This window comes from Pseudorasbora parva, chromosome 1 (assembly GCF_024679245.1).
Source record: "Pseudorasbora parva isolate DD20220531a chromosome 1, ASM2467924v1, whole genome shotgun sequence".
Classification (NCBI taxonomy): Eukaryota; Metazoa; Chordata; class Actinopteri; order Cypriniformes; family Gobionidae; genus Pseudorasbora; species Pseudorasbora parva.
This window is the reverse complement of record NC_090172.1, coordinates 50,667,753-50,739,841: the sequence shown is the minus strand read 5'-3', so window position 1 is coordinate 50,739,841 and position 72,089 is coordinate 50,667,753. Positions and strand designations below refer to the sequence as shown.

General features: G+C 38.4%; 2 protein-coding genes across 3 annotated transcripts in view; both read right to left on the bottom strand.

Moving 5' to 3' along the window:
• The window catches only part of cemip (cell migration inducing hyaluronidase 1), a 189,627-nt gene extending 183,249 nt beyond the window's left edge, over positions 1–6,378 (bottom strand). The window contains exon 1 of one of the 2 annotated variants that reach the window (XM_067444991.1): positions 6,254–6,378. The gene's annotated coding sequence lies outside the window, so the exon portion shown is untranslated. Of the gene's footprint in view, positions 1–5,416; positions 5,541–6,253 lie in introns of those variants that run through there. The other variant, XM_067444997.1, reaches the window with a different exon arrangement.
• An 8,023-nt stretch (positions 6,379–14,401) lies between these two features.
• Positions 14,402–70,987, bottom strand: abhd17c (abhydrolase domain containing 17C, depalmitoylase). The gene is made up of 3 exons (XM_067451914.1): positions 70,112–70,987; positions 34,975–35,154; positions 14,402–16,346 (listed from the first exon to the last, which is right to left on the bottom strand). The coding sequence occupies exons 1-3, from the start codon at positions 70,594–70,596 to the stop codon at positions 16,127–16,129; spliced, it is 885 nt and encodes a 294-aa protein (XP_067308015.1). The 5' UTR covers positions 70,597–70,987; the 3' UTR covers positions 14,402–16,126.
• Between the last annotated feature and the right edge of the window lie 1,102 nt (positions 70,988–72,089).

Sequence of the window (72,089 nt, the reverse complement as noted above, 5' to 3'; positions counted from 1 at the left end):
TCAGGATACAGCTGAATTACAGATCATCTGCTTTCCCCCCTAAAATAAACCCACTTCTGAATCAATAATCAGCATCCCTACAAACACAAGCGGTTCACATGAGAAAACACTTGAGCAGCATCTTTCATGCCGTAAATCAACTTTTGTTGAACATTATTGTCTATATGTAATCGTTATTCTTAATTGAACCCTGCAACTATGCAAGTGAGGATCTGCAGAAAACACAAACACTGCCAGTATGCCAGGACAACGGACAGCCGTATCAGTCACACACGCATGTTGAGGAGGGTCAGTGTGTCCTCAGACATATGGCTCCTTTTCTGTCTGTCAGCAGATGGCGAAACTCCAATCCCCACCACAGATGAAGATGGCGATAAGAGGCCTGATGCCTTCTCCAAAATGCCCCGTCCAGGGGAACAAAGATCCCTCAAGGGGCTACGGGCCAGTCTTAGAGAAAGCGAGCCGCCCTTGTGCATGCAACACTTCTGTTGACATGCATCCTGGGGGAATACTATTGCCTGTATTATTACAGGTTCATGCAGCAATCTCGCAGCATTTCCAAGAAACCCATACATTAGCCGCCTGGAACAGGTGTTTGTTCCTGTCAGGTATTCCCTGGTTCATAGTCATTTTCCTGACAGCAGTCAAGTCTACATTGCATTCCTTTTTACCTGCTTTACTTCAAATTGGTGGTTAGTTTTACGATCTGTTGCGAAATGACACTGCATAACTACAAGACTCATCAAGTGTTTTCAGTGTCACAAATGCATTGCCAAATGGAAGCAACGGCATTTTTATTTGATCTCTTTTCCAGAGAGCTGTTGGTATTCCTCAAGCCTCTTCAATTTACCTTGTTGTCGGTAACATCTGACCGCCTGCACTGAAAACGAGGCTGTAGCATCTCCTGACATCCAATGAATTACTCTAGTTTCTGACAGGTGTCAGGTCTCACAAACCTGCTGTTCAATTCCTCGACCGGGAGATTATACGGGTCCGAGAGATATGACGCTGTCAGTGCGCTCCTGCAAATTCATAACCTTGAGGCTCCTCGGGATGGATTCGAGAGCTTTTTGGTCATAATTAATGAATGCACACGTGCCGCTTCCTCATGCTTCACGTTTGTGATCAAGGTGAAAAATTTCAGAGGTGTGCTTTTCATCGATCTTGTAAACGCACAGATGCGTGTACGCACCAGCAGGCTTTGTAATGCACATATGGCCAAAATCGAATTGTTTATACACCGCAACCAAAGAACTCATTCATCTTCAGGATTAATCTAGATATGCCAGGTTATTTAAATCACTGATCTGCCTTCTTATGGAGGAACCCCTGTCATGCTATACATAGGCCTTGGAGATATAACAAATGAAAACACAGCCTATTGGCGATATTCAGCAACTATTGAAAAAGTAAGTATTTATGTACAGTGTTGATCATAAATTGGCATGCAATTATGTTCTTTTAAGATTTTTTCGAAACTATAATTTCAAACAGTCATTGCCAAAAAGACTTGACATGCAACTCAAATTCTTTTAAAACTATTTAAGACATGTTTTACATACTTTTACAGAGTGAAATTTTCATTTGCATGCACCAATATATCAAAACCTTTTGCTACACAGACACCATTTACCATTTTGCAATAATGTACTGAAACTGTTTGAACATAAAGTGTACATGGAATTTAATCAAACTTATCAACCCTTAAGAGGTTTTATTTTATTTTATTTGATGTTTTTAGTTAATGGCCAAATAAAGTGTGTTAAACACTAATAATTGCTAGCAAAATCCACCAAAGTTGATCCAAGTTGACCAATCAGAGCAGAGTAGACTCACGGAAAGGAGGGGTTTAGAGAGACAAAGATTTCAGACTCTTTGAGAAATTAGGTGATGTGCATTGCAATATATATTATGAGAAAATCGACATGTGTTTTGACCTTGGCTGTATGTAAACCTATTGTGGAAGACCTCCAAAACTAAATTAGGATACAACAAATACTTTAATACAACAAATTCCAGCTCTAGAACCTACTAAGCCAATAAAATGTATACCTTGTATTACAATTCGACTTGCTGTTAAGCGACTCCTTTTTGATCAACACATCCTTTCACTACTGCCACCATTTTAGAAAGCAACAACTGTCAATCATTCGCAGCCTCTCAAGACTTATAGCTCAATCAGCACTCTTACACAGTACAATTTGACAGTGAAATGCATCCATGAACCCTTGACAGCACAGGTACGGCTTTTAACCAGAACCTAAAATGAATTAGCAGATCTTAATAGACGCTCCAATTGCGCCTCAAACTCAGATTAACCCATCTATCAAATTTCATGCACATGAAAAGATCAAATCCGTTTAAACGTTTCAAATGACTCCAACTCGGTGATTAATAGAGATGGGCATCTTGTAGATATAAATCAGTTTATTCACTTGCCATCTTCTACCTGTTTTCAATATTCATGTCAATATTCCAAATCGCGTGTAGTTATTCATTTACATGGAAATGAGCTGAGGCAAGTGTCATGACATTATGTGGATGAACGCCGCAATCCCCCTGACTGCAGAAAGCCAAAGCTCAGACTGCACTGGAAATATCACACATTCACATATGCACTATACATACAAAACACGACAGGTGCACTGTGTGCCAGACAGTATGTGCAAGGTTTATTTATTTACCAGGATCATTCCAAACCTGTATGTTGCTATTTTTCCCTGTAACACGGGAAGAATCTTTCTTTTTTTTTCTTTTTGGATGCCAAGCTCCAAAAAGGACTAAACAGAATAAAAGTCTATACAACTTGTGCACTATATTCCAAGTCATACAATATGGTTTGTGTGAGGAATAGCCCGAGATATAAGTGGCTATTCTCTGATAATCTTTCCAATTGCAAAATTTTGATTCAAAGTGCCGTCTAGACACACAATGAGCAAGTATCGATCAAATTTGTTCTTAACACAAAGCTATTATATGGCTTCAGGCGATTTGTTTCTTGACATATAGAGACTGTTCAATCAAGATGCTTTTTTATTTTTCTTTGTTTTTTGCATTCCACAGTGCTATATTTTGATTTCGGTCTATGTAAGCATGCGCTAGACAACATCTTTCAACATTCGAAGCATCTCGATGCTTTTTCAAAATCTAGCACCATGTGCGCCACATTTTTAAGAAGCCACGTTAAAAATAGTTAGACCCCTGCATTCTATTCCCTTCTGCTCTGCTGCGTCTAGATGGTTTCTAACACAAGAACGCATCCTTAACATGCGTGAAAGGCTCCTTATGCTGTTTTTATGTGTTATTAATTCTTTTTGGAGCTTAATAGCAGTGTTGTTATTGTTGACAAAAACTGAAATGATTAAATATTGTTTTTCTTAAATAAAATAAAGCTGAAAGAAAGTAAAATATTAATATTAGATTAAAAATTAACTAAAAACATTTGGAAAATTAGAGCTAAATAGAAATATTAAAAGATAATAGTATGTAATAATATACTAAAATAACACTTCATAGTTGGCAGTCATGCTCACTATGAATTGTCATTGTGTGGAAAAGGATTGCATGAAGATTTTTCAATTATTGGTCTTTTTGTATTCCACTAAAAATATTTCACAACAAAATAAATAAATCTGCAAACAAGTTAGGATCATGAGAATGAGTAAATACCGACAAAATGTTAATTTTTAGTGAACTATTCCTTTCATAACTACAGGTGGGTTTAATATGCAGTTCTCAGGGAACTGAGCAAAAAATTGCATCATACATTAGTCATGAACTAAAGGTTAAAAATGGCTTTAAAGACACCATTTATGAAAAAGCTGCAGATTGAAACGTGAATCATTGTTGATAAGGTGCTACAACATACTCTTTCATAAGTCTTTAGTGATATTTCAAGGATTTTATCTGTTGTGGTCAGAAGGCATGGATTGTGGTTACAAGCTGTTTTATAACTCAGACCTAGATTTCGCCCAGAGGCAAGAGAAAGGATGATAGAGAGAGAATAAGAGACAGGCAACAGGGAATACATTGGGGCTCTGTTCCATAGCCTAGTGCTAACTACATAGGCATCTGCCTTCTAAGGCAGCATACTAACTGAAATAAAACCTCAAAACTGACCGAAATGGAACGCTCTACACCCTAGTAAGCTCATTTCAAAACATGACAGACACACACCTGATGCATAGGCTGTTGCAAAAAGAAGGTACTGGCCAAATTCAAACACTGTGTCCTAAACGCACATGCATATATGCTGCAACGGGACATCTGTCCGCCTCCACCTGTCCTCAACTAGGTCAGCCTGAAGCCAGCCATTGCATCTCACAGGTGTTTAATGAACAGCCTAAAATAACTGGCACTTGCACAAGACCCCTGCCCACAATGCACAAGTTACGACTAGCTGAAAGCTCTCAATAAAACATCCAACTGTGCAGAGCGGTTATGCTGGACTGCGTTCAAGAGTGCATGCCACCGTTTCAAGTTCAAGCATGGGTAGCTGCCATCATAGAGATGAAATCTGGACACTGTAATGTGCGCTGCTTTTATCACAACACTATGTACAATGAAAGTATGTATGATATTCTGGTCCTTCTAGACTGAAAACTATTGGTGCAGAAACAATGTTTTACTCAAAAAATAAGTAAATGTTTTCCTGTAAAACGTAATCCAATGATCTTTGTTACAATTACAACTTTGATTTTTGTTACTTTTTAAGTGTATGGGTTTTTGTGTGGTTGTGGTTTTTCAAATTCATACAGGCAAAACCATAAGTCATCTGGAAATCTCACTCTCTAAAAAAAGCAATAGCACTCCCAATGCAGAAAAGGTATGAATTATGCACATAGGTTTAGCACTTCTTGTTTCCTCAAACATGCACTCTAAAATAAACTCCTACCTTCTCACACAGCTTAGTTCAAGAGAGAAATATATTCCCTTTACAATTTCACACACCATTTGGTGGCTGGTGAATGGGGCTTTAAAAAAAAGAAAACTGCCCACTTGCTGACCATCATTTCACAGATGCATGAAAAGAACGTGCTGCCGGTCTGCATTGTTTAGACACAGAAGAGCCTGAATGCCTCTAAGCATTCAATGGATCCATTCCGCACATGAACTTGTGGCTTTGGTACCATGCCCATTCGTCTGGTGGTCAAGGCGGAGATGCCATAACAAGGACCTTTTTCACACTGTTTACAGCATTGAACTCATCTTAGTTGATAATGGATACTGTTAAGCAGCACATGGAAAACAACCTAAAGGTTTTTTTTTGTTGAGGGAATGTGGATGTAATTCTCTCAGCTAACATCAGGTGCTTATTCATATGCAACAACACACTGAGCCCTATTACACCATTTTCACTAGAAGTATGCATTTTAACATTTTCACATGCACAATAGAGAGTAATAATAAAACATACCTTGATTTCAAAGATGATGATGAAATGGGTGGAAACGGTTGTCCTTTACAGGGTCCTCCTTTCCAGATGTCATGGGAAACGTAAAGGTGCATGTATATATTTGAAGTATATGATAGTATTTAGCACTGTGCTATCAACCACAATACTAAACTGACACAATACAATACTGTTCCACATCATACTGCACTACACAATATTGCATACTAGGTGAACTATAACTAGTACTATCCTACTATAATATTCTGCATCTCCCACACTATTGCACACATTATATTATACCTACAATATTACGCACATTCTCATACCATATTATATGTCACAGATATAATATGAGAATTTCAAATGCAGTCTAAAAGTTTTAGTCACTTATCTCCGCTGTATAATCTAACAGAGTCAGATGAATCTGTCGAATCGAGGTGCTGATGGAGAGCGTGCGCTCAGGTGAAATGACGCGCGCATAATCGCGAGCTGTTAATGCTCTTTATGTCTGAACTTGCACTGGTGAAACATGTTGCCACAAACACTCGCAAACTCACATAACTGGAATAGGTTTCTCTAATCTATTTCTGACTTGACTAACCAGCGAAAACGCGCCGGTTTGTTGACATTATACAAAAATGGCAAGCGCGCGTAATGGATGGCATCAAATTAGAAAAGACGCACATTTACGCACGAGCTTCTCACCGCCACCAGTGAGATCAAATCCGAAGAAATCAAAGCGCACTTGCCTCACTCAAGTACACATGCCGAGGTGTACCCTTGAAAGTACATGTAACAGTGACATCATTCATGAGTTTCAAAATCCACAAAGATAAAGGTCCAGAAGTGCAGACCAACCTGTAGAATGAGCAGATTGCCGATCAGCTCCACGGAAACAGTGCAGACTACAAGCAGCTGATGCGCGGCACGAGTTCATAAGACAGCACGGCCAACACACTGATATTTATACACACCTCCAGTCTCCTGCTTTACACTGTTTACAACGCCGGTGCGAAGCGCGACGATTGGCCAGACGAATCCGAAGACACGCCTACCTGATTCTGACTGGCTCACTGGATCCCTGTGCGGTTCAAGAACTCAATGTACAGTATCTTCCGTAACGACGGAACTCTTCACACGCGTTCGTCAACCTTCTGACTATAAATGAGATGATTAATCAGAATCACAATTATTTTTAATCCCATGTATATGCCATAAAAGGTCATGGCCAAAAATGAATACACTGACAACAGCACTTATGTTTGTGCCTCATGAAAAATTCTACGAAGAAACAGATGATTATGAGACTTGAATTCTATTCTACCCACATTTCAACATAGGGTTTTATTCAAAACAACAACAAAAAAAGTTATTCTATTTAATTTGTCTTATGTTAATTTAGCAGATGCTTTCATCCAAAGTTACTTTCAAATGAGGAACGCAATAGAAGCCATTCTATTCACTGATGATGGAAACATGTGCAGGTAGTTTTCTCTACATTTGTTGAAAGCAAAGCAGCACCGCTATAGAACAATAATGAATTATGACCCGAGAGAGAGAGAGAGAGAGAGAGAGAGATGAGAGAGAGAGAGAGAGAGAGAGAGAGAGAGAGAGAGAGAGAGAGAGAGAGAGAGAGAGAGAGAGAGAGAGAGAGAGAGAGAGAGAGAGAGAGAGAGAGAGAGAGAGAGAGAGCGTTGACTCTTACTGCATGAATATAAGTTATCAGTTTTAATCCATAGAGGTCGCTATTATCATTGTTCCAAGAGACATAAACCTTAATAAAGTGACATCCTGTTGTGATTCACATTGACTTGAGGATTCAAACGAAATTTCCAAATAAACAGGTGTTCCTAAATTACTTTTTACACTCTTGTAAAATGAAAACTGCTTTGAGAAGCATGATGAATAAAATTGTAATCATTTACTGATAATAAATAAAAATGTAATATAAAATGGGCATCATTCTTTACAGGGTTTTTCTTTTGAATAACAGATGGACTTCAGTGTTGGCCAATGGAGGGAAGATTGTTTTATATTTCTGATCAGCGGTAGTAAAGATCTGGTTACTATTCAGGGAACAACAAGGATATAAAATACAAGGAATAGCATGCATCTTAAAATGTAACAGCAGAGAGCAGTATGATTATTTTACAACCAAAACTGCACAATATTTTCAGTGGTTTTGCTTTTGTAAATTCAGGAGGGCTTTGATACGGCCACATTTAATTTCTAGAGGCTTGATGGTATCATCATCTCCATGAATGATGCATTAATATTTGTAGACATCTGAAATAAATCTCTCTGGATGTAAATTTCACCCATACATCATCGACTTCAAAATCCCTGTGTTATTATAGGACACAGGCAAGCCAAATACACACACGCATATAGGCGGATGATATTTATTTGGTATTCTGCAAACAAATATGAGAACACTACAGCAGCCTTTCTATGTGAATTAGCATGACTCTCTAAGGACTCAAAAACAGACAGAAATGCAACCTAGGGGCTCATTAAATGGAGTGATGAAAATTGGAAAGCACATTGTTTTTCCTGGAAAGAGATTATCCCAGCAGAGATGCTGACGCTGTCTTGCAATGGCTTGCTGAGATAGGTAAATACCTTGTCCTCTTTGAATTCAAGCGTAAGGACATCTGAGTTCACTTTGCAAGCCTCCCAGCTACTGAAAAAGGTGAGGTTTAATGGGCCCCTGAGGTTGAATCAAGTCAAGCCGGTCTGTCTGCCATCTCTGGTGCTCTGCGTGAAATGTTCTTACTCTAGATAAGAGAAAAAAAGTTTTCAAATTTTACTTGATCTTTTGAGAAAAAATAATTCATGATTTCTTCCTCAGCCCATGGCTACAGTAGATTCCTTGGATTTCTGCCCTATGAGACCAGAAGCATTAAAATATAACCTATTTACATGTGTATATATATGTCACATGCAAACATTTTCATACATTAGTATTTACATGTCAAATGATAAAGAGGATATACTGCATGTTAAAATACATAAGGAGCTTCAAACTTGTTGGTCTAGCACATCCCACGGTTAGTTTGAGATCTTGAGAATTTGGAAGCCAGGACAACACCTTGAACTCTTCATCATCTAAAACCATTCTTGAACATTCCTTGAACAATGTGGCAGGGTTTAGCCTGACAAGCCAGACCCACATCAAGATGTTTGGTCTGGAAACTCACCATTGACAGGGCTCAATCCGAGGGGCGGGATAAAAGGTTGTCTTTCACGCGATAGGATAGAGCTACCACCAACCAGAGCAACGAAGGTGAAACAGAGCTTGTTGATAGATTAAACATTCACCGTATCCGGTCGGCAAAACTCCGAATGACTTCAGTGCCGTTCTTTTTTCTTTTCTCAGAGAAAAGCTTAACTCCAAGTCTTCCAGAGTCGCGGTCAAAGCTGATTCGAAAGACCGCCGTTCGCCAGTTTCTGTGTTTACTAGAAGCACGCAAACGCAACTCGGCCGTCGTCATTATGGCCCCGCCCACCGACTCTATACACGATGTGATTGGCCCGGCAAGAGTTAGGCGAATACAGCTCAGAAGGGTATTGAGAGTTGCTAGACGACACTCGCGGGCAGATTAAATTTGCTGCCGCTAGGGTACGTCTAGATTTCTAGGCTAGGCACGGTGCATTATCCAGCTTAAAGAACCATTTCCACCAGGGAACACCATTGTCATGAAGGGGTGTAGCTGGTCTGCAACAATGTTTAGGTAAGTGGCCCGTGTCCAGTTTATGTACACATGCATGGCCAGACCCAAGGATTCCCATCAGAATACTGCCCAGAGAAACAAACCCCCTCCATCAGCTGTCGTCAGGTGAACAGGTGACCTTCTTAAACGGCTCCAAGGTAAAGTTCTGATGCTTCTGTGGCCATTGTAGGTGCCACTTTTGTCAGTGCGGGGTCATCATAGGCACTCTGAATTGTCTGTGGCTACGCAGTCCCATACAAGGCAGAGTGCGACGCACTGTGTTGTGACATATTCCACCCATAACCATCATCAAGATTTTGTCACTCACACAGTAGAAAGACCTTTTGTTGACTCAGACCTTTTGTTGCCCTTGTGCATCGATGAGCCGTGGGCGTCCAACACCCTGTCACAAGTTTGAGGTTTGTCCCTCTTCTCACCACTGCTGACCGGAAACAACCCACAAGACGCCTTGCCATAACAATTTGTCCCTCGTCGGAGTCAATCAGATCTTCACACCTGACCATTTCTCTGTGATTACGTAAACCGATGGTTTTGTTTACCATATAATCTATCCAGATTTTAAAATGTGGCTTTGTTAAGAAGCTTCATCTTTGAAGTTTTGTATCTTCATCTTTCATCTTAGGAAGCTTCAGTAAAAAAGTATGATACAACCCCTTTAAATCATGATGGTGTGGCGTATGAAACTGAATAAATCTCTGTCTTGATTATTGAGGGTTTCATTTGGAAAGTCTGTACTCGGACCTGGTTAAATATGTTTTAATTCCCCAATAAAAAGTTTGGCAAATGCAGAGCAGGCAGTGTGAGCCTAGTGGTTCCCATTCCCAATTAATCTGTCACTTATCCAAGCATGGAAGAACGGCCTGCGTATGCTCTCCGGAAAGGTAAACTTCCTGTGTGGATTACTCAAGGCGGACTGAGATGCCTCTTGTCTGGGTATCTGGGGTAGGTTTCTTCCCACTGAAGTGTGGGAACTCCTGCAGTCCTCCTGGGAATGTTGGACAGTGGATAACAGCGGATCAGACCACGGACTACACCACCCATTACTTAAGTATAAGATGTTCTGCTTCATTTTTTCTAGACCTTATGTCATAGAGAACAAAGTTCATTAGCATTTTCAAATATGCTATTGGAACCAGGTTGGATGTCAGTGGTCAACCATTGTTGGTTCTCACATGTCTCTTGATTTAATGTCACATGTTTGAATGTACAAAAGCGCAAATTATGTTTGGGAGCTGCTGTATGATGGGAACATTTCAGCAAATAATATGTTTAATATTGGTTTGTTTCTTACAAAAAACTATCAATTCTTTAGTGCATGGATTTTTTTTAATCTTGACTGCAGCCCCCGGTCACTGTCTTTGTTGTGTTGTTTCATTTGAGCATTTTGTTACATCAGTGTTCAGTTGTTTTACTGTATCATTTTGTTGTAGTTTGTTGCATCAGTGTCCCCTTTAGTATTATTTTATTGTTTCATTGTAGCAGTTTTTGCAGGTGTTCTTTTGTTTGTTCAATGTTCAGTCTTCAGGAAGAACTTAAAAATGCGAAAAATTCTAAACCAAATGACCCCTTACCTTCTCATTTCATGTTTCTGGTCTTACACCCTACATTTCCCCTCACTAAATATCCTATTTCACATACATCATATTAAATTGTTTAATATTTACTTTAAAACACCTATACACACCTAAAGCCCACAGAAATCAGATCACCATATATGCATCCACACCCCTGACCCAGTGAAAACGGCTTCTTGGAGTTCCGCATTGGCGCTCCCCGCCCGTTTGGATCAGCAGTTCAACCCTAAGCTCTGCCAATTCCTCACCCTCGCAGGACATCTGGTCCGTGGCCAATGTAAACTGTTACTGGCTCCAACAGATGAGGCTTAATGGTCGCCTCCAGTTCCACCTGCTTGTCGCGTTTCAGCATGTGAAGAGCGTGCGCTTTCAGCGGGTGACACCTCCATAACTTAACTTTACAGGCTTCCTCTATGAAAATGGCTTTTATAGATGGAGGGAGAGAGATAGAGCAAGGGAACAATGGAAACTGCAGAGAGAAAACCAGCAGGGAGATTTATTTATAGATAATACAAAAAAGGCTACACTCCTTAAAGGTTCTGTCAGGCACTTCCTATATAGAAACTTTTCAAGGTTCCCATCATAGTATAATATTATGGATAACATTTTAGTTTTAATATTTTTTTTATTCAATTTTATAAGTGAAACGGTTCATAAAAGGTTAATCACTAGAAAAAATGTAAATAACCTGCTAAAAATGAAAGTACGCAATAATTTAAGACATTTCTCCTTACACAGAACCTTTTAGACATTTCTGGGGGCAGTTGTGCCTGGAAACCCGAAAGTTCTGTTCATGTACAGGCCAACAGCATTTTTGGAGCTTGAAAATGTGTTTCAGTCTGTGTTATCGTCTGTATTACACATGTATTACACACACTGTAACACAAATTTGTGAAAACAATCAGGTCATGCACATGCATATTACCTGTTCAGTTACATTTTCATAATCAACATTATGACCACAGATTATCTGAATAACACTGCTTATTTCTTCATCATGGCACCCGTTAGTAGGCGGGATTTATTAGGTAGCAAGTTACCATTTTGTCCTCAAAGTTGATGCGTTAGAAGCAGGAAAATTGGGCAAGCATAAGGATTTGAGCGAGTTTGACAAGGGCCAAATTGTGATGGCTAGGCAACTGGGTCAGAGCATCTCCAAAACGGCAGCTCTTGTGGGGTGTTGCCAGTCTGCAGTAGTCAATATCTAAGTGGTCCAAGGCAGGAACAGTGGTGAACCAGCGACAGGGTCATCGGCGGCCAAGGCTTATTGATGCACGTGGGGAGCGATGACTGTCTGTGTGGTCAGAGCAAACAGACGAGCTACTGAAGCTCAAATTGCTCAAGATGGTAATTCTGGATCTGATGGGAAGGTGTCCGAATTTGTTGCGTATGGGGCTACATACCCACAGACCAGTCAGGGTGCCCATGCTTCCCCGTCTACAGCCGAAAGCACCAACAGTGGGCACATGAGCATCAGAACTGGACCACAGAGCAATGGCCTGGTCTGATAAATCATGTGATCTTTTTACTTCACGTGGATGGCAGGGTGCGCATGCTTCGCTTACCTGGGGAACACATGGCACCAGGATGCCTTCACTATGGGAAGAGAGCAAGCTGGCAGAGGCAGTGTGATGCTTTGGGCAATGTTCTGCTGGGAAACCTTGGGTCCTGCCATTCATGTGGATGTAACTTTGACACGTACCACCTACCCAAGCATTGTTGTAGACCATGTACACCCCAAAAGTTATTCCAAAGGCACTGTTGCCTCTTTAAGTAGGATAATGTGCCCTGTCACAAAGCAAAACTGGTTCAGGGATGGTTTGAGGAGCACAACAACTAGTTTGAGGTGTTGACTTGGCCTCTAAATTCCCCAGATCTCAAGACAATCGAACAAACAAGTCCAATCCATGGAGGCCCTACCTTGCAACTTAAAGGATCTGCTGCTAACACCTTGGTGACAGACCACAGAACCCCTTCAGGGGTCTAGTGGTGTCCATGCCTCGACGGGTCAGGGCTGTTTTCTGCAGCAAAAGGGGGACCAACACAATATAAGGAAGGTGGTCATAATGGTTTGCCTGATCGGTGTATACACTGTAATGCGATGTAGTAGTGCCTACTAAGAGAAACAGAAGGCTAGTGAAGGCAGTATGTCTCACAACATTTAGCATTTTAAATATAATTTAATTTAAAAACAATTATATGAAATGCAATATAAATATATTTCATTAATGGAAACTAAAAATAAAAGGTTAAATGCATTGTGGGTTACAGAACTGCACACAATCTATTATATACAACATTTCAGCAAATGTTGTATGAGTGTATGGGTATTAAAAAGAAAATGTGCTATGTAAAACGTACTATATACTCCTGTTATCAGAAACACCTGCTCTTTAAGTCTTGACATGGTGCTGATTCAATCCACTGTTAAATTTAAGATGATGTTTGAAGGATCAAAGCAGGTAAAATGTTTTATGTATAATTCCCATTATAACTGCATTGAGAAGTTCAGACAGTTGAGTCTCACATACTGTTGACTATTATAGAATAAGGTAAAAAGCACAAACATTGTATTGGCTTTAGGAGTAAAAAAGACACTTCAGAGCAAAAATTTCAAAATTAAAAATGACAACCTGTAAGAAATAATTCCATTCAAGTCTGAAATCAATTCGCTGGAGAAACCAAAGTAACACTGTGTAAATAATGAAGACGTGTGGCCCATCAAAACTAGATCAGTACCATTAAAATCAATAGTGCTAGAAGCATCTGTTATGTCACGCCACTCATTTCGTTGATGGACACCTGCAGTTGGCCAGTTTCTATTTTTGATGCACTGCAGAAAGACACAATTTGTTTCCAATGTCACCCTTTTCTATGAGTTTTATGATTATAAAATCATAGATAGCTGTATTCATTACACTGCCATTCAAAAGTTTAAAAGTTGATATGAGTCGTTTTAAATAAGCATGTAATCAAAAATACAGTATAAACAGTAATATTGTGAAATTGCCATTTAAAAGGACTTTTTATGTAGACCTTTTCTACTTTAATATATTTTCAAATGTAATTTATTATTAATTCTTATATATTATAATTCTAATATTCTTATTCTCTGAATGCTTACTCGTCTTCAGTGTCACATGATCCTTCAGAAACAAGGATCTGATCTGCTCAGAAACATTTATCATCATCATCATCATCATCATCATCAATATAACAGTTTTGGTGCTTAATATTTTTGTGGAATCTGATTTTTCTCCTTTTCAGGATTCCTTAAATGAACAAAAAACAAAAGAACCGCAATAAGTTGAAACAACTTAATTTAATGCATCCTTGCAGGATAAAATTATTAATGCTAAAAATGACATGCATTATATTACTTTAGCTCATAATGGAATTAAACACCTCACTTTGTTTTAAGTTAGCCATCAAGCTAAATAGTTATACTCATTTAAATTGGCAGCTTCCAATAAAAAATGGTCACTGGTTAATGCATTTTAATAATGCAGAAGATGATAGACACTATAGGAATTAATGGCTACCTTTTGGAGTCACAGTGGCAAAATTGCACAACTGTTACGAGCCGAGCTGAACAATTGCACACATCTGACCTCAAACGTGCAGAGCTACCTGCAGGTACACTTTTTCCAACCTAAAAGAAAAAGCAGCAGCCTGAGCAATTAAGAGACTGGTTTGGGTTTCCATGCATCCTTTATTCCTTTATAAGCAGTACAATATCCACTGTGTTGCAATGAAGCAACAACCAACAGAAAGAACAATAATCTGTCTCGCAGCACATTTAAGGCTTTAAAGATATACTTTAAAAAAATATTTAAAAAAAACCTACAAGCAAAAATGTCTGTACCAACTAGACTTTTTTCTGCATTATATTTGCATACTGTGATTCCAGTGTCAATAAAAATCAAAGCTAAATACCATTTACTTCATATTTTACATACCTATATATATAGAGAGAGAGAGGGAGGGAGAGAGGGAGGGAGGGAGAGGGTGTACAGTACAGTTATTTTACAAACCAGCATTAAAAGAGGTGTAAATATTAATAATTACAAAAAAAAAAAATCATTGTAAAAATGTCAGTATCAAAAGCAATGACAGTCATCTCAGGTGTGATCAGTTTCTGCCATTCCTTAAAAAGAGTCAAGTCCACCGAGGTCAAGCACGGAAGAGCTTAATCTCCGAACAACAGTGTACATGAACCACCACGGTATAACCTTACAGCAAAAAAACAAGTCAAGTCAACCAGCATACAATCAGACGATCGCTCCAGTTTGGTAGCAATCCTCGTCCTTCATTAGCATGGAAAACACTTCCAAACATTCTGTAGTGTAGCGTTATGGTGAAATGTCTACAAACAGTCCTTCATTTGCAGTATGAGGGACTGGGGTTTTGTGATTTGTCCAATGCCTGGAAAAGAGGATAAACTCAAAAATGGTGAGGAGGTGTGGTACCTTATTTATATCTAGTGAAGGTTCGGTTTTCACAGTGATTTTCCCATTAGAGTAGCAGCGAGCGGGAGCCCAGAGAAAATCTTCAAAAATCCCATTTTCGAGAAATCATTGACAGGAATGTCAGAACGAAATGTCTGAGAACATAAGGCTTATTGTAACGCCAATGCTAAAAGCAACAGAGAAAGCATGACATTTCACATTTTTTATACAACCCACGGCTAAAACGATGTAGTGTTTATGCAGAAACAATGCCCTGAATGCTGTGCTGCAACAAAGCACCATGTTTCACCGCTGAAGAGACAATGACCCCCCCGATCCCATCCCACTGTATTTAAACTCACAGACAGTACATCTTCATTAATTACGGGTCAAGTCTTTTTCACAGGTCTTCCTGTTTTAATTAGCCCAAGCTACAATTATTCAGACTGAAGAGTCAGCGGCCTTTACCACACGGACGCATGTGCGCATGAACACGCCTAAACACACACACGCATACACACTGGCCATGTAAAAAGTCACTCACTGGTTTATCCTGTACTAATCTACTTAAAACTAAATAAAACGGAATGCCATGACATAATTCCCATCCCCACAAAAAAAATCATCATTATTGAAAACAGTATATCAACCTGAAATTATCCGCACAATAAAAGTGCATCGGTTTAAATAACCCTTGAGGAGCATTTAAAAAGAAAAAAAAGAAAAATGTTTAAATCAAAACGCAACGTACTGAATGCGGTGCAAAACTTCAGAGTTTCTTCATCAAGTATAAAAGAATAGAAAGTGGTTCGAAATTATCAAAACGCATTTCCCCTGTAGGGATGAAAACGCCCCGCTCCTGAAGCTCAAGAGAGAGACTTCAGCAAGTGCAAGTACTGATGGCGTCCTCAGCCCTGGGTAAAGGGGAACCCTACACGACACGTGCGAGTGTGTGCGCCTCGGCCTGCCGTGCCTTCAGGAGGTAGCCAGCTCAAACGTGATGAACTGTTTGAGTCTCTCGAGGTACTGAGCGTAAAGCTCGATGTCGTTGTGCCCGGCGCCTTCCACCCACAGAGGCTCAACGGCACGAGGACATCGCTCGTAGATGGCCAAGCCGTGGGAGAAATCGATCACTTCGTCTTCTGTGCCGTGGATGACCAGCACTGGAGATGCCACCTTTGAGACTTTGTCGATGCTGAAACGTATGAAAAAACAGAAGTCAAATCAGTCAAATAAGTAAATCAATGCAACTGACTGGTATTTTTCTGTCAAGTGTGTCGCGAGCTCATGAATTTATAGATTTTGTTTTAATTGCAGCACATCATCTAATCCGCTTTACAACTTATTCTGGTCAAGCAGCGTCTGGTCAAGGCACTGGCACGAGAGACCGTCTGGCATCTAAAGCAACATTTAAAGTAATCAACAACAGTTTTCTTTTTAAAATATGAAATAAAAAAAGGACAAATTTAGATTGCATGATTGCAATCACTGTGCATCCACAATAAGCAAGTGGTGTTGTCGTGATACCTCAGAAATCTTGATTGTTGGAACTAATAGTGAAATATAATGATTCTCGTTACTAATTTCAATACCACAGCTAAAATGCTGAAGGACACACTGCTTTTAAGTGTTTAACTATTAAAATTGTTTAAAGTACACTACCTTTCAAAAGTTCAAGAAGATTAAAAAAAAAAAGAAATTACACTATTCAGCAAGGACACATTAAACTGGTCAGCAGTGACAGTAAAGACATTTGTAATGTTGCAAAAGATTTCCATTTCAAATGCTGTTTTTTTTCAAACTTTCTATTCAACAGAGAATCCTGAAAAAGTGTATCATGGTTTCCCCAAAAATATTAAAACGCACAACTGTTTTCAACATTGACTAATAAAGCAATTATTTCTAATAATCAGAGTAAGGCAGTAAGATGTTTACAAGACCCAAGCAAACCTCTTCACTCCCATTAATATGCAATTTTCATAATTCTGATTAGGCCATTATTTGCAAACCCCACAGCACAAATGATGAACTCACAGTATTTATCATTTCTTTACCCCTAATACACCACTATGTGCAACAGCCTTGAGTGAGCGATTACGTCCAGTGCGTAAGGTCTGTACATTTATTTTTTTGCTTCGTTTTTTTACTCATGTGTTATCATTCACATGCATTATATAACTGACACACTGTAACTTTAGAGCTAAAAATCTTCATTTAACAGCCACCTTTATCTTGGATGCCCTGGGGGCAAGCAGATAAACATCACATTTTCATTTTTGGGTGAACTATCCCATTAAGGTGTTTACATGTCAGTTTATTGTGATCGGCGTGCACCACGGTTTATTGCGAGCTTTAGTTAAATCGCATTAGTTTGATCGTATTTAGTTTATTGCGTTTACTTCAGGTAAAGTTTAATTGCAATATTGGCAAAAATCCCTTTATAATCCTATTACGAGTGTGTGCATGTAAACATACTCATTGATAAGAAGAAATGTGTCTTGAGCAGCAAATCATCCTATTAGAATGATTTTTGAAGGATCATCATGTGACACTGAAGACTAGAGTAATGATGCTAAAAAAAGCTTTGCCATCACAGGAATACATTTCAATTTTAAATGTATTCAAAATTTATTCAAAAACAATCATTTTAAATTGTAATAAGATTTAACATTATTGCTGTTTTAACTAGTTTTTTTTTTTTTAATCAAATACATCAGCCTTGGTGAGCAATCAAATAAATCAGCCTTGGTGAGCATTCAAAACATAAAATATTACAACCCTAAATTGTCCCATATAATTGAAATGGCTATATGCCATTTGTTATGCAAGCATTGCAAACACAAGTAAAAGTAATGAAATTATGAATAAATAAGTCTGTATGGCAACACACGACTGTCCATGTGTTAATTCTTAACACTCCAAACATTAGAAATACCATTTACACTGGAATGTCTTGCTGTATATTGTCAAATATAACTGCAGTAAACACAGTTTATGGGGATCACAGGTTAATATCCACACAAGCTTCACCACGGCTAGTGCAGAACTGCTAACTCACTTATGATCCTCAGTCCAGGAGTCAAACACGTATACTAATTAATTTGTCGCTCAACATGCTTAATTGTTGCTTATTTTCCTCATTGGTGCACAGGCAATCAAATTTGAGTAAGCAAGGAGATTAAAGCATGACACTGGCTGATGGAATAATTACACCGCCTATGAAGAATAACGCCGTTATCCAAACACCAACCAAATAAACAGGCAGCATTAATTTCAATCTAGCACATTCCAATGGATGACTGACACAATGTAAATACTGTATTTTTATCATGCAACAAACAGAGTGTGTTTTTCTAAACTGATAGGCAGGAATGTTCATTAAAAGGAGCTTTTTCTGGTCTTTAACTTACTCTAATTTTCCCTCTTTAGTTCCAATAAGAGGATGAGAAAACAAACGACCAAATATTACATTTGGTGGGCTTTGATAACAAAGCTTAAAGACCCCATAAAAGAGCTTGATGGGCTTCCACTTCTTGTGTAGGATGTCTATAATACACAGCATCGAAAAAAAGCGGTCGCCTGTCTCAAGTCATCCTTACTTTTACAGTGTTCAAATTTGCCTTGACCTTAAAAGGTCTTTGTACTATTAAAAAAATCCTGCAAGTGTCATAGCTTAAAACATCATAATGATCATAAACAAAGCATTTATTTCATCTAGCTCCAAAAACAGCTTGTTTTGATATCGAGGGATCTGTGACGTCACGTCGAAAGCCAATAAAACCCATTCTAATAACTGGGCTGTCTACATTGGATACAGAATAGATGCTCGTTCAGAGGTCCGTTCTTCGTACGTGGATTACTCAGATTTACGGACTTTACGGCTGACGATTAGACATGATGCAGGATCTAGGTTGTTTGAAGAACATTCGAAACTTCGAGATGCGGTCATAATGGCTAACGCAGAGCTCATAAAGTGGAGCACTTTCGTGTTCAAACCTGTTTGGGGAGCAAGGTTATTCCATGTAAGCGGGATTAGATTGCAACTTTTAAAGCAGCGGTGATACTTAGTCTGTCCTAGACACGTTTTTCTTACAAAAGTAACCTATTAAACCAGGGAATACTATAATAATAATAACAATACATTTTATAATATTATAATGTGTATAGTCTATCATAATATAGACACAGCCAGGTTTACTCATTAAGAGAGATATTTGTGAGGGAATTAATTGGATTGAGTCTTACACACTGCACACTGTTGTGCACACTGTTAGGATGTGTTGTGCATTATTTTGAATGGTGACAGCTATAAGGGAAGTGGTTTGATGCAGAAAACTTAGTCAAAAATGCTGTCTCCCTTTTTCTAAAATAACAAATGAGTTTTATAAAAAATAAATAAGAACAAATCAGAAAAATGCCCTCGACCCATCTTGCAACAAATATGCTTCACAACTAAAATTAATAGTTAATTACACCATCAAAAATGTAAAACCTGTACAATGAATTAAGAAATTATGGAAATAATTGGAAATCATGTACAAACAGATATTTTAGATAGATATTCCAGATTTTATATCCAAATATGCAAATTCATTTGAAGAACCAAATTAGCCAGAGATAGAGCATCACAATTAGAAGATCTGGCATCTGTCAAATCCTCTCAGATGTGTTAAGTGAGGTACCGAGAACGGATCGACTCTGACATGCTCCACGCACTCGAGTCTGTCGACAACAGAACAAATGGAAGAGTAAAAGAATGTTCGCTTTGACATGTCCATTTTAAACAGCTCATTTGTGTCTCTGTTAAGACTTCAGAAAGATCCCAGTGTCTGAAACCAGTGGATGGTTTATTTTAATGGCGCCCCGGATCGTGCCGGAGGATTGTGTGTTTGATCAGAGCATTTGGTTCTACATATAAGGCACAATGTACAAACCTTAAAGGGATAGTTCACAAAAATGTTTTAATTCTGTCATTTACTCACCCGCATGTTGTTCCAAACCTGTATGAATTTCTTTCTTCTGCTGAACACAAGAAGATATTTGGAAGAACGTTTGTAACCAAGCAGATAGAACGACCATTCACTACCATAGTTGGGAAATAAATACAATGGTAGTGAAGAGTTGCTCTATCTGCTTGGTTACAAATATTCTTCCAAATATCTTCTTTTAAGATATTTGGAAGAATATTTGTAACCAAGCAGATAGAGCAACTGTTCACTACCATTGTATTTATTTCCCAACTATGGTAGTGAATGGTCGTTCTATCTGCTTGGTTACAAACGTTCTTCCAAATATCTTCTTGTGTTCAGCAGAAGAAAGAAATTCATACAGGTTTGGAACAACATGAGGGTGAGTAAATGACAATTTGTATTTTTGGGTGAACTATCTCTAAGTAAACGATTTCATAATGCTGCGTCTGTAAATGACTTTTTATATTCTGTGTATAAATTTATCAAAACAGTTGTTCCCTTGTCTAATAAAACATACTATATTAAAGCATCTTTGGCGTTTCCATGGTTTCTACAAAATTCACTACGGAAATCGAGGGTAAGGTAGGCATGACATCACTGACCATCTTATTTCTTATTAGCTTATTTCTCTGGATTTAAATGTTCTTGGAAACATCTAGGATAATGTAAATACATAAGTCAACTAAATATTTAACACTGTTCTAATGGTTTTTGGATATTTTAATTAAAAAAGTCTTACATAGTGCCTTTAAAGGAACCACCCTTTAAAACTAGATGATTTCAGACAGGGTCAGAACGAAGGTTGAAGGTCTTCACACGCAGATAGAGTACATGATTTGAAATCTGCGCATTTGTCCTTTTGGCCACTAAGCATGTTTATTTTGTACCCCTAAATAGCTTAGTACCAACATAACTGGAGTTCATTTGACTGTGCTAACTTGACATATTTCCTACTGAAAGTTTGGTTGGGACAAGCCAAAGGAATTTGACCCTTTTATGTCAATAATCTTTAGTTCTGTCACTGCCGTGAACTAGGATTTGCTTGATGCTGCTTGTCAGAGGCAGGTGGAACATTTACAGTCAGTGTAATATTTTATTGAACAAATGTGAAAACACCACTGTAAACAAAGGGACACCAATATATTCACTTTGTGAAGAGAACAATTGCAAATGTTAAATAGGCATGTCTGCTCTACTAGCATACAGATATCTTCAAAGCTAACAAGCAGACTAAAAGCCACAAAACTGCATTTTGATTTCATAAAGTCTGTAAGGGAGCGGAATTGATTTGAGGCTCTGGCTGATTTCACCTGCCTCATCTTTTTCATATTAAAAACAGTACCACCTCAGCACACTAAATCCAAATGTATTTTTCTTTCTTTTTCCACTCTGAATGATTCACTCTCGCCTAGCTTTGGGCTGGATTTGCACCTGACATTTCGCTCTTGCAACTAAGAAAATTTCCACACAAACTGGTAGTGTTATAACTTGCAATACCTTGAAAAATATTGAAATTCAATAGCAAATTTTCCACAAGGTATCAAATTGTACAATATCCAAGTTAATTTGCGTTCAGCCATAGTTAGTTAAAATAAGATTTTTTTCCCTAGTCAAAAAAATTATATTGTAACCCATCAACTCAATTTCACGTCTCAGTTTAGAGGCTTAAAATGATCTAATCACAAACAAAGCCTCACCCCCTATGGTGGAAATCAAGTTTCTAAATGTTTTAATATGCTTTAACAAACGATGTGCAAAGTCAACATCATTGCGGAGTACCTTCTCCTTCAAACTGCAGTGAATCAAAGTGTCAAAAATGTGGTTTGAAAGTGCCATTGTTCTCTACTTCACAAATGTTGAAACCAATTGTGTCAATGTGCGGGTGGACTTTGGAATATCATAACTATGGTGTGAAGCTGTGGAGTCTCAAGAGAAGTCAGGTTATCCAGGAATATTTTTCTGTTGATATATATATTAAAAAAAACAGGCACACAATTATGTATATGATGTAGATTACGTTATGATGAAATATATGCCTTTCTACACTGACATTATATATATATGTTCAAAGTGTTTCTAAGGATACTAATATTTTGAAGTCAGCTGTCCCGTCTTTGAGGTGGTGAATGGGAACACGGTTTGTGTAACATTAGCAGCACATTATTAGCTGTTTGATAACAAGGTCAAAGGTTAATCATATTGATTAGCGTTGCGCGTCCAAAGTTGTAGAGTGTGATACATAAAACAAATGCATTCAATTCTGATACACTGACTTGTACACAAGCCTGTATAATTCACTCTTCCATTTCTTTATCTGAATCGGTTTCTGGTTCAAACGGATACGGCTGAATTAAAGCAGAGTTTCCACTTGCCATTGTGCAGTGTTTACTACAGTAAAGCTGGATCAGGTATTCTGAGCTTGTGTAATTGAATGGATTCATTTTTTTTAATAATAATTAATAATAATAATAATAATAATGCATAACCATTGTAACAACTATCAATAATTCATAAGTATATTACATTACCTTTACAGTAGGGATGCACCGATACCATTTTTTCATCAACCCAATATTAAAAATTCTGATACTAAACCGATACCAATGCAGTTTTGTTTAAAAATATGCACAATTTCTAAACCTTAGTGTGTTGATAATTACTCGGAGTTAAACACAATCTACTAAATACAGCCAACTTCTTTATAAAAAAAACAAAAAAAGCATTTACTGCCATACAAAGGCAAAAGGCCGTAACTTTGTTTTTTGTTAAAATTGACCTTTTTGGAACATTCAAGACCTCCTTTATCGTGTGAATAAATATTGTTAGTCAATTCCATAGTTTTGTTGAGAAAATTATGGATTGTCTTAACAGCAGTCATTTTTCTCAGTTCCACACTCCAGTGAGTATATCTCATACCAGTCTGAACAGAAGGGGTTTGTTTGTTTTATATATATACATATATATATATATATATATACACACAAACCTCTTCTGTTCGGACTGGCATGAGTCGGGCGCTCTAACAAGGCTGCAACCTCTAGCGTCAGTCGCTAAAGCATCTCTTGAGATCAGAGGAGTGAGGTTTACTCACACAAAATGAATTTAATGACTTAAACCATGGAATGGCTTCAGAACACTTAGAATATAGTGCACAAATCATTGATGATGCTTTATAATGTTTTTCTTTTTTTCTTTTGTGGGGCACTGGGGCTTAACAATAACAGAATATTATACACACAGCATTGGATTTGGATCGGTCCTGTCTGACCCATACCCAATCCAGCAAATAATGGTGGATCGGAGTAGCCTAGAAATCTAGACGCAACCTAGCAGCAGCAAATTTAATTTGCCCGCAAGTGTCGTCTAGGAACTCTCAATACCCATCTGAGCTGTATTCCTCAAAATCTGGACGGCCCAATCACGTCGTGTATAGAGTCGGCGGGCGGGGCCATAATGACAACGGCCGAGATGCGTTTGCGTGCTTCTAGTAAACACAGAAACTGGCGAACCGCGGCGGTCTTTCGAATCAGCTCTGACCGCGACTCTGGAAGACTTGGAGTTAAGCTTTTCTCTGAGAAAAGAACAAAGAACGGCACTGAAGTCATTCTTAAAAAGGGAAGATGTGTTCGGAGTTTAGCCGACCGGATACGGCGAATGTTTAATCAGTCAGCGAGCTCTGCATTCGTTGCTCTGGTTGGTTGTAGCGCTATCCTATCGCGTGCAGAGGGAGTTTGAAAGACAACCGTTTATCCCGCCCCTCAGATTGAGCCCTGTCTATGGTGAGTTTCCAGACCAAACATCTTGATGTGGGTCTGGCTTGTCAGGCTAGGATCGGAGCAGATACCCATCCTGAGTATCGGATCGGTTCAGCCCTACTTTACAGTAATAAAATTCCAATACATAGGTATTCATTTATTCACCTTATGCAGTGAGAGGTTAGTGTTTAAAAAGAATTTAAAAAAAAAGATTTGCAAATGTTTCATTATAAATTAGTGAAATGTGTGAAAGCATGAAATGCTATAATCCCCTCCACTAAAATATAGAAAATGATGAGAACTAGACAGAGCAAAGCTGGTATTAATGTATCAATACTGCAGAAACTGTATAGAAACTATATTCAGACTCGACATGCATCAAAAACTATATTTTTGTCAAGACTACTGACTGGAAGACTGGTTAAAAAAGATGCCCATGTTTCAAGTTGAAGAGTTCATTTGAAAAAAGCTAGGCTAACATGACCCACATAGAAGGGGAGGGAAGCAATACCACAAGCACCCATTCAAGATGACACTCCATCACTCACAGCATCTCGCTGTTCGTCTTTACCCTTTGTTGGTCTCTAGGAGTCAACCCTCACTGGCTCTCCCTCACCGTATTTTAATATTCAAACCATGCCACACTGCAGCCGGCAAATCTACAGAGACAGGCGAGTTATTAAACTTTCATTGAGCCTGACTGTCCATTCACAGCCTTTGCGAACAGCCACCAACCAACACAACCACACACACACACACACACACTCCCTTCTCCTAAGTTCCACGAGTCCTTTGGATCTGGAATCAGTAACTGGAAGAGAAATCCTGGACTTGGCAGTGGTTTGCAGAATTGAGACCACCGGATTTGCTTCCAGACTTGTAATCTGGGGATTGTTCAAGTTGTTTTGTTTGTTTGAAGGAGGTGAATCACATTCAACGTGAGCGGGCGAAGATGAGTAAAGTTCAACAATGAAATGCAAGACTACTGCAGTCTCTCATCTGTTGCCTGACAGAGTTGAGAACAAATGCCTACTCGCAACAGACACCATGGATGATTAAATCACGGTTAGTGAGCTAACGCACCTTCAGCCATGTACATGGCAGAGCGGCTTCTGTTGCATGTCTGACACCACTCGTTGAGTTGGCATGAGGGGTTGTGTGGAGGGAGGGGGGACAGCTGTTGCTCTGCAAGGTAGTTGAGGAACATCTGTACTGCACTATGATAATCAAATAACAGATGGTGTCCAAATTAATTATGAAACATCCATTTTGATTGACCCCCAAAATTCACTATTTCCTTAAAAAACCAAGGTTTTAGTGTTGTTAATTATGTGGTATTATTATGCTTTAAGTCAACACCATTGCTGAGTACTTTCTTCTTATAAAAGTGCTTAAAAAACAATTTGTTTAGCAATGCATGGGATGAATTATGTATATGATGTATATTACGATGTTATGATGAATTATTGTCCATCTCGACTGACGTTTTAAGTTGTTCAACACGTTTCTAAGGATGCTAATATTTAGAAGTCAGCTGTCCAACAACTGTGTGAGGCAGCAAACGGGAACATGGTTTGTGTAACATTAGCAACACATTATTAGCTGCTTGATAAGTCAAACCAAAGGCTTTTTATTTAGTATAGTTATTTGGTACTTATTTTTTATTATTGTAAAGTCCTATTGATGTACAGAAAACAATTGTTGGACAAAATCAGTTGCCCTACAAACAAACACTGCAAACATGGAGCAGGGAGCAGTTTTTTTAATCACACACACACACACACACACACACACACACACACACACACACACACACACACACACACACACACACATACACATACACATACACATACACATACACACACACACACACACACACACACACACACATACACATACACATACACATACACATACACACACACACACACACACACACACACATATACATATATATATATATATATATATATATATATATATATATATATATATATATATATATATATAAACATAAACTTGTCCCTTAAAATCTGATTGGTTTATTGGAATGATGATGGATCCAGGAACATGTACTTGACGACTTAAGTCTGCAAAAAACATTTTAGGGTGCTTTCTATGTAGATTTGTTAGTGCTCGCAGCAGATGTGGTCATTATGAACTGTTATTCTAAGGGAAGAGCTGCATGAAGATTATTCACATTCTCGTTCTGTGAAGAAAAAGGTTCAGCTTGGAGGTTTAGATTGGAGGTTTAGATTGGAGTTAAATTGTCACTGAGGCACTAACAGACTTTATTAAGGATTTTTGGGAGCAGATTCTTTCAAATTTATACATTTCCATAACTGTTTATTTCACACCAACATAATTAACTATTCTGCATCTGTGAGAGTATGGACAGGCTTTCGATAGTGCCATTGTACTTCCTGCTCTCTACTGCGCAACTCCGGTCCCGGACTTTTTTTATATTTACTGTTGCAAATCCAAAAGCGAAGAATTTATGTAATTTATTACTTGATTGTTCAAGCTACCTCACAGAAGTGCTCCGTTTGTTAACAGAGTTGTTGAATGTTAAAATATGGTGAATTAAATAAAAAATAAGGAATATCCTGGATCGTTTTTTTCACTCTTCTTTATTCTTTTTTTATGTATTAAAGAAGTATCGGATCGGGACTCTGTATCAGCAGATACTCAAAATCAAATGACTTGGAGGCAAAAAAAACCCTGATCGGGACATCCCTAGTCTAAAGCAAAAACTATTTACTTTATCAGTCCTAATCAGTTTCAGTCAGTCCCCATAACTCTACTACTCTGCTACTTGTTAAAAAAACTGAATTTTGAATCTGCATCTTTTGAAACTACTCCAAGATTTCACATTTTATTAAGGGAAACGGACGACGTGTTAAACCATAATGCTTTTGACAAATTGCAAGCCGGCGTCAAGACAGCTAGCTCATTAACACCTCCCGTCAGCTGGCTTCGTGTTCATTACGGGTCTTTGACGGGGCCGGCTGGCGAGCTATTAGAACACAGAGACGGTTCAATCTCTCACAACTGTAGCATCTCATTATGAAACACTGACAGTGCTGACGGGATAGGAGTGAATCAGGCCTCTCAAGCTCCCATTCATCACCCAAAAGAGTGTGAGAAAAAGAGCATCTGCCTTCGAGAGAGAATCACTTTGATTACAATGAAACACGTCCCCGGCCATCGCTAATTTCACCCAGACTGGAAGAGAGAGTGAGCAAACGAGACGGAGAAGGACAGAGGAGGGTTCCGTCGTTCTCGTTTTGTCGACACGTTTCTTAAGCCTCAACAACATTCTGTCTAAGACCTACGGCTGTAGCCTTCCCATTACAGCCCATAATCTTGCAATTTGATCTTGTCGCAATTTAATTAGATTTAAATATGAGGTTGGATAAAGCAGGATCAGCGATTAAGAGACGTTCCAGACCGGTCGCTACGGTCTAATCGTGTTTAATCCAGAAATCCGCATTCTGCTTTCGGATTCAGACCCTGCTTAACCGAGGCTTGACTTGTAAAGAATGACTCGGCTGTTTTATTATTTTTGACTTCCTCCTGTTCCGTCGTCCCTTCAAGTAAGGCAAAAAGAGATCAAGAAAATCTTTCATGAACAGTCACTTGCGGAGTTTAATCAGGGATTGAAGACCTTTAACCTTCACCAACATCTCAAAAAGGCCTTGAAGAATAAACCCATGAGTATCAGGTCAACATCCAAATGAGCAGTCATGAGAGCTCCTTAGAGGCGTTACCCAAATACCTTAAGGGTGAAACTTGATCTTAGCCGAAAGAGAGATTTCTGAGACTAAAGCTAATGACAAAAAAAAAGTCTATTTAAGGCAAATCTGTTCAGATTGAAGCCTTTCACCTGAAAAGAAAATGGGCAATTAGCTAAAATATTAATGTCTTTGGAATCATGTGCATATGTTGCTCTTTATCCATGGAAGTTTAATCCTTTAACTGTAAATGCGTCTGATATCCGGTTGGAAAGAGCTCACATTCACACAACTGATAATGTGATGGGCAGGCCTCCTCCGAAGTGTTCCGAGATGCACGCTGAGAAATCAAGATGGACAACGAGCGTTCCAGCTCACTGATTGCATTGATATTTTGATGGTCTGAATTTGACTGTTTCAGCCGCATGACATGAAGCTACCTTTGAATACTGCAGCAGGAGAATCTGACTTCCAGAATAGACATTATTAAAAACTAGAACAAGCAGGAAGCTGAAAAGAAAGGGTATACGTGCCAAGTCGCATGGCGGGTCATGATGAGGGTATATCATGACTGATATAAGTGAGTGCGGAATAAAGATAGGTGTCCTCCGCTGCACAGGTGAGCTGTACACGCATCAGCTGTTTTTCACCTGCTTTATCTCAGCAGCCAGACACAGTAGTTACAGCTCGAGATGAAGGAAAAGAGAATCGGAAGCAACGCATGCGCCGCCTGACACTTTCAGGGAAAAGAGACACGCGTTCACAGAAACAGTCAATGGTGTCAACTATCACTGGGGGGTTTTCAAAAGTACTCCTTTGATTTTACCTGGAATACTTGAAGATAATCTGTGTAATCTAACATGTCTCAAGCTGTGTAATGTAAAAGCACAAGAGAAAATGGAGTTTCACACTGTGGTTCAAGGGCTTGTGACCGGTTACAAGGGTGGCTTTTAAGATAAATTATACATATAGTAGTAGTTCACAACATACACAAGCAAAAACACCTTCTGTCAAAGTAGAAGTCCTGCAGTTCTCGAGTTTCAGATGTCTTAGCGGGAGATTTACATTTGACACACTCAAATGTATTTATTGCACTTTGTCTTATCTATGCATCATATTCTTTTTATAACGGTTTTAGTTTACCTTTCTTCTTATCTTTGGTTAGTGTTATTTTATATGTTCATTTGAGTTAAATACAAGAGTGAAAACTGGGTTTGATGGAAATAGCAAGTTTGACAAAAAGCTTTGAGTATGTGGAAATCTGTGGAAAGGTATGATGAATGAAATGGGTTTAACAAAAAGGTTACTGGGTAAAAATCAGGGAAGATGGTACATGTATGTAGACTGTAAACTGAAGGATGTTTTATGTAGAGACTGAATGTAATGGCTGTATCCTTCTGTCTATTTCTTTTGTTGTTTATTTTTATTTCAGATAACTATTGCATATGCCCATTTTGTTTTATTTGTATTCTCTACACTCTAAAAAATGCTGGGTTAAAAACAACCCAAGTTGGGTTGAAAATGCACCAACCCAACAATTGGGTTGTTTTTACCCAATGGTTGAGTTGTTCTTACCCAGCAATTGGGTTGTCTTAAGCAACATTTAACTCAACCACTGGGTTAAAACAACTCAATTGTTGGGTTGGTGCATTTTCAACCCAACTTGGGTTGTTTTTAACCCAGCATTTTTTAGAGTGTATAAAACTGTTTTAATTACCCTTGTTTTTATTTTTAATACTTAAACATGGTGTTCTTATTTTTCATGCATACGTTATCACTATTTTAATTAATGTAAAGCACTTTGAATTGCCATTGGGTATGAAATGTGCTATACAAATAAACGCGCCTTGCCTTGACAACACAGGCCAAAGTTTATCTCCTTGCCAATGAGAATAAAATTCAAACTGTATGAGAGCACTTATACGGCATAAGTCACATATGAGTGTTTAATGCCATGCCTAATATGACAGGTCTGTGATTAAAGCTCTTTAATACAATTTAATAGTTTTAGAACAATTTAATAGGCAGTCATTCATATTTCCCTCTTATCCTGTAGGGTTATATTCCTTGATCCACATTTCACATGATGACAGATGACAATACACTAGAGTTCAGAAGTTTGGGGTCGGTAAGATTTTTGAAAGTGGTCTCTAATGCACAGTGTTGGGCGTAACGCATTAAAAGTAAATTAGGTAATCAGATTACTTTTTAGTAGTAGTAAAAGTAACATTACTTTTAAATTTACAGCAAAATATCCGAGTTACTTTTTCAAATGAGAAAATATTCACATTTATTGACTGACAGCTCGTCCTCATGTTAAGTGAAATGGGTGCCGTGTGTAAGCATGACTGTTATTGCAGTTCTAGACTCTGTGAGCAGGCTTTTATTAATCTCACTTGCACACAAACATATTTTGTATTCCTTAAATAAAATCAGTGAAATTAATCCGAAAATGAAATTGCAGAATACTACGCAAACCTCCAATAATTAATGTTAAATATAACTAATATTTTTATGAATTGAATCGCTTTATTGATCAATGTACTTGCTGCTGGCCTTCGATGATTCAGTTAAACTATAAGTATATTTTTATTGGTGAAGAGTAAATCTTCTGCAGTCCAGAATGGCAGCACAGCTGAAAAGTTTGCTTAAAGGGGTACTTCAGCGCTGGGAAGATGAATCTGTATTTAAACTGGGTCATTAATGTAGTAGAAATGTGAAATTATTTTTGAATTTGGTGCTTTCTAGACTGAGAAAAGACAGACAACGTATTTTTGTCTCATGGGGATTAAAGACTACAATTCCCAGAATGCTTCACTGCCCTGTGAGGCCATTCCCAAAGCCACCGCTACTGGATTACAGTGACTGAGTTCAGAAAGTACAATTAAATACTGAACGTGTGTGTTCAATATAACGATCGAGTTGCCGCGTGAGTCTCACAGCAGACTCAGATTAGGAGTCAGATTACATTTAACGTCATAAATGAGTTGATGAGCTCTCGTGATGAGAGCTGAGGTAATCACGACCACATTCGCGGCATACATTCACAACGTGTTTTCAGTTCATGCCTTTGGAAGCTTAACTTTCATAGAAATTAATTTGAGAAGTTAAAACGCTTACATTGCTTAGCATCCGTTTAAATTAATGCCTGTAGCTGAGCTGTGCTGTGAGTGTGATCTCCATTCCCCATGCGCGAGTTGAAAACATGCGGAAATGGCTCCCTCTGCTGGCTGTAGTCTTTAGCCTCTGGGCAAACATTCCTCTCGTGACGCAAATATCGTCAATTTGCGTCACGAGAGGAATTTTTCCAGAAATAAAAAACATAAATCTCTCGTCTCAGGGGGATAAGAGGGGGGAGCACGATCATTTGAATATACTCCAGGGTTTCTACTGATACAAAGCCATATGCTAATCGCTGAAGTAACCCTTTAAGTTGTGCCCTCTAATGTACAAGCGTGAATTTGCATTTCCTTTAGCCTTAGTTAAATTTTGATGTGAAAGTGGCTTTACATTTTCCACCAAAAAAAAACATGTTATTAAAAAACAAGCCCAGCCCAGGTGAAAAAAAGTAACATAAAAGTAAAGTAACACTGCTCTTCTTAAAAAGGAACCAAGTACTGCAATTAGTTACTTTATAATGCATTACTTTTCTTTTATAATGCTTTATAATTATAATGCATTACTTTTCATAGTGCTTATGCTAACCAATGCAGAATTTATTTGATCAAAGGTACAAAAAAAGTAAAAGTAAAATATAACCAGAATTTATGAATAATTTTTGAATAAGTTTTAAAATGTAATTTATTCTTGTGATGCAAAGTTGAATTTTCAGTATCATTACTCCAGTCTTCAATGTCACATGATCCTTCTGAAATATTCTAATATGTTGATTTGCTGCTCAAGAATAAAAACAGTTGTGCCGCTTGCTTTATTTTTTTGAATCTGCAATGCATTTCTTTTTTTAGGATTCTTTGATGAAAAGAAAGTTCAATATAATAGCATTTATTTCAATGTAAAAGTCTTCAATATAACTTTGATCAATTGAATGAATATTAAAAAAATAAATAAAATTTCCCTTCAAAAGGAGTCTAAAGAATCAACATACACATGGGGAACAATATCTTGCGCTCATTGACTTGATATTTTATATAAATCAATACATAACTACTAGGCCAATTTTTTTTTTTTTTTTTGATGAGTGACATTTTTCCAGAACAAAAACAAGATTTTTTTTTTTTATATATATATAAATGAAAATCTCAAATAGCTGACAGCCATTTCATTACATTACTCAGCACCTGCAACCACTTTCACTTTTAAGAAAAGAAAAAAAAAAGAGAATACGGCTACAGCTGAGAGACACTTGAAAGCTATCACTTAAACTGCAGAAAGGAAGGAAAATTGTAAGTTTTAGCACTTTCTAGCTCAGTGTGGTAAAAATGTAAGCCACTTACAGAAATATAAAAACTCTCAGAGAAGTTCTAAAAGGGTGTAGAAACAAAACTAAACTGTACAAATGGAAAAGAGCAAGTAAGGGAACAAAGCTTGAGAGACGATGGCATGAACGCTGGTTCAGAGGATGTAACAGTGGTTGTCTGCGTCAAGGAAAGTTTGCCATGCTGACTCGGATTCAAAACGCTTCGTATGAGTGATGAGGCCATCCTGAGCTTCCTGAAGCTCCAGCTACCATCTGTGCGGGTACGGATATACTCTGTATGTACAGCTTCAGGCTGCTACCAGTTACTGGTTGGATCATAGATGCCAACAAACCGCCCCAAGTCCATTCATGGATCATCTAAAGCATTTCTCACACAAAATTGAACGTGATGCATAAAAAAAGATCAAGAACACTACCGTTCAGATTGAGTTTTAAAAACGCAAATATTCCTACAATTCAAAATAACTTTTCTATTACAGGGTATATGCAGGAATCCTGAAGTAAATTTCAATCCCTTTTTAAGACTTTTTAAAGACCTTCTCAAAATATTTTAAGACCTCATCGCACTTCAAGTTCTAATCGGCAACAAACCTTTAATAAACAGTTGCAGTCGAATGCAGACTTAAAATCTCTATCATAGGCCAATTTTGTATTGTTTATATTGCATATCTGTTTTACAACGTATGGAGGGCCACACATTACCTAACTGCGCATTTCGCAAAATACATGACGTCACCCGTAGACAGCGCTCGCCAGGGATGGAAATTAACTTTTTTTAAAGTCTACCACTCAATGTTTTTTACCAGCCACTCTTTTGGTTTTAACAAATTAATACTACAAGCTCTACAATATTTAAGCAGTTTATTTAATCTCAAGTCTCAATGAAATACGGACATTTTCACGATGATTTGTGGTCTTTTATGGCTTCCAGTTTTATGGTTTTTAGTCCCCAGAATGAAACTATTAGTTTTGGCATCTTTGAAGCGTGTTGACAACATACCGAGCAGAACATTGTCAGTAGGGATGCACCGAAATCAAAATTCTTGGCCGAAACCAAAAAAGAAGAAACCAAAGGCGAAAACCGAAAAATAAAATTCAAACTAGAATGTTTAACTCGACCTCACTCGTGTACATTAAATAATAATGCACAGGTCTACTGGCCTGCAGAAAGGTACAGAAATTGAATAAAGTAATCAAATGTAAAATAACTGCATATTTAACTGTTTAAATGAAAGATTCACCCTTATTAAACTTACAAAAGCCATTCAATCAAGAGCATTGTTTAATGTCAAACTAAATATAAGGACATCACTCAGGCAGCAGTTAAGGCTACTGCGCCTTTAAGACCAGATGCAGGGATATGCTCGTCTTTCTCGACTGTGCACACTATACAGTTCACTTAAGGCATATTTAGACTATGTCTGCTTGGATACTCAAGATGGACATGTTGACACTTCTTGTGTGAGTTTGCCCGTTTTAAGCACAAGACTTGAAAGAGAACTCAATATTTGCGCGCTGTGAGACGAGCGCGCGCTCTCGGATGATGCACAGCGTCAGATCTTTTCTCAGAGCGCGCGAGTCTCACAGCGCGTCTTCACGCGAGTGATGACGGAGAAAGCGATTGGTCATATGCACACATACGGCAGCACTCGCATGCATTGAACAAAGTTTACAAAGAGGTGAAACAGCTCGGTAGGTGAAGCGAGTTTACCGCCGCAACTCAAAATCAGCCGCATTTGGCTGGTGGCGGTGCTAATGTCCACCCCTGGCGCGCGTGCTCCGAGCCGATCTCAGACTGAGTGCCCCGTTGTTTTTTAATACTTATGGGGATGAAAATAAATATATTCATAAATACTTTTTTGAGTCAAACTCTTGACAAAGCTTGAACAAAATACTTTCAAAATTTAAGACTTTATAAAGCCGTGATAAGACTTTTTAATACTTTATAAGGGTCTTAATTTTCCCAAAATTGATTTAATCACCTTTTAAGACTTTTCAAGACCCCGCGGATACCCTGTATTAGAACTTTAAAATGAATGATTTATTCCCGTGATGCAAAGCTGATTTTTCAGCATCATTATCCCAGTCCTCAGTGTCAAATGATCCTTCAGAAATCATTCGAATATGCTGATGTTCTGCTCAAGAAACATTTTGCATTATCAAATGTAGAAAACAATCATGTTGCTTAATATTTTTTGAAAGATTCTCTTGCAACATTTACATTTTTTTATACTTACAATAAGGTCTCGGTTATGGATTTACCTTGGTTAAGTAAAGATAAGCAATACATTTGCACAGTATATTAATCTCGGTTGATGTTAGTTATAATCAAAAATACAACAGTGTTAATTCATGTTAGCTCAGGTCCATCACATAATATAAACAGATAATATTACCTTTAACATGAACCAAATTAACATTATGCAAGATTACTAAAAGATTCAGAAGTTTGAGAACAGACACTACATTTAAAACAAAAACAGAAAACACGCATCTACTCAATGTAGGGTGAACGACAGTTGCAGCACAGAACAGTAGCAGGAGTCAGATCACATGACGAGATTCACTTGCTAACTGACAAGATGTTGGGAGAAGATTTGGTTTCAAAGCGAAATGTAAAAAGTGCCTATTTGGCAATATTTTGGATTCAAACCCAATGCTAATAGGGAACCTGCAAAAGGTCAGCTGTGTTTTTCATTAAGAATAATGAACACAATATTCAAGCAGTTGCCGCTCTCGAATTGCTGCTAATTCGGGGGGAAAATGCAGTAAAACGCGCAGAGCCACACAGGCATTCATAACGGTGCGTGTCGACCGGAGCAGAGCTGAATGTTTTCAGTTCATTCCTATGGAAGTTGAGATTCTCACACTTGTAAAGCGAGATTCAAAAGAGGTAAAAACTCCAACGTCCCTTCTATCTTACCTTGGGAAGGCATCAAAGCAGTACGTTTTGCGGGTGTCAGGGAAGGCGACACGCAAGCCGGACATGAGGGGAGAGTGAAGGATCACCGCTGCGCACTCGTAGCGGGACGCCAAGTCTACCGTTGGCACCGTCCCTATACTCTGACCGTACAGGATGATGTTTTCTGGGGTCACTCCATACCTTGAAAGAAAAAAAAGAAAACAGCTGTAAATCATCATGTTTCATGTCAACACCTCCAAGCGTGGTACAAGTCTGGCATCCTCTCATCTATGTGGGTGAACTCAGCAGAAATTACGTCACAATACTAGCAGCTTGTGCGGTTTACTTTGAATCGCATGTGTCTATAGCAACAATACGATTTGTGGCTAAATACATTTCCATCAACCCATATTATTAGACAGTCCAATTGGACAAAATGGCATGTTAGGCCAAGAACAGAGGAGAAATCATTAAAAATAGAAACATTAAATAAACCAAAAGCATGGATTCAGAGCGAACGAGTCCCGAACGAGTCCCTGAGCCTGTGAACACAGGGCTTTATTTGAGACTAAGATGTGCTCAAAGTAAATGCTGAGCGGTGAGCGAGAAGTCAAGGCTTAGATGGACACACTTTAGGGTTTTGTTCTCTGCCTTTCCCGGCCTGTTTTGCAGTCGGGCCTGACACCCGATCAGCAGCGGCTGCGAGGTGTGCACCGGGATCACCCACAGAAAGAAATGTGTTTGATGTCTCACATCGGATCAAATTTAGCGTAGGCTTGCCCAGGGCCGGGTAAGATTTGGTAGAGAAACAAAAGCAGCCATGATATGGAAGTCATGCATCCACACACAGTGGTACAAAGTGTACCGTGGAGACCGCTGGCTACACAAGCTTCTGAACTCGACTACCCCTGCGAGAGCTTTAGCAAGATTTTATCAGGTAACAGAACATGAGGTCTCCATCTCAGCCTCCCACACAGACAGATATTACAGGGTGAAAAGAGGAGAGCAGAAACTGCTCCTGTAAATATACAACCACCCAATGTGACCGAGCTGATAGACACAGTGTGAAATTCAGGCTTGAAAAATCAAGTTTCTGGAGATGAGAGCAGAGAGAAAACACATCAACCAGGCAATTCATCTCCAGCAAGAACAGTCCACATTGCGAGTCAGCTTACATTAGGGAAAACGTGTTTGTGAACCGTTTTGAATGAACCGGATTTTTTAATACGCATTGCTGATGAACATTTAAAGAAATACTTAAAAAAAAAAATGAAAGTAGTAATTTCAATGACCGTCATCATAAAAAAGGAAATCGTATAAATTGACTTGTCATATGACAGCACGGTAAATTTAAAATGTTATTCACCAAAAATCTTCCTGAAATCACTGAAATTGAAGCTTTAGCACTGAAGCTCAAGTTAAACTTACTGACCTGGGGTCTGTTACCTCGGACAGCGTACCTCGCTTAATATATCTGAGATGATTAGACCGATCCCAGATCTTCTATTCGTGATAACTGATCTCTGGCTAATTTGGTTAATTTTGGTTAAACTTATTTGTGGACTGGATTAAAATATCTGGATTAAGTTATCTGAGATTAGAGAGAAGATGCAGCAATGCAGCGATTGGCTGGTGTCAAGACAACGTAATGACATCATATATTTTAAAAAGGCCACCTAGCAAAAAACTTGACAAAGAAAAAAACTAAAACAAACACAAATATCTGGACCTTTATAAGGAAATGACCAAACCAACTTAAGTTAGATGCATTAAATGTGCACTGTTTGGATGAACATGATTCCCAATTATTTAATTTTATCGTATTTTTGCACCTTTTCCATTTTTATTTCAATGTTGTAATTCAATTTTTTATTCAATTTGAAGCCGATTTGTTAAGTGACAGTATTAATTTAAGTTTTGTAACGGTCAAGAACAAATTCTCATCTCTTGCGTTGTATCAATCCACTCCCATAATCTGTCATCACTCAAATTAATGCATGATGCAGATTAACTGCAAAATATGTCTGTAAACCTCCAATGCAACTATAATGTTATTATTCTACCACAAATAAATCTCAATCAAGAGACTGTGTCTATAGTATTATACACACATTTTACACAACATATTTTCAAATAAACTTTTATATTATTATGGTTAACTAGACTCTTTTGAAGCGTCGACAACACATTTTTGTCCAAAAATAACAAAAAATACAACTTTATTCAGCATTGTCTTCTCTTCCACGTTTGTTTTCAAACCTCAAAGATTCAAACGGTCACGAATCAGCAGATTGAAGAGTCTAACTAACCAGCTGATGTCACATATGGACTACTTTGATGATGCTGTCCACGTCCAGAAGATAATGAAAACAAGTGGGCATGCACTTAACATTCAAAGGACAGAAAGGCCTCAGACTAAATCTAAAATATCTTAAACTGTGTTCTAAAGATGAACGGAGGTCTTACGGGTGTGGAACTACATTGGGGTGAGTCATTAATGAAAGAAATGTCATTTTTGGGTGAACTAACCCTTTAACATCAAGATAAATACATATTACTACTAGTACCCCCATGAATGTGGACGAGTACTATGACATAATCGATAATTTGCACGTATATGATGTGCTCACTCAAGATAGAACTACACACACAGATAGAACGCACGCACTCTAGAGACAGCACAAAAATAGAGACGGAGGGCAAATGAATTAAAAACACGACACAGTGATTAATTCCAGTCAAACCAGGTGCGTCAAAAATAGTCTGTGCGCTTAAGATATCTGCAGGTAGTGCATTAATTCAGGCTTTGGGTTGTTTTTCATTTAGCGAGTCTTCTGCAATATCCACTTCTCAATCAAATGACACTAAATGGCACCTTTATTTAACTTAATTTAAGATGCTCAAGAAAATATTTGAGAATTTTTCTAAAAATTGCAGTTAGGAGAATTCTAATGAACTAAGAATTTATCTGAAGAATTCTGTTAAATTTAAAATTTTCTTGAATCCGTTCTCTGGTTCAGAATGTGCCATTGTTTTTCTATGCTAACATGAGAAAAGTGTTAAAAATGGACTTTAACAGTTGCACTTGTGTCTTTAGCAGCATCTCATGCTGGATACGGGTTTTCTACACAGCACTCAAAGTAAAAGTTCAACATCTCTAGACCTGCAAAAGCCTGTGAGAATGTTGTGCCGCAACGATAGTTTGACAGCTCTTGCTAATTACTTGGCTCTATAAAACAATCTCTCCTGTATGCGAAATATTCGCAAAGCACGGATGTTGATTTTTTTGGCCAAGTTCTTATCCTGCCCTGAATTCATCTTCCTCGTTTCAGAGATTTCCTACATCAGTGCGATAAACCCGCTCTGTTTAGTACTTGCACTAGATTCATGCATTCAGATTGCACTTTGATGGGGCAGGCTGAAATATTTTTTAGTGTGCGTGTTTTCAAAAAATAATGTTTTCTGCGGCTTAGAAATTGTACATGCTCACAGGACCATTTTATTACGATTCAAGAATCTTATAAGGTGTTGCTATATTTAACCAAAAATATGCAGTCACAGCATTCAATGGACAAGAACTTTCGACATTGAACTATAAGAATTTAGAACTGAAAAAGAAGTTCAAAAATGTAAGCAGAAAGTCAGTACACTTGCTACTCACTAGAAGTAAGTGTCCTATAAAGATGAATGCAAGGGCATGTCACGGAGCCTTCAGAGAGCTTACAAACATCCTTGGATGACAGCTGAAACTAGTGGTGTCCCACCAGAGGATCTTCCAATCATACGTTTCATTTATGTTTGAGGATCAGAGAGAGTATATTCAGGCATCTCTCTCAAAAGACCTGCAGGATCTCTTATCTCTTGATAATTCATTGATCTACCAAGACCCAAGAAAAACACAGCACAGGTTACAGAAGACAAGAACAACATACTGCTGTCCATCTTACAACTTGCAGAAGACCACCAAGACATTTAACAACATTACTGCCGCAGCGGTGTGTAAACGGAGAGGACAAAAGTTGAACATTCTGGTGAAAAAGTACAAGCAGTTATGTTTAGAGAAAAACGGCACATACCACAAACTCCACAGAAGGATGACAAACTGGAAAAACTCAAACAAGCTTCAGTAATGCAACAATTAACAAAACAAAAGGTTAAGGGACGTTCACACCAAGAACATCAACTGATAACTATAAAGAGAACTACATTAGCATGCACACAGACGTTCTGAGAATTTTTATTTTTTCTTCTAAGCTTGTTTGTTACTAAATGCTTGGTACAGCAGAATGGATTCTGATTGGCTGTCAATGTTTTGAGTTCATTAGCAGGGTAAAATAGATCTGAAAATGATTTAAAACGTACATTATGAATACTGCATCATACATTAAGTAGTGTAAATGAGAAAAAACTTTGCTTCAACATGCATGGAAAGTTAATTCTTCTCATCTGATACTAAAATGAGATGTCAGGAAAGACCCAAACGTTGATGGAGAGATAGCAAGAACTAGGGTGTGGGATAATACCTGAAGAATCTGCCAAAACAAATCCATTTCCACACAGAAAACATCAGAAATCAATCAGAAATCTAACTCTGAAAAGTGGGAAAACTTAAGCCAGGACAAACACACTGCGTCTAGCACAAGCATCCCTTTTTTCCTATGTGGAAAACTACTGAAAACACAAGCATGTGCACACAAGTGAAAATACACAAGTCAATGCAAATGCTGTGTTTCCTTTAGCCTGAATTAAGGCAATGAGAAATGGCTTGTCCAAACAAGCACCAGGGTCCGATTCCATGAAGCAAATTATGTGTTTATAGCCGAAGCGGCACAAACAGCTAGACTTGCAAGTGTGTTGCTCGTGTTTTCCTAAGTTGAAACAATACAAAAACCTGAGAGGGTGGAAAAGATTTTTTTTGTGTGTGCTTTTAATTTGAAAAAAAATAAAAATGGAGCTCTGTGATTCTGCACAGGATGTACGGCGCACACATAGTAGTCTGTTTCGTGAAACCATCCTTCCGCCAAGGCAAACATTTGCACACGGATTTTGGGCTGAAATCTGCATGCTGTTGCCAACCCTAAAGGTTTACCCCGAAAATAAGGCTCCTCTCTCGCTCGCTGTGAATGCTGGGTTCTCAATGGAATCAGATGCATGTCTATGCCTTACAAATGCTTAAGAAATACATATGCATATGAATTATGGATATGCAAATTCAATTCAGATTCAAGTGAGCACTGATGTGTGTAATGGAGTAGAATTCTGTTTATTTCAGAGATTACTTGCAGTAATGTTATCCTATAGACAAGCACAAACCCTATTGATGGCTATAGAAAAGTTAACTTGCATTCTGTCAAAAACTGTTCATAAAAAGTTGGTATGAAATGCACGATCGGAAATTAGTTTCTGCTTTCAGTTTGGACAAGCAAAGTATTTACTGCTAGAAACAAAATTCAACAGTAAATGATACTGTAAGAAATGTTACCTGTATCTCGCAGCAGACAGAATTACACTGAACAGAGTGTGCAGGTTCAGTTTGTGAAGTAAAAATCCCAATCATTTTCCCCATAGGGAATTGACAACTACAATCTGATTTTTTTTTTTTTTTTTTTGGTCGTCGTTTGCTGCTTTAAATCTTATTTTGTAATGTTGAGTCTTCTAACTGGCTGGACAAAGTATCTGACCACAACCTGTGGTCACATTTTAAAGTTTATAGAGTATATGGCTGTCACAGACAAGTGCTCCATTTAATATTGATTCATTGTATTTAATAACGATGTCCGTCAAGTGATATTTTGCATACAGCACCTTTAAAATGCTTTAATGCAGCTCTTGTTTTTATTTGCAAAATTCAGATTAAATTTATTCTACACAGTATAAAGTATTGGGACACCCCTCCAAATCATTGAATTCCGGTGTTCCTATAACTTTCATGGCCACAAGTGTATAAAATCACACACCTAGGCATGCAGACGCTTCTACAAACATTTGTGAAAGAATGGGTCGCTCTCAGGAGCTCAGTGAATTCAAGCGTGGTACTGTGATAGGTTGCCACCTCTGCAATAAGTCCAATCATGAAATTTCCTTCCTACTAAATATTAGACGTCAACTCTTAGTGGTATTACAAAAAAGTGGAAGCAATTGGGAATAACAGCAATGTTAAAAAAATAAATAATAATCAGAGTGGGGTCAGCGCATGCTGAGGCGCACAGTGTGCAGTTGCCGCCAACTTTCTGCAGTCAATTAGCCTAGAAATCTAGTCGCACCCTAGCGCAGCAAATCTAATCTGCCGTGAGTGTCGTCTAGCAACTCTCAATACACTTCTGAGCTGTAAACGCCAAACTCTGGTCAGGCCAATCACAATGTATAGAGTCGGTGGGCGGGGCTTAACCTAGTGACGGCAGAGTTGCGCTTGCATGCTACTAGTAAACACCATAGACTGTAAAAGAAGCTGGCGAACGGCGGTCTTTCGAATCAGCTTTGACCGCGACTCTGGAAGACTTGGAGTTAAGCTTTTTCTGAGAAAAGAACGGCACTGAAGTCATTCTTAAAAAGGGAAGATGTGTTCAGAGTTTTGCCGACCGGATACGGCGAATGTTTAAACTATCAGCTCCACTTCACATTGCTCTGGTTGGTTGTACCGCTATCCTATTGAAAGACAACCGTTTATCCCGCCCCTAGGATTGAGGCCTGCCAATGGTGAGTTTCCAGACCAAACATCTTGATGTGGGTCTGGCTTGTCTGGCTAGCAGTCAATAGCTAAAGACCTCTAAACTTTGTGTGGCTTTCAGATTAGCTCAACAGTGCGTAGAGAGCTTCATGGAATGGGTTTCCATGGCCGAGCAGCTGCATCCAAGCCTTACATCAAGTGCAATTCAAAAGCCGCGTTTCCACCGCAGGAATTTTACCCAGGATCCAGGAACCAGGAACTTTGGGGTGGTACTCGGTGTGTTTTGACCGCAGGAACCAGGGTCTAAATAAAGTTCCAGGTAAATATTTCCCCCTCCAAACGGCCCTGCTCGCGAGGTAGTACTTTTTCTCTAAAGTTATCTGAGATTAGGGAGCAGATGCATCGATACTCGAAACCACGATTCAGGAACTTTCGAGGGCGGGACTTGGGCGCTGAACATGCTGATTGGTTTAGCATTTTATTTCAACCAGCATTTTTAAAAGTCTTTTGCTTTTGCATACTCATTATTAATTTTTTTACAGTCTATTTTTCACCATGTAAACGACCTGACCGATTACTTTTAAGTGTGCGTCCTTACATGACGTGACGGCGCGCGCAGCGCTCATGTTGACAAGATAGGAAAGTTCATTTTTCTGAGGGGTAAACTTATTATTCCATAAATTATGAAGCTAATGTTGGAATAATGACACCGCGTATATTGCCCCAGGCAGTTTTTACTTGAACTGCGCCTGACAGAAGAATTAATTTTTTTCTGAGATGATTACATTTTACAACATATAAATAGCTTGTATAATACTGTATTAGACCTGGTGGCCGTTAAGAGTTGCTATGGCTACAGTTAAAACATTCCAGCTGGTGGAGAAAACAGCGTTGACATTTGATGCGGCAGAAAAACTGCATGTCACAAAATGATTGCGATTGAAAGTCATCACATGTAAACACAAGATCGGTTTAGATAACGTCTCATGTTAACAGTCCACTAAATCTTTCAATCGGAATGACAAAAAAGTGTGCTTGTAAACGTGGCTAGTGTCACGCAAAAATGATTACTGTCCGTCACTGACTTGGAGGAGCAGTCGCGAGCAGTCCTACATCACCCGACTAATTTGCCTAATCTTCACGGAACTTTAGATCGCGGTGGAAACGCAGACAGTAGCAAGTAGCAAGGGGAGAAAGGTTCCTATAAAAAAAGTTCCTGGTACAAATTGTTCCGGCCCGGGTAATTTTGGTGGAAATGGGGCTAAAGTGTCTGATGCAGTGGTGTAACGCATACTGCCACTGAGCAGTGGAGATGTGTTCTCTGGAGAGACGAATCATGCTTTTCTGTCTCGCAGTCCGATGGACGAGTCTGGGTTTGGCAGTTACCAGGAGAACGGTACTTGCCTGACTTCATTGTGCCAAATTTAAAGTATGGGCGAGGGGGGATTATGGTGTGGGGTTCTTTTTCAGGGTTGGGCTTGGACCCTTAGTTCCAGAGAAAGGAATTCTTAACACTTTAGCATTAAGAAGCCTTGGCTTCTTAGATTTAGAATTAATGCAAAAACTGCCTTATGTGAAGCTTATGATTGTTGATTATATCTAAAAAAATAAACAGCAACTGAATTTAAGCTAATAGTTTGGGCTCTGTTGTTAACCTTTAATATTATAATGTGTATGTAATTGCTCCCTATAGTTTACAGCAGTATCTTTTAGAAACTTTTAGTTATAATTCAATTAATTTAAAGACAGACATTTTTTTCAGTAAACAACTGTTGAATAAAAATAAACAAAGCAATTCGGTAAAACTGCTGTAACGAACCCAAACCAAACCGTGACTTCGAAGCTGAGGTACGTACCGAACCGTCAGTTTTGTGTACGTTACACCCCTAATAAACATTTCATTAAAGCTGCAGTCCGTAACTTTGCGCTCTAGCAGTTAATAAACAGAACTGCATGCTCTTGCAGAAGAACATTGCAGCCGAAGCTACTTCTCTCGGCTTTTGTCTATGGCGAGTCATGCAGGGACTGTGCTCCTCCGCAGCGGTTCCTACCAGACCAGTCTGCACTTATAATAAAAGTGTACCATAATAATTCAGGGTAAGACAAAAACATGGTTTGGAAAATGGATTCATGTTGTACAGTCTTAATTTTATAATTTTTTGTAATTTTATAACACAAAGTTATGGACAGCAGCTTTAATATAATATAATCACAACAACTGGACAAGGAGTATTGACAGTAATGGCAATATATCGAAAACAGTAGGTGCCCTGAGTAAGCTGAAGTTCAACCTTTATGAACTTTTCTCCCATTGAGCAATTAAAAACTGATCTTATGACCTTCCCTACTTCTTCAAAATGGCAAAAGACATGGGTTTATGAGAACAAAAGTTCAGAATGTGCACTGACCAAGACTACAAGCAACAACAACAACAAAAAGAACAAGTTGGTGTTAATTTGCTTGTGAAATCCTTCTTAACATGGCTTCCCAGCTGTGCAGGATTAGAAGACTTCATGCATCTTCATCCACATGCCATTTTGTCTCTGCTGCAGTAAATGAATGTCACACAGATGTGGTTCAGTGTTCCTGGCTATGGGTGAAAAGGGCATTTTAATTAGCCAGCATTACTGATAATAACTTGAGCTTTATCCATAGCTAATTTTCAGGCAATTCATTAGCGGTCCTTGCACAGACAAAAAAAATGTATAGCTCCAGTGCACTGTAAGAAGAACCCAAAGCAGTTCAACGCAATAGCAAGGTTAAAATCCAGGGACGTGTTCTGAAGTTTTGAAACGAAAAAATGAAATGAAAAAAAATTATTTACATCATTCACATCAATCCAAGTGAGCCACCTACATACATGCAACAAGGATAAAGCGAGAGATGATGATTATAGACATTCAGTCCAAAAATAGTGATTCTCCGATGCAATGCACGTGAGAAGGGCAATTTGTATGATGCACAGATAGTCATTGCTTATCTATTGCATTCCAAATCATTCGTGACTGCAGTTAGGATGCTGCTTATGTAGACAGCAAGACAGCACATTCAGTTTTTGAACAAAACTATTGAATACTAAGTAACAGCCACAAAGCCACAAGTTTCATTCTATCCAACTTGTAATTACAAATAATACCCCTAAAATCCCCTCAATCCCAAAATTGACACCAAAGATGTCAGTGTCAGGGCACCATATTCTGTACGCTCAAGAAAACTACTGCAACCATGTAACACATCCAGTGAAAATATTCAGTAATACAGCACGACATGCATGCTTTAACCTGTCTGTGTGTCGGCAGTAAGAAACGGCTGTTTTATAAGGATGCTCTCTGACCTCACATGCCTCTTTAAAGAGACACTCCACATGTAAATGTTACAGAAAGGTTTAATTTATTGCATCAAACAAGCTCCTAAAGCACTTTAAAATCCTTTTACTGCTTTCCTGCGCAGTCAAGAGTGACCTGCCAACACCAGCTTACCTCAGGTTCATGAGATTACTTCTTTCAATGGAGGAGTCAAACACCACACGGATGCAAAAAAATGCAAATACTCCAGAAAATTAGAATTTGCCTTCCTGGTTAAAACATCTTTAAAAAAATAAATAAATAAATAAAATGCAATAGTACTCCCAAAAGGTAATTTACTCATGCTCATGTTGTTCTAAACATGTATGACTTGTTTCTTCTGTGGAACACAAAATATGATATTTTGAAGAGGATTTTGTCTATACAACAAAAGTAAAAAAATATGATATTTTGAATAATGTTGAGGTTCAAACCACATTAGTAAAAACATTATATTTTGTTCTCAGCAGAAGGAAAAAGAAATGCAGTTGTGCTCAACATAAGGGTAGTCAAAAATAAAAATTGTCGTTCCAAACCCGTGTCAAGATGCAAACTGAAACTTTTTTCTAGGCCTTTACTTGACTAAAGATTTTTCTAGTCGAGTAGTAGTCGTTCATTTTACTTTAATAAGCCACATAAAACTTAATAATGAGCCTTTAAATTCATAACATTTCAAGTTTTCGAAAGATCAGATGTATTTCTCATGTCTGTGAGGAAAGTTCAAATTTTTCGATGCACACAAAGTTACAGAGACCAAGATGCCAACATATCATGCAGTAAGTGCGATATACTTTAGCTTCAAAACACCGCACAAACACTTGGATAAGTGTCTAGCACACATATCTAAGTTAACGTTAGAGCAAGCGGTCATGTAAAGCTGCTACTTGCATGTTTCAAAAGATAAGCCATATTTGAGGTAGATGGGTGATAGGAAAACGTTTGGATTTTTCTGTCCTACATACTGTAATTACTTAGCCTTACGTCGTCATACTCAATTCTAGTCAGAACATGAGTCTGATACTGCTCCATTGGGTTGTAATTATGGGGTGTGTTTCATCCAAACCAGGAAAGATCTCAATTGGATAGACCTACAACCAATCAGAGCAACAGAGCGACGTATAACGTTAGTTGTCTGCACCGTTGCCAAGTCTGCTGTTTTTCCGCAGGTTGTTTCCGCTCCATGTCTGCGGGTTGAAGCGCTCTCAATAATGTGATGTTTAGACCCAGGAATGCAAATAGCAGGCAACCTCGCCAAAATAACATTTTACCCCGTAAACTCCATTTTTTTTGGGACGCCATCAAGTCCAGACCGAACTGCCAAAGCTCAAATGTTGTGGGCGTGGCTGAGTTCGGCTGGCATCCAGATTAGGAATTACTGCAAAGACCCACCATTAATGATCTGCCTCACGGAGAGTTTATTTTTTTCTGCAACTAACTGACTAATATAATTTTTGGGCAACTAATCCTCGACTAGTCGACTAACCATTAGTTGACAATTAGGGGGCAGTCCTACTATTTCCACCTCAATAACTTACGATTAAACATAGCTCTGAAATCACAAAATGAATCCAAGATAAATATATTCTGCCCCACATTATATTAGGTGGCCTTAAGTACCATGTACTTGCATCAAAAAATAAGTACAATGTACTTACTGTGTTCAAATTGTATTGCAAAACACCTTTGCTGATATTGAGGTGGGATATAGGTAGAGTTAGGCACAGGTGTGGTGATATGAGTTTAAGTGTAGAGTTAGGTGTAAGGGAGGTGCCAACCGTGTAATTACAAATGTAACTACAGAAATTAATTTCAGACGTAATTACATGCAGGTATTTTTTTTAATGTAAGTACAATGTAAATACATGTACACAATAAGTGCATTGTGTCAAATGATTAATTAAAATGTTAGTACATATTACTTAAGATCACAATATAAAGTGGGTCCATATATTCTTCTATAGCAACATAGTTTCTCATAAGTACAGCAGAAAATACTTAACACGTTACCCTGCGGGGGGCATTTGAATATTGTGTTGGACAACAAAGGGCCTTTGAGTAAACAAGGTTAAAAACCAATGCTTCAGTATTACAACCACCAAAATATCAGTCACAAGCTAACTGAGATTCACTTCGGTGTAAATTCTTACATAATAAAGAGCATAAACAGAAGTTGTGTCCTAGTTTTGTCCAAGAGTCAGAACTGAAAATCTACAGCAGACACACAAGGCCCAATCAGAGCTGAATCAAATCCAAGCTGAAGGTTTTCCTGACCTCAGGGTCTCAACAGTTTTATTCCCACATCCGGACAACAATATATCAGACACACCAGCCTGAGCCTGCAGGTGTAGTTAGTTAGCATGCAGCAACATTCACAGAACTGGGAAGGAGTACAAGAAGTGAAGGAAGAAAATATAAAAGGTTCAGTGAAGAGAGTTGAACTGTGGTAAAAACTGCATAGATGTGAAAAGCACAGGAGGACGCGCCAGATTTTATGGTTGCTGTCTGTCTCACAAACCCTTGGCAGATAAAAATGTGTCCAAGCTTCACTACAGAATACACTTGCTTCCTTTCTCAGCTCTCATCCCATATCTCAAATGTAATATGCCAGCTTCCTACTAGCCATTTCTCAGTCATAAGCAACACATCTCAACGGGTGAGCAGTTAATAGCCCTGCTGACTCAAAACACAACATCCGACTAGCTTGAAAGTAGTCTGTGGTGGCCTCTCGAGGGCTTTCAGACCACTGAGCTGCTTCTCACACTGATGAACTGATAATCTACTGTCCTTCTTGGATCTGGTCTAAATGTTTCCCTCAGCAAATGCCGGATAAAGATAAAGATATCAAAAGACAGTTCACACCTATTACTTATGAATGGGTGAAATTGCAAAGCACAATATGGCGTAATAGTCCGACCAAGTAAATCAGCCAATCGCTGATTGGTAAAGTCATTGCATCACTGCAGCTGCTGTTAGAAGCTTTGGATGAAACCTGAGACTCGCACTTACGACTGCAAAAAGCTTTTTTTATGCTATTTGATAACATGAAACAACATTTATGGGCTAGTTAATGTTAAAGTTTGTTGCTGATTTTAGATGTTATTTAATTGTGAGTTTGCCAAGTTGTTTGAGATTCTAGGATTCCCCCATTCAAAGAGGTTGTGAGAGCAGACTACCGAGTAGATAAGTTTACTCTCGTGATGGCATCTAAGACAGCTGTAGTTCCATTTATCCCCTTGTTAGAACCTTTTTACCAAGACACATAAAAGCTTAAAATCACAAGTGGAATCTTACTGATGTTTTATGTCATAGAATAAGAAGTTAAATTATCTTGTGGTGTCACGCACCCATTTTGAAAATAGACAAGAAAATGCACAATCAAAACTTAAATGACTGTAATTCAAGAATGCTTTGGAATACAGACCTAAGTCTGGTCTTGTTTGAAGTATGAAAAAGTTATGCAAGTTTATATTTACTGTAAGTAAAAAATACTCTAGTAAAAAATGTATATTATACAAAACATTTTACAAAAAAAGTTTACTCTACAATTACTTTAAAATCAAAGCTATATGTCTAACCAAGTTGTGTTCCAAATTTTAAGATGTTATCACAAAAATGTAAGTTCCCATGAGATTTTGTTTAGCCGCTGTACCAAAAATCGGCGCCAGGTGTCATCCACATTCCATAGATTTTTTTTTTTAGGAATTTTCCTGTAACAAATGATAAGATTTCTGTCCAAATATCACTTTGGACAGGAATGTGTATTTTAGCAAGCAACTTTGCCGAAATAACTATTTTACCCCCAAATGCCATTTTTTCCAGATAATTTTAATTTTTGAGACAACTACTCTTTTAACAGAATAGAACAACTTCACGAACTGCATCCAAATTTCAGTATATTACTGTTTGTGTGGTAATCCTGTTCTTATGTTGAGAGGACACAAAGAAACATTTAAAGGGGGGGTGAAATGCTGTTTCATGCATACTGAGCTTTTTACACTGTTAAAGACTTAGGATACCCATCCTAAACATAGACAAAGTTTCAAAAATTAATGTTGGACGTTTGATAGAGTATTTCTGTGTCAAAAATACTCCTTCTGGTTTCTCACAAGTTTCTGAGAGTTTTTTTTCGAGTATGGGTCTACTTGACGTTAATAGAACGGAAGGTCCATGTTTGGGCCGTACGGGCTCTTCTCCCGGTAGGGTGCGCCCGCATCACTAGAGGAAGAGAGGAAATGCATGGCCGTAAACACTCTCAGCTGCAGATCCAGTCGTCCGTGAACACTTCTGTCGGTTATAGTCCGCGCCGCGCTCCACTTCATTCCTCCACTTTGACATTAAGCGACTTCAACGCTTCAGCACAGCATTCCGGGAAGGCAGCGCTCCATTTGAACCGATTTGAACGCAGAAACGCTTCAGTCGCATCGCAAAGTGGATCTCCACACTCCAAGAAGTGTGTTTTTGACGGAGCCGTCTCAGCGATAAAGGTTCGGTCCTGCTTTGGAAGCAGCCGGTGAGTAAATCTGCTTCAAATGTCTGTGCTGTTGCTTATCGTCGCGTGAGTAAACATCGGTAAACGACACGATCGCGTGCTTCGTCATTCAAATGCGCTAACGGACTCCATTGCTGTTCTATGTAACTTATAACATTATACTACTCTGACGTGCAAAACCGTTTTGCTTGCTACTAAGGTTTGGTCGCATACAATAGTCCATAAACCGAATCATGTCCTCATAAACAGAGTAAATACACAAATATTGACAAGGCCTCTAAATACAGTACATACCACAGAGACGGACGTCCTGCTGTTGCTGTTTCTATTTCTCCCTCAGATTTGATTGTGGATCATTATCTGTATTAGCTGAGATAGCCATGGGTTTCTCCACGCTTGAGGACGTCACCGCTTTGCGCACTCGTCATTCTTTAGCTCCGCCCACACGATACGCCTCCAGGCGCTCGTTTTTTTCCGGAAAGACTCGGTACAGCCCATATTTCTTTTACAAATATAATAAATCGAAAGACTTTTCGGAGATATGAAGGATGCAAAAATACTCTATAGGTACTCAAGATTGACATGAGATTGAATGAAACTGAGTGTTTCACCCCCCCTTTAAGACAACAGCTTAGTCCATTCACCTCAATTTGATTTTGAATCTGAGAGCATGATCGACCACCAACAGATGAGGGCAAGATGTCAGAAAAGTCAGTAGGACTTCCCCTACTAAAATTGAGTTGTTTGGAGTCATCGAGTGGGGTGCTGCCTTGAGCTCAAAGTAATTTAATAGAAGCCCATTTCTCCTTTTCTATTTGGTTGGTGCAAAACAATCCAAGGCTGTCACACCACTGAAACTACTCTTGTAAGTTTACTGCCATTTTATTTGGAGGCTCTAGTGACCTGCTGCTCCTCTCTTATCATTTGGGATTTACTGCTTTGCTGTACACAGTTTACCAGTAGAAGCCCCATGTCCTGTGTACAAAGGGAGAAAAACCTTAATCTTAAATGGGAAAGAGGGATGGGGAGCCATGGACCATGTAAGTCTCAGGCTCAAGCTCATCCGATAAATCGTACCTGTGAACGTTCTCTGATTTAAAAAAATGCTGTCCATCCTCCTGCAGTCCTCATGGGAATTATGAAAGGATGTCGCTCTGAAATGAGATTAACTGGCAGGCCTGGAAAAATGGCACGCAATGAATGGGCACACACCTACCTACTCTTTAGGGACATTAGAGGAGAGGCTGTCTGGGAAAATCCTGATCCATTGACTAAAGTGATAGACAGGGCAGGGTCTCCACAGAAACGGCAGACAGATTGGATTGCAAACAAGAAGAGATTTGATTCCAGTAAACACTCTGAAGTGCCAACCAAATACTAAATCATTCACTCCTGGATATACAAGAATGAAATCAGGTTTACTACTGCTCATACTTGGGGATCTGAAATCCCCAACCCCCAAAAAGGTAACTTAAGACATGAATGATACTTCATAATCATGTGGTTGATGGGGAAGAGGTGTGTTAGTCCAGGCTCGACACTAAGAACTGCCTGATGGCCTGGGGCAGCGTAAACTCTGCTAGTGCTGCATCGCCACGAAAGTTTATCATTTACACGTGTTTTTTTTAAGCATGTTGCAAGTTCCTTGCCAATTTGATTATTCCAAGTAGATGCGAAAGGGAACTAAATTCAGTACTCGCGTCCTGTTTGAAAATGTTTGTGCAAGGCAAGCACACATACGGAGAACGCCCAGAAAGCCGCCTGTGCACAATGATTAGAACTCTTTCATGTAATGTTGCGCATTAATCGGCATAAAATTGTCAAAATGCCATTATTGGATAATATTCTGGTAAACAGTCAGTCATGTCTTAAGTGAATGGAAATAGCAGAGAAATAAACGGTATTAGGAATCCGCACAGATCTTAAAGTGACAGTAGCCTATAAACCTGTTGCTATCTGTTTTATTGCAAATTTTAACACAAAAGCCAGGGGGGGGGGGAGACTACACTTGACTTAATAACATTAATAAGTATTAATACAAAATCTGTATACAGTAAAGACTATGCAATGTTTGATTATTCAATTTCTCTACCTAAAACACTGTTTATTCCTGGCATTTGTATGTTTATTTCTATTGCACTTGTGCCATTAAGCATATTATATTTTTCTTATTTTATTACACTTTACTGGTCTTTTACAATGTGTGACATTTGTATGAGTTAGGCTTGTGGTTTTTGGTGTCATGACCTCAAGATTATAGGCCTAAAACAATAACTAGGCCTGTTTTATTTTAATAATTTATAACTTTTTTTGTGGTGGGGCCAGTAAAATTGAGTAGGGGAAAAAATCCTTAGCGTTGAGCCCTGTTAGTACTGTTCTAAGATATCAGGGTTATGATTTTCTATTTGCTGACAATGAAAGGAGAGGCATAGAGACGAGAACAGAGTATTGCCAATAAGCAACTAGCCAGAACACCTTATCAACCGCAAAGTAACACTCTACTCAACATCTTGGCATTGTGGCAGAGTTCTGCATTGGCAAAACACTCAGACATTTCCTTCAGAAAACAAAAATATAATTGATATTAATATTGAAGACTTTAATTGTAACAATCATTTGTACTAAAGATGGCACACAGCGAACCCTAAAATGATCTGATTCTAATGTAAACTTTAATTACTGCTGCTACCCCACTAAACTATAAGCCTCTTTAGATGCAGGCTGGGACAGAAAAAGGTTCGTTCCAGACTGCTAAATGGCCCAAAAATATCCCAGAATTCAAGTGTAAAAATCTATCTGTCCAATAGTGCACCATTGATCAGCCATGCACATCATTTTCAGGGCAGAGCTGTCAGCAAAGAGGAAGGTTAAAAGAGAGTCAAACTGAGGGACCAGTGAACACAGTACAGTAATTACAGAGGAAGTTCTGCCTTTAAAAGCAGGACAAACACAGGCTAGTGAAAGAGGAACAGGGAATTTAAAGAGACTAGATGCAAGAGTGAGCAAAAATACAGTCGACTACAAAGCTTTACAAAGCTTCCTAAAATATAACATTTTGCAATAAAAAGAAACTGCAATGTGTAACATGCAATGTGTCTTACAACAAATACAGTTTCAACATGAGCAGCAGAAACAACCTTGAAGGTAATTTTTATTGAAGATATGAATCAGTTTTTTAGAATGGATCGATAGGAGCATAATAAAATTATTAGGTGGAAAAATACTGTTTTATTTGCATATGGCTCCAGGAAAAGCTTGATCGAACACTCTGCGTCCTTAACACAAGGATGTACAATAATAACAGCAGACTCGCCTAGCTAATCTGCTCACTTTATCTATGCAACACCATGTTCTTTTCTAGTAAGAATACTGTATTCAGACATAAGAGCATACAAAGCAATCGTGACAGATTAGTGCAGTTGCGTATTCCTGTAAAACCTTTTAGACTCGTTTCATCCTCCCAAGCTCTGAGGGCTACAACAGCAGCAAAGCTGAATAAAATATGCACAAGTGTGGAAGTGCCATAACTAAGGCAACGATCGCATTTCCACTGAAAGCCTCAAGTTGCAGCAATTTGTCCCATCACAAACTAGAGAAAGTCTGCAAAGAGTACATAAACCACTGCCTAAGGACTGCATGAGACGCAAAACAAGAAAACAAGATTAAAATGGATACGTGAAAAAAATATTTCTAGTGCTTTTTTAAATAATAGTTTGATGCATTAACTAGAATTCAGCCGCTCGGCCAATTTTGATGAACAATATTACACAGACAGAGGTAATACAAATAGAAAAAAAGTAGTGTGTGTATGGTGGAAACTAATCAGATAAGCTAAATTATGGTTTTGATGCAAGAAATCTTAACTAAATATGCTACAAAAGTGAAAAATGTGGCAATGTTCACTCTTAGAAGAAAAGGTTCTATCGGTGCTACATATTTGGAACCCTTAAAAGGTTATATATAGAAGTATAGTTGAGTATACTACAAAGACCCTTTTATGCTAAAAGGGTTCAATAATGACAAGAAAGAACACTTTGGGCACTTAAAAAGGGTTCTATATAGAACACTGCAAAAAAAATGCATTTCTTTTCAAAGAAAAATCTTAGCAAAAACTCTCTTAATATTGAGTTATTTTTTCCCAAAATAAGATAATTACTTTTGCTTGTCTATTAAATACTTCTTGTTTTAAGAATGTTTAGATGTTTGGACTAGAAACAAGACAAAAATACTAAGTAAGAAACGCATTTTTTGCAGTGAACCTTTTAGGGGTTCCAACTAAGTAGCGCCGATAGAACCTTTTATGGTTCTATATGGAACCTTTTCTTCTAAGAGTGAAAATTCCCCAACTTTTCTTACCTTTTAAAGGTGCCCTAGAATTAACAATTGAATTAACCTTGCCATATTGAAATAATAAGAGTTCAGTACATGGACATCACATACTGTGAGTCTCAAACACCATTGCCTCCTACTTCTTCTGTAAATCTGGTGAATCAAAAACACCACGGAAAATGAGTGATTCTCAACATAAGGCCAACCGTGACGCAAGCGTTGGGGATCATTTATATTCCTGCCCCCAACATTTGGCCCGCTAGATGGCAGTGTTATCTCAGAACGTATAACTGACGCGGAGCCGGAGAAACGCAAGGTAAAAGTGCGTTAGTGTTTGCATTAGCAAACCCAGCTCTCAAGACGATAGAATTATTCCGCTCCTGCAATATACAGAGCTGAAGTGTGGACTCATTTTGGCTTCAGCTAAAAAGAAGCCACTAAGGAAATCGACAAGAATCTTTTTTTTTTTTTGCAAAATAGGCCAAGTTAAAATCTAATACTCGGGAAACACATTGAAACAGAGCTCGCTTAACATCCTGATGTCACCCGCGCTGCTGAGAAGCGTTTCGATAGAATGTACTGCACGCTTTCCTCTCAGTAACAAAAACACACACCAAAACTGACAGCGGTGGCAGGAGAACGAAAGATAATAGCGATGTGGATATGGATGCACCAGCTCTGCAGTTCAGTAATGTTACTTGAAATAGCACTTTATACAATAGACTGTTTATAGAAAAAAGCTTAACTGTATTAAATATAAAACAAAGAGTCATGAACAAAATTCGCGAACAAATTCGCGAACAAATTCGCGAAAATACAAACAAATTCAGTCATGCAATGGACTGCACTTTCTGTTGTTAAATAGCCACTGCTATATTGTGAACCTTTAAAACATATACACAAAGAATCCTGCAGTCACTTTATATTTTACTTTACTCAGATTGCACAAAATAGTGATTAGTGATATAAATTATACTGTATTAATTAAATCAAATACTTTGTATCGTGTTATAGGCATATGGTTGTGTTCTTTATTCTTTTAAATTATTAAAAAAAAGAGAAAAAAGAAAAACGAAATATCGCAATTTATTGCCTCTCTTACAATATCGCAACATATTACAATATTTCGTATCGTAACCCCTGTATCGTGATACGTATTGTATCGTCAGATTCTTGGCAATACACAGCCCTAGTAAAAATATATATTTATATTTTTTAGGACTTAAGTATGATGTTTTTGCATGCTTGTATTTCAGAGTACATCACAGTAGCTGCGTAGCCTACATTGTGACTAACGTTACATTAACATGCAATATTGTTTATGAAAAGAGACGAGTCATTACTGGTTTTGGTTTCAGTAATTCAGTAATTCAAAGCCCCCAAACAGAGCTTTTCTGTGAAAAGAACATGTATACTATCCGGTGTTTTACCTAAACATGTCCAATCTGGCAACCATATGCACGCAAGCTCTCTCTCTTTCGTGCGGATGATCACCAATAAACAAGTAAGCTGCATTTTAGCAATCTCCATTTCAGATGTTCTGCTTAAAGGCTGGAATACACTACACGATTTTTTAAATCTGAACAGATTTCAAAAACACTAGGCATCATACACTTGCCTATTTTGTAAATGGTTACAGAGAAAAGCTAGGCATCATACACTACCAGACTTTAAAAACGTCTGGAACACAAACTGAAACAAGCGCCTGGTTGCTAGGAGACGCATGCATGACAGACATAACAACAAGCATGAGATGAGCAGGAGATGAGCGCGGTCATTTTTGAAGCGACTATCAAAAAGTCTATCAAAACGCACTAGACGTGGCCAGTAATGGTCAGATTACAGCGGGAGTTAGAGGTAGGCCTAAGTGTTTTTCTGCAGAGGAGTCAAAATATTGAGTCTAATCGTGTTCTGTTCGTTTAGTTATTTATTTTATTTTATTGCAACACATGTATAGAGGACAGCTTCTGATTCATGAATAAATAGATAATTAAATCATTTATTTATTTATAACTGAGTTTTTCACTAAAGAAACACTGTTGCTCGAAGAAGCACACATGCTCTGGTGTGGCTTTGTTTGGAACTACTTTCTATGACAATATTGAAGTTACATATACAGTAGTTTTGCTGTTTTGATTCCTACACGAGTCTCACACAGACAAGATGCATGAGCATCGAGTAACACGACCTTGTTTACGTTATTAAATAATCTGTTAACATTTATTGTACTAGGCCTACAATTAATAATTCGCAGATATTGACAGGCTTTGATCACGTTTAAACATGTAACGTTATCCCGGGAAAATGTAAAACCCGTAGGTTAATAGTAAGTGACATAATGAATAAATTAAGACAAATGTTTACCTCAGAATTTGGTTTGGAAATATTTTAATCGAATTATTATTTGTCTTTGCTGTTGGCAATATATTATTTAACATGGAGTATGGCTTCCCTGTAAATACAGCAGCGGGCGGCGCGTCAGACACGCTTCTGGTGTGCGAAGACAGACCCTGCTTGAGATGTTCTGCTTAAAGTGTCATTCAGTCGGTCTGTGTTCTGTCAGGACTCACAAGCCGCTTTACGGAACTGCTGTGAGCTGCTGAAATAAGCCAATCAGAGCAGAGCTCAACATTAATATTCATGACCCTTCCAAATAAGGCAAAAACAGACAATCCTAGGGACCATTTATAGGGTTGTAAATGGACCTGTAAAACGGTATACACATTTTGCCCTTAAATAAGCCACATACCCTCTATGTAGATAGAGAACAATTTAACATATTGTTTTAAATCATTCTAAGGCACCTTTAATTTCAAGTTTAGCACTAGAATCAACCGTATCCCTGGCATCAGAATATGCCATCCAACAGTTCGCATCAGCGCTGTCTGGTTCATTAGGAGCACTGTAAATAATTCACACTGAGAATGGGGAAAGACACTGGGAGTGCTACAGTGAAACCTGCACTGTCAGGCTGAATTTAATGAACACTTTAAGTTTTAAAACCGTTATGGGGAACGTTTTCTTCCTTTTTTCTGATGACTTTAAGAAAGTTTAATTGATGGACTTTTTCCCCTCAGAAAACCTCTGAAGTTAATTTAATACTTGTATAAACCCCCGTACACACCTAGACAATAGCAAGCAGGTGAATACAGACAATATCGCCTGAAGAGGGTCGTAAGACTGAAACACTGCTGACTGAATGAATATAGGACATCAAGTTACTTCTATCATTTCTAGACCATTAAAAAAAAAAAAACTACAACAGATTCATGGTATGAAGCAGAGTTATAGTTCCAGAAACTGCTCAGCTCACCATACTAAAACTGGAGAAAATACTCCCAACAGACCATGGCATTCAAAAAAAGACACAAAAAGGATTTTCCTCTGGACTGTCCAAGTAATTCTGCCTATTTGAAATGCCTTATGAAATGCATTATGTTCCATAAACAAAAAAGGACTGTGCACAATGGGCCAAATACAGGCCAAAAACCCCAGGAGGAAGCACAGAGGAGGTAAATGACACATTAAAAAGTCAAATCCTTTGTGCATTATCTTACTTGAGCGAGCAAACACCCCGGATAAATCCGGCAAATGTTTGGATGGAGCAAATGGCCTCAAAAAGGTGTCAGGTGCTGATATGGTAATACTTAAAACAGATTTGCATTAAAATGTACTGAGAGCTAGGTTCTTCGTTTAATGAGTTTTAATTTATTCAAATGAGTTTGAAGGATTCTGTCTTTGCATTGAATACAAAATAACAGTTCAACTTCAGATTATTGAACTTTAAACTCATATCCGTAATGGAGGATGTCAATTGTTAAATAATTTTAAGGCCAAGCATCACTATAACAGCAAAATATTAAAAACGTAAAATTAGCAAAACACTGTGCATCTTGTACCGCACAGTTGAAAGGCAAATCATGCGACTTGTTGATGGTGGAAAATTACTCCAAGCGATTGGACTAATGGCTTTCTTACCAATTACATTTCCCCACAAAAAAAACTTGTTTTTAAAAAGTTCTATCCAATAGCATTAGAGAACTGATAAAACAATTTCAAAATGTCACAATTACCACTAAGGCCAAGTTTATACAATTACGTTTTGCTGGCTTCCTAGAACAGAAGCACTGAGAGACATATGACTGTTGTTTCTGGCATTCACCTAATATTAAACTCATTTCACAATCCAATGCATTTTAAATTACTCTGTCAACTCTGAAATACAGTTCAGTGCGATTACGATCTTTGCATCAGCAAATAAACATGACATTAACATCTATGGCAAATGTTTGCACATCCTGCGGAATCTACAAAAAAATGCCATTTCTTCCTACTGATATGCTAGCAAACATAAAACAGACTCAACCGTTAACTTACCAGTCAGATAAGGCTGGGTTATTTATATTTTTTTTTACAAAAATGTTAGTCAATTACAATTTTAGACATGTTGAGAATATGGTAATAATAACAGTTAAGAGAAGAAATTAATCCAACCACATGACGGCGCACCGAATTAACCGCTGATGTGAAACACGCTCTATAACTAATTTGCAATTAGAAAGTTGCAACTTGCACATCATTGTTTGTGCTGCAGTTTATCAGGAGAAAGGGTCTGACTTTTTATTTTTTAAAGATGCTTAAGCATCACAAGCAACATCACTTTTATATATATATATATATAAGAATGTGTTGCTCATTTGATCACTTCTGGAACTGTAACAGTTTGTTGGAACATCTTTGTGAAGACGATTCAGATGAATGCAATTCCAATCACCAACATAGTGACTTTGCTCTTGGTTCTTATCAAATATTATAAAGTGATTTTAACATTATAAATTCATGTATTGCTCTCCAGTCAGTAGGGTTGGGTATTATTTGGGTTTTGACATTAAACGGTACCGGTACCAAAACCGATACTTTAAAAAACAGCCACAAAACGACAGTGGATGACAATAAACAATGGCTTTTTATTGAATTTTTAAAATTCTTTTTATTTTTTAAATTGACAAAACACAATTTACTTAAATTCACAGTAAAACCTAAGCCACCTAACCCAACTACAATATTATTTTAACACTAAATAACAGTCACAGCAATAATAACGGCAAAGTAGTCTGTATTATTGGTATCCTACAAACCAGCTTCAGTTGAACATTATTTTGCAGAAACATGACCATATTCTCTGTCTCTGGCTAAATATTTTAGAACGCATTGCCTTAATCTTTTCATGGTGATGCGTCATCCTTCTCACAAGACACACAGCAGCCACAATAGCGCTGCATCACAGCCTTATCGGTTTTATTTCGTTTTTTCTTTTTAATTCAAAATATTCACAAACTTGTTACTATACAGGAACTTTGATATTCTGAATTTCAAATATGTGTAAGTGAACGTGTTTTGTCATTTAAAATAACCTTATAGTGATCATGTTAGTTGATCTATAATGCCTGACAGGCGCATAGTTGGTACCTCAGAGAATCGGATCTGTCGGATTTACATCACGTAAATTTATCCACATCTCACGAAATCACGAAAGTGTCCAGTGAACTGGGAGAAGAAAAGGGTAAACTATATAGTAACTTACATAATGTGTATCTGATATGAATAAAACAGTCAAATTATAACTGTCAGAAAGGATTGTTATTGCCGCTTGCATAGACATTAGTGTGTATTTTTGGCTAGTATTTATGTGCATTTAAATGTCTGGAACCTAAAATAAACATGATGTGGTTAAAAACATGGAATAGTTGTGATACATGAAGATCGCTGAGCGTGTCTGTCTCAGCGCCAGACAAAGCGCGGAAGCACGTTTAAAATTAAGTGGGCGGCACCGAAATGAGGAACCGAAATCTGCGTTCTAATTCTGTCCGGGACATACAAGTTATATAGCACCGGGTTTCGGTTTGCCTACTAGACAGGTTTGGAAATTTCAAGATATACAGGCAAAAATACTCCTGATAGTTTGACAATGTGACACGAGCAAGAGAGCTGGTTTCGTATCATTTTTGAATGAATCCGTTTTTGAACACAAGGTGAATCACAGTTTCATAAAAAACAATTACATCATTCCTGAACGATTCAGCAGTTTTGAACGAATCAGTTGAAGGATTCAGTAGCTGCATCCCAAACCGTAGGCAGCTGACTTGTTGCCTCAAAGTAGAGCCGCACCACTGCACAACAAACTAAACAATCAAATTAGGCAGTTTTTAAATCACAATTATTTAATCTCAAGTGATTATTCTTTAAATAAGTTTAGTTTTAGTTAGTTATTTCATGCTATAAAAAGGGGTGTTTGACGTCATGATTGACAGCTTGTCTGAGTGTAGTCACAGATGCACTAACAGACTTTTTGGGGGAATTTTCAGGAGAAGGTTGGAGCTTTAGCTTTAATTTCTGCATTTCCATAACATAATGCACAACATAATGTTCTGTGGGACAAGAGTGTAGGCGGGATATCGCAGCTCCTGCTCTCTACTGCGCAGACTCCGGTTTCCGAGGTCACTACTTTGTGGACTCGGTCGCAAATCTGCGCAAGATGTCAGCGCTGTAGGGATGAAATGGTCGAGTACTAAAATATTCAAAGATGACAGCTATGATAGATCATGAAAACGATGAATGCCCTGACTTTAAAAAATATATTTGTCTATTTTTCTGATTGGTTATTGCGACATTTTGGGCGGTAACTGAGGTCTGATTGGTTAGTGTAACTGCGGTGGTGAGCTCCGGCGAGAGCAGCGCGTCGTGGACGATTTGGCCATCAAGGAGAGTTGGAGGAAACGCTTGTTTTGCAGCGTTCTAAACATGCTTTTTTTCAGTATTCTAAAAACCTAAAAGACTTACTTTCACATTTAAATGATTTCATGAGGCTGCCCCTTTAAATACAGTTTTAATAAAGACCATGCATTCGATCTACACTTTCAAAATTTATTTAAAAAATAAATTACCTGGTTACCTTAAAATTGAGTTCATTGAAATTAAAAATTTAAGTTAATACAATGAACATTTTAGAGAATCGACAACCTTTATTCAAATATTAGTTAAAGACTTTGAAAGCACATCGGGTAATTGTGTCTTATTTGTGATGCAGTGAAACTTTTGCTAACAAATTTTGCTATTTTTAAAAATATGTTCAAATTTTCTATTTTTAATATTCATCTGTACCTCACATTAAACTATGGAATGGCTTCAGAACACATAATATAGTGCACAAATCGTTGATGATGCTTTATAATGTTTTTGTGCCTTTTGTGGGGCACTTGGCCTTAACAATAACAGAATATTATAAGCACAGTATTGGATTTGAATCGAATAATGGCGGATCGGAGCCGATACCGATCCTGAGTATTGGATCGGTGCATCCCTACAATTTACACACAAATTGACCAGCAGCTGCAACTTTCCAACACCATATATCTTTTTAGCTCAGCGGTCACCAAATGGAACTAACAGGATTGTGGGATATGAGAGGCAGCAAACGATACATCTATGTTTACGTGGGCAGTGGAAAGGGAACTTTTTTTATCTGAATTGCCTTGACCTTTGTTTTACATTTACACCATTTGAGCACTTCAGGCGTGGTGAACTTGGAAAACATTTTTAACCAGATGGTTAAAGAGAATATTACTCAAATCATGTCTTTCCATCGTTTGTTGACTAGTTAAAAACAACACATAGCCCTAGTGTCAGATTATCAGACACTTTCAACAGACAGTACAACACAAGATCAATTTCAGGGTAGGGCTGGAAGCGTAGTGGAAGGTTAAAATGAGTCAAACTGAAGCACTACAGCACAGAGTACAGTAATTATGAAGTTCAGCGAGTGCAGCCATTAAAGGGAGGCAAATGGAAAAAACAAGCATGTGTACTTGCAAACATTTAAAGCTATACAATCATTTCAGACTGCAATTCATAATGCAGCATAAGTACATTTGCATCCAAGATAATGCATTTGTGTACTAGACTTTACTCAGAGAAAAAAGACAACACTCAACTATTGCCCAACACTTGGGACATTGATCTGCTGAGTAAAAACGTAAAGAAACTACAGGAAGACTGATCATCACTGAAGAACAAAGGCGAAACCTAAAAATAGAATGCTACTTCTGTTCTTGGTAAAATGCGTTTTAAGCATGAGCATTTACAGGAGAAAGAGGAACATACTATGAATCTGACTATAAATACCGTAATTCCTCAAATAAAGACCGGGGCCTTTATTTACCTGAACTGCCGATGGGAACCGGCTTTTATTTGGAGCAGGCTTTTATTAGGGGCAAGCGTGTATTTCTAATTCCATCTGTTTGAAATATAATTGCTTTATGTAAACCATTTTCAATTTAAAATGATTGTTAAGTGGACAAATATCATTTATCGATCATCCGTTATATTCTCAATTTAATTTACAAAGCAATCCCTGTAAAGTTTTTAGGTTAACTATAGAAGAGACCATGATTACTGTGTGTGTGTCGCACTGGCAAGACTCGCATCGGAACGCGTGGCATCAGAATGCTTGCACTCCAGCGTGATGTCGGTCAGCCGTCACGGCACAACCCTACTGAACACATTACGATGAACTTGAATGCACATTAAATTACCGGCATTTAGGAGATTATCCACACCTTTTCCCCCAGCCTTTATTTAAGACCGGCCTTTATTTGTTCGTGCTGACCACGCCCCCGGCCACTATCAGAGGCCCGGCGTTTAATTGACTACAGGCTTTTATTTGAGGAAATACTGTTATTGATTTTTTACTATGAAGCAGCATTTTAGCTTCCTTGCAGTTACAATTAAAATACTTAACTTTCTAAAGGTTTCCTGGAAAGTTTGATTGGCAAACTAGCACCTTTTTTGGCAGCTACAGTTGCTGTAAGTGATGATCCACATAAATTTTAAAGGTTAGCACATTGACTTCCAAATAACTTTAAAGGGGGTGAAATGCTGTTTCATGAATACTGAGCTTTTTACACTGTTAAAGACTTGGATTCCCATCCTAAACATGGACCAAAAAAAAATAAGTTGGACGTTTGATTGAGTATTTCAGTGTCAAAAATACTCCTTCCGGTTTCTCACAAGTTTCGCAGAGTTTTTAGAGTACGTGTCCGCTTGACGTCAACGGGTCGGAATGTCCTTGTATGGGCTGTACGGGCTCTTCTCCCGGAAGGGTGCGTGCATGACTAGAGGGAGAGCAAATGCACGGCGCCCATAAACACTGCTCTCACTGCTGTCTCAGGACTTCACCAAATCAACATCACCAAAGAAGTGTGTTTTTGATGGGGCGGTGACGATAAAGGTTCACGATCGTGCTTTGGAAACAGGCGGTGAGGAAAAAACTGCTTCAAATGTCTATGCTGTTGGCTATCGTCGCGTGAGTAAACATCAGTAAACAAAACCATTGTATAGTTAATTTATCAATGAAGCATGCGAAGTAACTTATGGTGTGTGTTTAAATACATTTGTTTAGCTGACCACTATAGCTGTCTGTTTGTTTATTGTAAAACCACCCCAAACATAAACCTAGGGGACGTTCACACAAAGCACATTCAATTGCGCTACTCCATTGTTTTTCAATGTAACACTATAACAGTCTGACGTGCAAAACCGTTTTGCTTGCTACTGCTAAGGTTTAGTCGCATACAATAGTCCATAAACCAAATCATGTCCTCACAAACCACAAGTTAACAAACGTAAACGTTGACAAACCACTAAATACAGTACATACCACAGAGACGGACGTCCTGCTGTTGTTGCTTCTCCTGTTCAATTTATTTCAGCCTCCGGATCTGATTCTGGATCATATCTGTATTAGTTGAATCTGATTTATAGCCATGGTTTATTTAGGGTAACGTTTTTATTTTCCACGCATGACGATTTCAGCTTTCAGAAGCTCTTGTGCTGTAGCTGCGCGCTAGTCATTCTTAAGCTCCGCCCACACAATACGCCTCCAACCACTCGTTTTTTTTCCGGAAAGTCTCGGTACAGCGGCAGCCTGTCTTCCTTTTATAAATACAATAAAACCAAAGACTTTTCTGAGATATGAGTGTTTCTGCCCCCTTTAAGAGGCCGTGTCACGCAAATATAAATTCTCATGAGAGATTGGACTTAAAACTTAGACTAACAATGCCCCCAAATAAAGCATAGTTCAAAAACATTTTGGAGTAAAATCCAGTTTTTTCCATATTAAACATTAGCACTGTGTAAACAATATTTAGGCTTTGTTTGTTTGTGTTTTGGCAATGCCCAAATCTTGGATTTATTTTTCCACTGAGCACAGTGCATTCTAGAATTGCTTGTGATGATACCAAAGAATGTGGACAAAACAAGTGTGCATATGATGCCTTAAAATGCTGCCTACAGCGCAACAAACCAAGCAATCGAAAATTTGTATTCAACTGGTCTCCACTGCCAGATGTGCGAACAAATGATAATGTTCCTACTTCAAAAATAATTACAGACATTTACACTCTCCAGTGTAAACATGCCCCGTTATATATTATTAATGACAAGGCACCTTATGAATTTGTCTTTAATCAGCCAAAAACAACTATTTAATGAGTTTGTTAGAGAATTATAAATCATTAGTCTCTATAGGCATTTTGTTTAACCTCTGAAAGAAAGCTATTCTGTGTGTTTAGGAGAAAATACGGTTAAAACACCATCCATGGAGCAAAACGTGAGGTCAGATGTTGATTAGACTGATTCAATTATACGTTTTGCCAATGTTTGCAGTTAATGCTGATTTATTCTGCGTAAGACCTGCGCCGTAGCCTCTAGGGGTGTAAGAAAATATCGATACACGTGAATATCGCGATATTATGTTTGGCGATACTGTATCGATTCTCAAAAACGCTGTATCGATATTTATATATTTATTTATTTACATCCAAGATTCGTGGCTTTGTGTTCGGTTTAAACCATAGACTGTATAACACCCAACCGCTAGATGGCAGTGCTATCTCAGAACGTATAACTGACGCGGAGCCGGAGAAGCGCAGAGTAAAAGTGCGTGCATCACTAGTTTACATCAAGGGGGTAATCTAGCGCTCGGAAAGCGTTCCACCCCTAGGGGCTGCCATTGCTAACCAAGCCATAACCTGCTGTTAGCATCCCATTGACTCCCATTCATTTTTGAGTCACTTTGACAGTGAATAACTTTACATCTGAGACGTTTAAAGACTCCATTTGTCCATTGTTTATTTCTAAAGAAACACGACAATGTATAAAAGGCTCCATTACCTTGTATCTTACACTATCGCCCCGCAGAAGCTGTTTTTGTAAAAATAGGCTAACGATTGCGTCATAACCAACGCGACTCTGTCGCACAGTTGAGAAATTACCGTATAGACCTGAGGAGACGCTCGCAGGCAATCTGTTACTGTCTATGAGACAGTCGGGGGGACGTGGAGACCTGTCCTGGAGACTAGTCTGATAAAGTCAAGGGGGAAAAATGGGGAGAAGCCCATAGTGAGCCAAAAGCAACGGGAGAAAATATTTAAACAACGTGATTCAGCTTTCACTTTCCACATCTACTAGAAGACTCACAGCTGTCAGACAGGAGGCTCACGTCACATCTACGTCGTCAAGCTCAGTCTGAGCCTGCGCAGTTCGCTCAGCCATCAGGAAGTGAGTGCCCCTAGGTTGACTTCATTCTTTCGCCGTTGACGTCAATGGGAACGCTCGGTCCATTTCTTTTACTGTCTATGGTTTACATTAGCAAACCCAGCTCTCAAGACGATAGAATTATTCCGCTCCTGCAGTATACAGAGCTGAAGTGTGGACTCATTTTGGCTTCAGCTAAAAAGAAGCCACTAAGGAAATCGACAAGAATCATTTTGTTTGCAAAATAGGCCAAGTTATAATCTAATACTCGGGAAACACATTGAAACAGAGAGCTCGCTTAACATCCTGACATCACCCGCGCTGCTGAGAAGCATTTCGATAGAATGTCCTGCACATTTTCCTCTCAGTAACAAAATAAACATACACCAAAACTGACAGCGGTGGCAGGAGAACGAAAGATAATAGCGATGTGGATATGGATGCACCAGCTCTGCAGTTCAGTAATGTTACTTGAAATAGCACTTTATACAATAGACTGCTTTATAGAAAACAGCTTTAGGGTCCGATCACACAGAACACGTTTTTCAGGTTCGAAAACGCGAGGCGCACTGCACTCCCTTTTTTGGTCGGCGTTTTCTCATTCAAAAATGAGCAGTGCGCTTTAATGTTTCTAGGCAACCCCCGAATCACCTGTACTGCCAGTCAAATCAATGTAACGGTCAACACAACGGAAGGCCTGCCGCTTCATTCATTCGATTGGACAACAGAAAATAAGCGCGATGATGTTGCATGCTTTTCCGCTCAGAGTTGACTTTTTTTCAACTTCATGCCTCGGAGCGCTCCTTCAAAAACGCGAGGCGCCCAGGGCGCATAAGCAGCGCGCATAACGCTCTCTGCCAACCGAAATCCATTCAAAAAAGGCTTCTCGCTGCAAAAACGCGTTCTATGTGATAGGGGCTGCTGTGTTAAATATAAAACAAACAGTCATTCAGTCATGAAATGGACTGCACTTCCTGTTGTTAAATAGCCACTGCTATACTGTGAACTTTTAAAACATATACACATAAAGAATCCTGCAGTAACTTTACATTTCCCTTAACTTAGATGGCACATTGCATATGATTAGTGATATAAATTATACTGTATTAATTAAATAAAATACTTTTTCTCGTGTTTTAGGCTTATGGTTGTGTTCTTTATTCTTTTAAATTATAAAAAACAAAAACACAAAAAAGAAATATCCCAATATATTGCCTCTCTTACAATATCGCAATATATTGCAATATATCGTATCGTAACCCCTGTATCGTGATACGTATTGTATCGCCAGAGTCTTGGCAATACACAGCCCTAGTAGCCTCTACTCCATGGGCTACAGCACCATTTTCATTTCCACTCTAATCGGTTGTCCACGCCGTCGTGTATTTACCAGTGACGTGCGGGTTGATCCAAAATGCCTGCGGTCACCCACGGTTGAGTCATCCAAAAATATTTTTAATGATATTCGGGTCACGGCCGGTCGGTTCATTTGAGATAAAGATGCCAATAAAACCATTGTGATTTAAATAGTTCTAGACACAATTTACTATGAAATACATTGACATGGAGGATCCTCTGCGTTTCAGCATCAAGAGCAGTCAGTGAGCGCACATTCAGCTCTGCAGGCCGTGTCATGAGGCAGGAAGAAACCGTCTCAACCCAGGGACGGTGGATTCAATATTATTTCTACACAGCGCGCACCTTACAACCATTTTAAACCCATTCCTGACACGGGACAAAATGCTCGATTGGCAATTTCCTAACACGCTGAACTGAGCAATGCCATTTTAATAGGCTACTTTTAAACACATATAACTTAGTAATGTCAGTTTAATGTATTTTCGGAAAGGGGGGCAGGACTTTTGTTGGGAAAGTTGGAGGAGAGACACACACTTGGATTAGACTGGATAATCAAATGCAGCATCTTAACTGACCCTTCGCTAAGCCCCACCCTCCTTAGTTACTGTTGCTACGCCTGTCAAGCTTTCCGTCTGGAACGTCTATGTGCCGGTGTCAGACATTTCCAAGGATTGAGGAAAGAATAAGTCATTTTTTGAGGAAAGAATAAGTCATTTTTGGCAAACAGATGAAATATAAGAGAACAAGACAAAAGGGACTGCAGTATGCATTCACAGGATATATCCATGACATACTATGCAACCTATTAGAGAATAATTTCATTAAAATTTAAGCTAAAGTCTATAGTCCCAGCACAATCAGCAGCCTCCTAATAAGTATGTTCATGCACAGCAGGGTAAGAGAAATTAGAAAATAATCAAATAATTATAAATTAAACAACTTATCAATAAATTGTATGGAATAAACACAATAGACATTAAGTTAGCCTGAACACTTTGCAATGATTCTCCCGCTTATATTTAACACGCCGGCTAATGTTATTGCTAACATGTCGTGTGTCTAATCTACGCCTTGGACCAGAGATACTGAACTGAGCCATACATCAAAAACCCCACAGTTGCTGAAATACAGCCTTATAACAAAGTCACTCTCTCAAACTCTCCCTCTTATTAATTTTATAAACACAGCCACTGCAACAATCCTTATGATGGTCTCAATTTGCACAATTTGTCTAAAACTACAATACAAAACTATTGAATAAAGCTAAAGACAGTCACTTTTATAGTCTATATACTGCATCATATGTAATAATTTGCATCAGTCAAAAAAACTCTCTCTCTCTAGGCTAACACTTTTGTTAATCCTGTGAATATTTAGTTTTGAATGCGGCCTCACTCGCACACTGCTTGATTCACTCCTGGCATTTCTCACCTTGGGTTATAGGTTTGACGAAGGAAAAAAATTCCACCCTCCATCCAAACTTTTAGGATGGGTATCAGATACGCACAATCCATATGCACAAGTTTGCATCGGCATGATTCCCTCGCTCGAAAACTTGACAGACCTTCCGCGCCTAGATACGGTTACTAAGCCACGATTGGCCCGTTTCTGTTTTCGGGCGTGGCTTAGCGAAGGGTCAATTGTTAAGAAAATTAAAAATATATATAAATTGACGCTACGATGAGCATTTACTACTTTTAAAAAATGGAAGTAGGTCGGGTACAATATTTTCTTTTTTTGCGGTCTGAGTTGCGGGCAGGTTAGTTGAAAACGTTGGTCGGGTGCAGCAGGTTGTTTATACATTGACCCGGGCATGGTATTCCCCCCTGAGGGAGGGGATCTGGCAGACCAATCACAGCACTTGCGGTCTGCGTAGAATTCACGACGCATTGTTAAATTTTTGAAGAGGTGCGCGTTAGGGTACGTCGTAGGATACAGGTGCTAGACACAGTCTACGATGTAGTTACGGCGTACACTTGAAGCTGAAGTATACATTTTGGCTTTAGTCTGCCAAACTGCAGTCCTCAACAACAACTCTTGACCAAAGGGCTGAATCAGCATGAAAGAACAGCAGATAACTATGACCTTATGAGTATTTTAGTGATCAAACAAGTTCACATGAAATTTTCACCCACAGAATTCTGTGGAAAGCGCTATGAACTTCAGCAGAAAAAGAGAATCGGAGAAGTTACTTTAGCTTATATCACAATGCTAATGGTTAACAATAAAACTGCAATGCTCGCAGCACCACTTAAAACATTTTATCAAATTAAATTAATGTTCAGCAGAGAAAAAATACAATAAAGTCAGTGGACTTTTCTGCTGCACTACAGCTCCAGACTCTTTATTTCCCTGTGTGTCTGAAACAAAAAAACTAAAATTATTTACAGATATCACATGATGTGAATTGACTGCTACATTTTTTCCCTTTATTATAACTACTTGTGTTATATAAACAGAAGCGGTTTCCACTTTCCCCAAATTAATAAATAATTAGTAGTATTCAGTTTGTCTGTGGATTTTGATATACAGTATTTTATTTGCATCTTATCAGCCACTCTGCTTTAGATATCGGAATCAGCACCTGCCAAAGAAAAATATCAATCAAACTTTAACTTTCAAACATTTTTGTAATCAAAACTTAAGACTCACAGACAGTGACATGACATGCTTTTGAGTAGTTATGCAATAACAGTCATGTCATCCCTCAGCTCAAGTGGGCTGGTTAAAAGAGGTGTCAAGTATTTAAGAGTTCACAACACCACTGACATTATGTGGAGGTCAGTGGTGTTATACATAATGGTACTAGGGATGCGCCGATATTGATTAGTCAAACTCTTTAACCAATATGTTGGCCGATAAATCTGAATCCAAATTTTTATAATTCTTAGAGCCCATTTATAATGTCCCAGGCACACAATTATAATGATGTTCTCATTATAATTGTATAGCCTATTAAGTGACAGACATGTGCCGAACATGTTGCACTTAACCGCAGATTTTTACTTGACATTACTAAAACTACATAATTACTATTATTAATAATGCTAATTTCTTTAGTTGCAAAGATGATACATTTCTTAACCGATATTCACAACAACCAATAACCAGTTTGTCTATAATTATTCTGATATAATGGCGTTTCATGAACTAGGATGAGCTCAAAATCAATGCAGATCTTTACAAGACACACCAAAAAAAGGCCAATAAATTACATTCACTCGTTTCAGACATTTCATTCATTCATGAAAATCATAAGGGAAAAAAAGCTAAGCATTATGCAGTGTTTAGAAATACATGTGCATGAAAACATCACACAATCACAGAACAATCGAGGATGGCGCTCAAACACAGAAGCACCTGTTCAGAAACACTCACTTGTTCCTTAGAACCTGCCAGGCCGCTTCGATATCAGCGTACAAGTTCTTCTCGGATGGTTTCCCGGTACTGACCCCATAACCCGAGTAATCATAGGAGAACACGTTGCAGTTGATCCTGGACCCGAGGCCGATGTAGAAGCTGCACATCTGGCCCAGATCCACGGCGTTCCCGTGGGAGAACAGCAGCGTGTAGCGGCTAGTGGGCGCGCACCGGACGAACATGCAGCCGACCCGGTTTCCGCGGCTGGTTCGGGTCACAAGCACCTCTACGGCGTCTAGCTCGCGCTGCGAGTACTGCCAGTCGGCGCGCTCGGTGAGATGCAGGCTGGTCGCGCCACTCGCGTCCGTGTGGACGGAGTACGTGGGCTCGGGCGGCAGGAACGCCAGTTTGGCCGCGATGCGACTCGGACAGGGTGGGCAGCAAAAAAGCCAGCACAACTCACCGAGGGAGAAGCTGTTCATTCTCGGGCCTTGCTCGGGCATGGAGAGCGGTTGATACCGGGTATGAGTCGGGGGGGGTTACGAATAGCGGAAAAAAATAAACGAACGGTCTCGAGGATGCTACAGCCGTGCTAAGTGGTTTCGGTATGGTAGTGGTTTGACGGATCAGTCACTAGCATTTGCTTTTTGACATTTTAAAAAATCTATACGTTTCAATCCAACCGTTATCCGTTTCGATCATGGGAAGAAAATGTCTAAAACTCGATCATTAACACTCAATAATCAGCGTCAAGCTAGCTGTTCACATACAATGTAAGCTGCCATTGCTCCTGCTAAGAATGCCCAAATATGGGATATTCCCGGTAATGGCGGATATCCGGCTCCCGCTGGCTGACGGTGACGTCACGAGGCTTTTCCTTGGATGAGCTGCCTGAGCTGCAGATGATTCAGAATGGTGCTTCTTTTCTGGGACATGGACATCAATGAAATCATCAACACTGTGAAATAAAAAAAGAAAATATGTTTACAAATATTAAACAAATAAAAAACGTTATAAATAGCCTAATGAATTGTCCATAACTCAACCACCCTCATTAGGTGCAAAATAAGATGCTTTTAAACACACAGAAAAATAGGGTGTCGAAATTGCACCTTTAGGGGTACAACAGCTTGTCGCTGGGGCAGTACCCTTAAAAGGACAACTTTGTACCTTTTTTACTCCTAAAAAGTGCATATTAGTAGGCTACCTTTGAGTACCAATGCGTAAAATATATTAGTACCTTTGAGTACCAATGCGTACCTTAAAGGTACTAATATGCACTTTTTAGGAGTAAAAAAGGTACAAAGTTGTCCTTTTAAGGGTACTGCCCCAGCGACAAGCTGTTGTACCCCTAAAGGTGCAATTTTGACACCCTATTTTTCTGTGTGAACCATATTAAAGAAGTTCATGTACTGTATTTTTTTCATATATGTAGGAACAACTTATATTTGTTTACAAAATTAATTTCAATCATTTATGCAGAAGTCTTTAGATTAAAACACATTTGATCAGTCCAGGAAAAAAGATGGACATTTTGACAAGCACCACATACAACGATATATAACCATTGTTTTTCCAACAACATTTGTAATTAATCTATTGTCTAAATTTTAAAGATTTCCCTGACCTGACATTAATGAGAAAAAACTTCTGTTAAAATATATCTTTAACATATTGTTGAATGAATGTATACCAGTGTTATTACAAAATACTTGAGCAATTTATACATTTTAAATATACATTTTGTTGAGTTTACATAAGAAGAAGGAAACATGACAGCAACCCCAGAGGTTTCAGCATTTAGCTTTGTTATAAGAGTTTCACATTTCCCATGATATTTCTAAACTTGCTGTTTTTCATTAATCAGATTTCCGTGGGAAAATTCAGTCATAATGTGGTTTTTGACTTTGAAGACATTTTCAGCTCACAAACATCAGAATATTCCTGAATGGAATGAGAGAAAGAAAGAGAGAGGCTGGCTTGGCATTCCTCATAT

What these genes read in the sequence shown, in the direction of transcription:
- abhd17c (XM_067451914.1), bottom strand. Translation starts at nt 70,596, where the DNA reads ATGCCCGAGCAAGGCCCGAGAATGAACAGCTTCTCCCTCGGTGAGTTG. An exon ending in TGGCAGGTTCTAAGGAACAA is followed by an intron (nt 35,155 to 70,111) that starts GTGAGTGTTTCT and finishes TTTTCTTTCAAG; the next exon opens with GTATGGAGTGACCCCAGAAA. An exon ending in TGCTTTGATGCCTTCCCAAG is followed by an intron (nt 16,347 to 34,974) that starts GTAAGATAGAAG and finishes CATACGTTTCAG; the next exon opens with CATCGACAAAGTCTCAAAGG.